The sequence below is a fragment of the Leptosomus discolor genome, chromosome Z (assembly GCF_034619465.1).
Source record: "Leptosomus discolor isolate bLepDis1 chromosome Z, bLepDis1.hap2, whole genome shotgun sequence".
In the NCBI taxonomy this organism is placed as follows: Eukaryota; Metazoa; Chordata; class Aves; order Leptosomiformes; family Leptosomidae; genus Leptosomus; species Leptosomus discolor.
The window spans coordinates 18,501,921-18,572,464 of record NC_141419.1 but is presented as its reverse complement, the minus strand read 5'-3'; the positions used below and the strand labels follow the sequence as shown (position 1 = coordinate 18,572,464).

Below are 70,544 nucleotides of genomic sequence, written 5' to 3'. Positions count from 1 at the left end.
CAAGGGATCCAGGACCATTCCATATCTTGGAGGTCAATCAGTGCGGGTCTACCCATGTCTGCACTGTTACGCCCCCTTTCCCCTCCACCACACCAGATGGCCACATCCACATCTGGATGTGGCAGACGGGGAGCGCACCCAAGCCTTGTCATTGTTTGGGAGTGTCTGAGCCAAAGCAGTGGCAAAGACAGTGAGGAACACTGAACAGAAGTGATGGTGGCAGTGTGCTCAGGCCAGCACCCAGGTCTTGTTTTACTGACCAGTGCAGATGTACCTTGGCCTAGACATAACTGGTGCATCTTCCTCAGCAGCACTGTATGCACAGAGTAAAGCATTTTTACCCTGAAGAGTGGGGCTTCTTGTCCTTTCCTCCATCTCAGCAATCTCCACAGACTGAAAAAAGCTGGCAGAGCTGCTACATGGTCAGATAGATATCCACGCAGATGCAGAGGCTGTATGAATGATATCTCCCTGCACCAGCCAGCTCTCCTCCAGCCCTGGAAGTCTGCGTGCCACCTGTCCCAGTGTTTCCTCTCATGGCATGTTTTTCAGTTGCTGCCGGGAGAAGCAGCTTTATCCTGCCAGGACTTTGAAAGGAGGTTCGTCTCCAATGACTCTTTGAACAAGAAAACAACCTGATTCCCCCAATGGGCATGCATTTGCTGCGAGGAATAACAGGGGAACACAAAACCTCAGTCCACCTTCTATGTTTGTTAAAAGTCTTTCTTGGGTATGCAGCCTGAGGAAGAAGCTCTCATATGTGCAAGATTCCCTGCAGAATTTGGTGGAAATTAAAGGAAAGCACAGAGATGGTATCTTAGGGGAAGATTTGGGTCATGAAGCAGAACTGGGGGACAGGGAAGGACAGATGCCATGGGATTTAAGGCCAAAGCAGCATAAATGTCATGTTTCCTCTTATCGCAGGTGATGCAGGTCTCATGGCATTACAGAGCTGCCCATTGTTGTATGTGTCTAAGGCGTCACTGTAATTGTTATGCCTCGAACTGTGTGGATGGCTTGTGGGCAAGGAGATGAGGAATGTATGTTTAGAAAAATGGTTTGCAAAAATCTGCTCTTTGCTGCTCTCTGGGCTACTCTGAAAGCAACGTTTTGGCTTTTCAGCTATATTTTATGACTTTGAAGGAGAAAATATTCCAACAACAAGGGAGGATAATTTGGTAAAAAGCACAGGGCATCTCACTAGCATATCATTCCTAGTAAAAAATTACAGACTACTACTTCATCTGTCCTTTCGCTGCCCCTCTGAGTGCCCATTGCTTACTTTAGGACACCTGCACAAGGAGCAGCTCTTGCTCCTGCTGCCAAAAGCCTTGTGCCATAAGCTTCTGAGATCAGGGCTGTGCCAGCAAAAATGGGGGCTGGCTCCTAGGCCAAATCCATGGAGTTACAAATATTTAATAAATGTTGAAAGCAGAGAGAAAATTATGCCAGCCTTCCCCCATCTACAGTCCTGAGTGCTTTTCAGCCTGAGCTGAACTTTAACGCTCCTCTCCCCAAACGTGCACACACACCCCCCTCCCTTAGCTATTTTCTCTGCAGAAGGCAACGCAGAAAATTAAATAGCTCCATTTCTTGCAGGCACATCTGAGGGGCTCTTCTCTAATAGTAAAACCAACGGGTTCAGCTGCTCTAATGACTGTGGTATTAGCTTGACCTGAATTGCTTCCAGGGCTTGAGGATTTTGCGGTGACACTCACACACAAAACTGCTTTTAAGGGGAATGACTCCAGTGTTACCTGCTGTGGGGCCTCCAGGGTCCACAACAAGTCACTGCAAGAACTCTCTTCTCCTGCCAGATATTTCTCCAGCAGCCTCATTTCATGGGCCACATCATGTCTGAAGGGTCTCTTCTACTTCCCAATCTTCCTAGTCCCATGAGGAGTAACTCTTGTAGGTGCCTTTGCCTTAGTGGCCATCACTGAAATGCTCTGTCTCCTCTCGACACCCGGATCTGACAAAGCCATTTCCACAGTGTCTTGGTTTGAAAGACAGGTGTCTGCTGAGGAAGGCAGAAGCCTCCCTTGAAATGGAAAATGCAACCTCCTTCCCTCCAAATTATTATAATTTTGAAATTAAGGGGCCTTCAGGCAAAGATATGGGGAATAGGAATAACAGTTCTTTACTAATATATATATAACACAAGGCAGGGAAAAACAAACAACCCACTGGTTTACACTGACAGAGTCAGAAATACAACCTGGCACCCTGTTAGGGTGGCAGTAGCAGTCCGATAAGATGATGGCTGCAGTCCTCCTGAAGAGATGGATGTAGTTGTGTTGAAGCAGCGATCTTGAAAAAGGGTCTGGTCTTCCTCTGAAGGTCCAGTGGCAGGTAGGTAGCTCTTGTTCTCTGGAACTCCGGTGGGGGAAAAACTCCTCTGGGAATCCGGTGGAAGAAGGCTGCTAGGGTGTTCGAGATCTCAGTAGCATGGACTGCTTGGCTCCTTCCCCCCAGGCGGAGCATCTCACAATGGGATGGGGAGTCGTGAGGCAGTTCCTTGATGGGCCATTAACAGGAGATAGTCCAGTAGCGAGTTATCGATGGGTCAGGCCATAAGGCGTTGTTGTGCCCATTAACAGGAGATAGTCCAGAGGGGGGAGGCAGGGAGCACCGCCCCACCTGGTCTCAACAGCTCCTGAAGATGGTAATAGAATACTTTTGGGGGGGCACATCTTACACTGTAACCTAGGACACACAGACAGGATTGGTCTGTATTTTGAAAATGGCCCCAGCAACAAGTATGGAAAACGTCTCCATGTCACATCCATGGGGCAGTCACGGTACAATCTGCGTTAACCTCCAAGTGGCAAACAAGTGAGAGCGAGTTTTCAGATGCCACCCTGAAACCTTTTGACCGTTGAGAGAAATGAAATAAAATAAAAGGAGTGGGTTTTCTTCAACAATGTTCTCATAAGAATACAGTTCCCATTCCTCGGGGCAGGGGAAGGGATTGTCTCTGTTTTCCAACTCATCTTGGCAGGCAGCAAATTAGGCAACATGGAAACAGTTACACCACCACTGGGACCTTTACTGAAGATGCCTGAAGGACCAGGGCCTGGACAAAGAAGAAGGTGACAGTGGTGCTGCTAAGGTCTTTTTCAGGTCATAATTTTTGCGTGCATCACTGAGAAGCCTTCGGACAACCAGAGAAAATATTAGATAAACAACCAGTAACTGGCCAATTCTCTCCTCCTTGCTAAACATATCCAAACACCACCTTTTAAGTCTCCTCTTTCACATGCCTCTTACAATGCCACTGGAGTAATATTTAACCTGTATTTCACTGGCTCAGAAAGGAGATGCAAGAACTGCAAAAGGACAGAAAGAGAGTGGGAGGATAATGAGAAGTAAGGAAGAGTCAACTATATCAGGATAACATTGGTCTAGAAAACAGATGACTAGAGTGAAAGATCACATCAGTGGTGAGAGGCAAGGAGAAGGTCGATAGGCAATAACTACTCATGTGTCTCTCAGTATGAGAACAAAGAGGCAACAAACGAAACTAGGAGACAGCAGCTTGACATTCAGCCAGAGGAGGTATTTCTTCTTACCATACGCAATCCAGCTGTGTGACCCACTACCATTGGTTAATGTAGATCCAGCAGTTCTGCCTGGCTCAAAAACCCACAAGACAAACTCACAGAAGTGGATGGACAAAGTAACAGGAGAAAAGAAAAGCCACCAAAGCAGATATTACTGTGGTCAGGAGGGACATAACCTGACACAACAAACAGGGCCAAACTGTGATGCTGGGTGAGGAGGAGCACAAGACCCTCTCCTGGGGCAGCCAACTGTGGCAAACCATTCACAGAGAATTACACCTCCCCGTTGCCCCACCTCATCCCCATGCATCATTAAATCATTACTATTGTCATTAAAAACTGTCCACAGTGAATTCCAATCAGCATATTTTCTCCTGCCATCTAAAGAAAATTGTCCTGGTTTGAGCTAAACCAGAACTAATTCTGTTTTGTGATTTTACTTTTCAGCTAAGTCTCTTCTAAGTAACTGCACTTTCTGAAATCAACTGCATGTTTTTCCAGACAGTGACTGCTTCTAGCAGTGATAAGGCCTCATGTTTATAGTTTGTACCAAGGAATGGTACGCAGAGAGGCCTTTGCTTATACTTGCTCCTATAGCAACCAAGGTCACTGATAAATCTTGTGCCCCATGTTGGGGTTCTGGAAGTGAAAAAATTCGCAAGCATGTAAAACGTCGCACCTGCGGGGAGGAGCGAACCAGACAGGTGACCCAAAACTGACCAACAGATTATTCCATCCCATGCACGTCATGTGCAGTATAAAGCTGAGGGATCACGAGGGCCAAGCTCTCTTCTTCGATGGCCGACATCCGAGGAGGACTCTGTCTGTTCTTCTGTTGTCGATCCCAATCCGTGCATCCCTGAATCCAGTGCCTGAGTCCAGCTCCTGCCTCTGGTTCCCGTCTGCTGCTGAGTCCAGCCTGGGACTGCCTCAGTGCCAGCCCTGCAGTGTCATGGGTGAGGTATCTTTGTCGGGTGGGGAAGGGGGGGGGGGGGGGGGGGGGGGTGTTGGGTTTGGTGTTGGGTTTGTATTGTTTTGTATATATTTCATTATTCTTCTTGTTTTCATTATTGTCTTTTATTGTTACTGTTTCATTAAAGCTGTTTTAGTTTTCTTTTCCAATCCATAAGTCTCTCTCCCTTGATCTCTCCCTCTTCCCCTTCTGGGAGGGGAGAGGGGTTAATGGAGAGTGTCTGTCATTTGTTAGTGGCCAGCCTAGCCTCAGCCCTTGACAAAAATGTGCCCTGCCTTCACACTGCATTTTGCTAGCTCCTAACTGGAGACTAACGTATTCTTGGCGGTGTTAAAGAGATGTTCTCGGCTGAAGCTGTTCTGCAAAACATAGTTAATGACTTGTACAAAGGAAAATTTGCTTAGTGTGGAAAGGAGATGGCTGAGGGGGATCCTAGTCACAGTCTTCTACTGCCTAAAGGGCATTACAGAGAAGACAGAGCCAGACTTTTCTCAGAGGTGCCCAGTGACAGGGCAGAATGCCCCAGGGACAAGTTGCAAGAGGAGTTGGATGTGAGCACAAAACTCCTGAGAGCAGTGCAGCCCTGGGACAGGCACCAGAGAGGTGGTGGGGTCTCTGTCCTTGAAGATATTGAGCACCCAACTGGATGAGGGCCTAAGCTACCTACTAATCAAATTCACAATTGCTTAGCACTGAATGCATTGGGATGGGCCAGATCTGACTACTCAAGCAGGCAAACACTAATGTATATTTGTCTTGTCCCTTTTGCAACCAAGGAACTCAAATCACTTGCTCTTCTGTGCAGCTGGAGGGCCCAGAAGTAACAGAGACAGGCCCAGCAATGTGTAGACTGCAGTCTTACAATGGTGGTCAAATGTTGTTACCTTGTGAAAGACACTTTATACGTTGTGGCTGGAGCCAAAATGCCTCAAGCAGAAATTTGACATAGAATTTTCCATCCCAAATCAGAGTCTTAGTTGGAGTGATGACATAATAATCACTAAACTTTGTATAAGGCTCCCATATTTCTACCAGATGACATATTAATGCATACACGTTGCACAGCAGTTCCATAGTAAGCACTATGTATGCATGGTGGATTTACTGAGCCCATACAGCAGATGATTTTATGGATGTGCCCGGAACACCCAGGACTTGTTGAGCACAAGCAGGTTGACCACAGAAATCATGGATCAGGGTTTTGAAGCTTTCAGGTCGTTTTGGATTCACTGGTTGTACACAGAAAACATAGGTCTGCACACTCGTAGCTGCTATTCAGGATGTCAGGATGCCTGGATATTGACTATGTATTCACAGATATTTATTGTTTCATTAAACAGCACTTCTCTTTGGATAGACTACCAGAAACTCATGAATACTGGGAAAACAGCCCAGGTTCTGGTTTTTGGCCTGGACAAAATTTCTGCATGGGAAAAAGGGGATTTGCTCAAGAATCCTGGTTCTAGAGCCGTTCCACAGATACTGAGGTCTCAAAATTTAAGAAAGGCTGCAATTATTTAGCTCATCCTGAGTGGATCTCCTCCCTAGCTAGACTAGACAGTGGTAATCAACAGAGCTAGTGTATGAAGAAACACAAATGATGTGTGACAATCCACCAGGGAGTGACTTTCTATAGAAGACTATTTTAATGTAAGGATTCCAAGTGCTTTAAGATCCTGAGCCAGCAGGAGGACACCAGGAGCAGGTTCTGTTTAATTATTTGGTTCCTTGTTTCTGATAGGTGTCCAGAGATTCTTAATAGAGTGGTGCTGCTAATCCCTTATGTGATCTTGTACCATCTTGCTAGCAGCTGTCTTCACTGGTGGTACTATACACTCCCAACAGAGAGCTCACTGAAGAGATTATCACTGGAGGCTTGAGGACACTGTGAGGTATGCCCGTGACTTATACATTACTTTTGTGCTAACTGAAAGTCATATTAAATACAGAGTACACCACTGTTTCCCCTGGGGAGTGCACAGAAAGGATGTGCTTTTCTTAGGTGTTTACCCTAAAGACATGGTTTTTTAATTATTAGTAAGAAAGTCTAGGAAATATGCTTCGATGAAGTGGAACTGAAATGGACAAAAAGTACCAATTTCAGTGTGTGGACATTTTGGAGTATTGTCAGGTCAGCAGGGCCATCTGTAACACAGCAGAGCAACTCCATGCTGCTAGCCCTAGCACAGACACAGCTGTTCCTGGCAGAGGCACCCCGGTGCCGCTAGAGACCCCCTTGTAAGGATGGCACAGAGCCTTCACTGCACTGCCATGCTGGGTGGCAGTCCTAGCGTGCAGACAAGCCCCTGGACTTCTGGCTCCAGAGTGACATAGTTGTGGTTTGGGTTAATTCAGCAGTACAGCAGCTTTTGCCTCAGTTGCTGTGCCTCATAAGGCTGCCTCCTTTCAGTTTCAGAGAAAGAGAAAAAAGAATCAGCCAGAAGCTGACTGCTTCATTCAAAACAACACAGTGTGACTTGCAGCGGGAGTAAATCTCATCAGCTTCAGCTTCTACAGAGGCAAAATTGTCCTGATGCCCTTTTATGAGCAGCATGAACACACAGAAAACTGAACGTTGCTACTATTATTTGTATCTATTGTTCTATAAACGACAGATTTAGAGGAACAGGATTTAAAAAAAAGAAAAAAAGGAAACAACCCAAAGGTCTGTCAATTGTGTAAAAAGCATTCCTGCGCCGCAGGGTGGGTGGTCCACTTGGAAGTTGTTATGGTGTCAGCACAAACCGCCACAAAAGATTAGTGATGTGTGTGCAAATACAGCCGTCTGATCATCGCATTTGATACCAGGTTAGCCAAGTGGCTTACCTGTGTATTGAATCGTGTTTAACACACATACTTCACTAACTGGCAGTCAAGTGGGAAGTGCTGCTCTCACGTTGCATCCACTCTCTGTTAGGAATGTAAGTGGCATTTTAAAACCAGGATGGATACTCTCATTTTACACACAGGGGAAATGGAGGCATAAAAATCACCAAAAAGTTATACATTCTGGGATGTGGAAAACTAGGGTTTTTTGAAAACGGAGCAGTAAGTTACTTGTCCAGCTTCACTGAACAAATCACTAACAATATGGAAAGCAAAATCAAGACCTTTTGCAGTAGGTTGTCCAGTGCAAAAACTTGACCACAGTATTTGCAGTACCAAACACTGAAATTCTTTTTCTTTTTGGAAGAGAGCTATTGACTTTTCTATCAAATACGAAACATTTTTGTTATATGTACATTGTAGGTGGGAGACTTGTAACTACAGTAAATGAAAATTCTTGCTATTTGTACAGCTGTGTTAGTGTAAAAAAGCCACAATGCATTAAAGCAAACCCGTGCAACTGAAGATATTGTTTGGCTCAGTGTCAAGTTAGAGGAAAGTCTGTCTGGGTGGGGACCATGCAACCAAACATTATGGCTGATTTCAAATGACTTAGCAAGTTTCCACTTATTACGAATTCACTTATATTTTCATTATGCTAAAATTAGTGGTCCCATTAGCGCTGAGAATGAAAGGTCAATGGCATTCGTGGAGCAATAATAAGAGCACCATCTAGTGGTCATTATCGCAGATATTAATGAAACCTTCTTAAGCAAGCCGTTAGTGTATCTGCTTTCTCAGGCAAACAGGCTGCCCAGAAAGTTTATTAAAATACACACATGAATATGCTGTATGTTATTCACTCTATATCGGTCCAACAGACACAACTGCAAGGTTTTATCCAGTTTATTGACCAAAAATGCTATGCATTTAATAAAAATATTTTAAACTTTCTGTAGCTTGGGGCAAAATAATCCTTTTACTTGCAATTTTCAAAATTGTCAATGAAACCCTCAAGAAGGACACAAAAAATAACAGAGCAGTAAGTTTGGTCTCCGTACCAGACACCTTATAGAAGCTATAACAGAGAACGGAATTAATGTATGGCTGCATAAAGATGTCCTGTTGAGAAGAATGCAGTGTGGCCACCATAAAAGGGAGCCGTGCTTTACTGATTTTTACAGATCTGTTGCAGTTCTCTGAAGCAATCATGGAACATGTAGACTTCCCATTTAATCATAACTTTTTAAAGACACCTAAGTATGGAATTTACTATAAGATAATGTAGAAATTAGTATCTGATAATCATTAAACATAAAACCAGAATCAGAACATAAGTACTAGGTTGAAATGTATGAGTAACTGACAGCAGCTTCAGTCAGGTTAGCTTTAGTTACTCTAAGCAGGAGTTACAGCTCAGAAACTGTCAAAGGTAAGGGACAGATGGCTTGAGTCTTTCCAGATGCAAAAGATTAGGAAGAATAGCTTGAATGCCAAGTAGCCAGCAAGCATGCTCTGTCTGCATTCGGTTTCCAAATGCACCTCCTAGACATGTACCACAGAACAAGAATTTGACATATCCTGTTAGTAACACATTGGTCTTCATTTAATCATTATATTGCATGATTAAATTAGTAAGTAAAGTTCTTGTTATCTGCTACTGTGAAACCATAGTAGTTACTGGGTGGGTCCTCTGGGATTTGCCACGTAAACATATGAGTCAAGAGAGCTGATGCCCTGTGTGAGGAACTTTGTAACCAAGTTTGGTTTCTGCCTAAGTTAAGATAATTTTATGTTGTATAGAAGTTTACTGCAGTGTGCAATTCAGAGTGATCACTTTGGGAAAGGTAGGAAGTGGCAAGAAAGCAAGTTTCACAGTATCAAGTGAATTAGTGAAATGATGAAAGAGAAAAGGAAAGTATTAAAAAAGTATCAGGGTATCAGGTCAGAAACTGAAGTTGCACATCACAGCACTGAAGTGTTCTAGAAGACCACTCCTATGGACAACAAGAGGGATAGATTCAGAAAATAAAGAAATAAGGATAAAATATTCCAGTGCTTTTAAATGTACCATGAGAAATTACATTGCTCAGAGAAGAGATGGAGTAGCTAGTGCAGATAAACAATCCAGCTCCATAGATGTTTGAGGTGATTTGTGCAGGCACTATCCAACTTTGGTAGACACCAGTGTAAAAGTTACTGAATCCAGGAGGTGTTGCTGGGACTTCATCAATCCTTTTTTTTGCTTTTACAGAAAAGAAAAAGAAAAAGAAAAAAAAAAAAAAAAAAAAAAGAGTTGAAACTCATAAAAATACCTCAAACATAACCTAGGAAGATGTGCAACATTCAGAACTTCCTGAAAGTCTCAGGGGGAGGGGGGAACCACCACCAAAAAAAAAACCCACACCAAAACCAACAAAAAAAAAAAACAAAAAAAAAAAAACCTGGAAAAACAAGCAATGAAAAAATGTGACTTGAGGAAGATCCAAACTTTGAGAGATCAAAATCCAGACTGGTTGAGTTTTACACTAACCATGCTGACACACCTTAGAGAGGCAGAGCATATCCAGAGCCATGAAAAAGTAATACATCCCTCCTGGCATGGGTCTGCACCAGTGGTGCATTGGCTGCAATGGCTTGAGGCTGCGTGTGTCAGGGTTCCAACCAGGGTACCCAGATGCTAGGCAGGATGATTTCCTAGACAGGTGAGGGCGCTTTCACTCAGTGGTGAAACATTTCATTGCCTCCAAATTCAGAAGATGCTGAAAACAGGGAGCCTTTGAACTCTGTTGTAAGTAAAACTCTGGCTGAGCAAAAACCAAGGAAGTGCAGCCTCCTGCAACAAAAGTGCCATGCCACTAGATCACGAACTAGATCCCGAACCTGGTCAGGAAGAAAAAAAAAAAATCTTTTTCCTTTCCCCTGTTTTTCTTCACAAATTGCTTCTCAAGCTCTACGAAATTACCAGACATACCACGCTCTTCAGAAAAAGGCTTCCAGCAAATGGCAAAGTTCAGCATACCTATACCAAAAAGAAAAGCAATTATGAAAGAAAGCAAACCAATCTCAAAATTAAGTGAGAGGATCTGGCTTTACCTTGCTGCTGGTATGCAAAGTTTTGATTTGAACAGATTAACCGGGAACATTTGGATGAAGGGGAAAATAACACAGAAATGTGGTATATGTCTCAAACCTGTAAGAATAGAGTTAGGGCCATCAGGAACTCTTTTAATTTTCCTTCAGTTGCAAACAGTTTCAACTAAATCAGGGGTACTAAAACTTTTGGAAAAAATTTTGGCCTGTTCCAAGAGAGAAATCAATTACTGTTGTATGTTAAATTGCTATGGTCACTGCTACTCTTTCTGGCTAGGCAAAGCCAAGTTTTGCTTTAGGGAAAACCAAACAAAACCAAACCAAAAAGACAACAAAATCAACTAATGGAAGGAATCCAGGTAGTAAGTGAAGACCCTGATCAGAAACTATTTTCTGCTCGTGCTGAAAGGATACATTCAGATTATTGTTCAAGATTGAAATGCTGAGGATGGCATAGCCCCTCAGATACCCCTCCCACTGGTCCTGCACTCCTACGAGGCTTAAGCCACATGTTGGCTCCATATTTCTCTCACAGGCAGGTTGGTGTGAACCTAAAATGTATGGTCCGTTCACTAAGATCAGTTCCACATCCTCCTTCTCTTCCCATGCTTCAGTGCACTGAATTGGCTGCAGTTCCTGGTGGCATCTGTCCTGAAGCGCAGGACAGAGGCCTGGAGGTGCATGTGGCCACCACTGTGAGACAAACTTCTCATCACATGTTTGTGGTTAACATAGGAAACAAGTTCTGGAGAGAGATCTGATCAAACATGCGGACAACAGCACCAAAAATGTTTGCAGAAATTTGCGAGTACCAGAAGAGACATATCTTCCTTAAATCCTGGTAACTGGAACATGATTTTCTTGCTACAGCAGACTTTGTCAGCTGTTTTATGGTTTTCTGTTCCAGCTACTCTGCACACAGGAACAAGTCAGGCTGACCTGAAGCTATCATAAAAAGAATCTCTTTATGGTGTGGCTCAAAAAAAAAAAAAAAAAAAAAAAAAAAAAAAAAAAAAAAGGTATAATACATTGAATGATATAAAGCAGAAATTTGAAGAATTTATTTTCAAATACTTACATTCCCCATCTCCTTAAATACTTCAGGAATTTTACACTTTTCTTCAGAATGTTCAGCCTTTCACCATCAATACAGCTCGATGTCATGTCTCAGAGGTTGGTGTAATAGATGATGTACTGATTTGCTGTCTCAGAAATGCCCAAGATCCTCTTAATAGATAGAAAAAGTGACTAAAGCATTGGACAAAGTTTCTTAATGTTTCTAAGTCACTACGGGAACTGTTCATGCATAGTTTAAATATCTGGCCAGATAGGAGAATTGGGAGGGGGGGGGAAATCTGCCAATATACATATCCCTTTTACGTAACATGCAAATATCCCTACATGTGACAAACCTTGCACATTTGGGGGAAAAAAAAAAGCCCTGAAACGTGAATGATCCAACTTCATGACAGTTGAGACAGGTCTTCAAACGTAATTCCGTAATATCTCCTCTACCAGCCATTGGTGGGGCAAGAAAAACCTCCTTAGTTTCAGGAAAAAAAACCCATACTTTCCTACAATGCTTTTATTCTTTGTGTTGAGATGCCAAATATACTGCAGTTACAGAACATGTTTGTTGTTTTGCCACAACTTCCCATTCTTTAAGTGCATGGAGGAGAAAGACGATTTTCCTGGTGAAATAGTGAAAGAGAATTTCTCTTTCTGGGTTGCCAATCAGCAATAAAAGTGTGCAGTCAGCTTTGTGGTGATCTCTGAAACAGTAAAAAGCAGCATTTTTTTCATCATGCCTTGACATTCTCCTGTTCACAGACGTGAAACCAGTGTTTTCTATTGATATTAAAAGCAAACACATTAAAGTCCTATTCAGTAAAAGTAATAAAACAGAAAAGTCATGTACAATGCTAACAAATAAAAGATGCATACATTGTAATTTCACATCCTGTCATCTCCTGTAATGAGAAAATAATAACAAACTTGCATTAAGATCTCCTGTCAGGGAAGAATGCCAGTTTTTGTCTTTAAACATTTGCTCTTCAGTTCTTGCCTACCTGTTCTTTTCAGATCTGTTGCTCAAGCATTCAACACTTTATGTGTTTCCTCCATTATCTACCTGTTCAACCAAGATTATATACCTCAATTGGGAGATGATAAATGGAGCGTGAAGACAGGTCACATTACTATGAAAATCCCCTCCTACAGGTAGTGAGCAAATGAGAAAATCTCACAGAGAGATGACAAACTTAATTTCCTCTGCATGTCCCATTCTGTCCAACACGATGATTCACTGCATATCTCTGATCCATGAGCTATGGCATAGGTGAATTCTAGAAAAATAACATACAAATCCAAGCAGGTGTACTCTCTGGTTTTAACAAGTTCCCTTCGTTTTTCATAGGTCATGTGCTTCCTTTTCACCAAGAAGCCAGAAACACTTTGCCATTTATTTGTTTAAGGTAATGTAAGAAATGGGTGTATCAAACTAAAAATTTGATATCAAACTAAAAATTTGATGGAAATATAATCACAAAAGGCGTGGTATTTTTTGCCTTACACCCCTAAGGATGCAATTGAACTGTTCTCTCCCATAAAAGCATTTGAAATCATTGGACAAAATCCAACGCCTTAGTCATGCTAAGAAGCAGCAGCCAACAGCCTGTGTGTATTGGCTGGTCAGTTGCTGGCTACAGAATTCAAATGTGGCTAAAATGGCTGCTACCGCCTGCACCATCAAGGAGAGAGAGAGGGAGAGGGAGAGGGAGGGGGAGGGGGAGGGGGAGGGGGAGGGGGAGGGGGAGGGGGAGGGGGAGGGTGGGGAATAGAGTGGTAAAGAAATTTTTCTTCACAGCTACTCCCTTCAAAAGACAAACCCATAGAAAAGTAAGACTTTGTTATATCTGTTTCTCATGGAACAAATATTTTTACTAACGGAGGACAAAAAGGTGGCTTGGCTGTAGGCATGCAACTGCAATGCAACTGTACACAGACTGCCATTAAGACTTTGTAGTCACAGAGAAATATCATGAGGTGAAGTGGAAGCATACAGCACAGCAGCTGCTCTGTAAGTAAATCCTGGTATAGGTGAACATTGTATCTGGTTTGAAAGACCCCCATCACACAGACTTACTTGCTATTATGTGGCTCCAGGTGTTTAAGCATCAGTTACAGAGTAATTCTCCATGGATACAGAGGAAAAGGTCTACTGCCTCAGATGAAGAACCCATTCGGTCCAATGTCCTGTTTCCGTGACTGGCCACAGGCAAACATCAAGGGAAGAGGAAAAACAAGGCAAATGATACCTCCTCTGCAACACTCCCACAGCTGCTCTCAGCTCTGGGGATTTCCTGAGTCTGAGAGGGTTTTCATTCACTAACTCTCAGCACAGCCCTCTTCCAAATTCTTGGCCAACCTCCCCTGCACCCCAAAGAAACACCCTGTATCCAATGTGCCATTCAGAAAGGCACAGCACACATCACCCGTGTGTCACTGTGTGACCAACTATCTCCTCTTGTCTGTTTAGACCCTGACTCCCACTACCAGAAACCTGATGGTTTGTACTCAAAAAGTCAATTGCCATCCACCCTCTCCAAGGACAGGCCTCAGGCATATCCTCCCTAAGAAATTTCTTTTGAATGAAAACTCTGAGCCTACACCATTGTTCCTTTCAAGGGACACGAAGCCAGACAGCTCAGCATCCTTGTTAACCTTTTCCAGCTCCAGTATTTCCTTTCTAAGAAGCAGGAAATGCAACCGGGCACAGTGCTTATGGTACGAGCTCACCTTAGATTTGTGGAGTGCCATAAGTATGTTCCCTGTTCTGTTCTCCACCCCTTTCCTTAAAATGTGCCTTGCTTTTCCAAACAGCAAGCTGGTGTTTATGCAGGCCACACACACTCAAAGTCTCACGTGGCAGCAACCAATTCAGATATCACTATCGTTTACGTAAAGTCAGGACTAGGTTTCTGCATATACATCACCTTGCATGTACCTACCCTGTATTTAACCTACTTTTTTACTGCCTAGTCACCCACAGTTCTTTACAGATGACCCTCACCCCTGCTAAATTCAAGACGTTTTGTACAGTCAGCACACATTCTCATCTTGCTGCTCACCCTTTTCCCCAAGGGAGTGATGAGTTGTCAAGCACTGCTTAGCTGCCTCCCTACCCTCAACTACTCACGGATGCTTTTCTCTGTGGCTATGAAATAATGCATGTCTACATTTGTTAGCTAATGACAGCTACTTTTTAATACATGGCAACCAGCAGCCAAGTCATATCAAGTATTAGTTGGCATACAGCACCTGAAAAACTATCTAAAGCACCAACACCATTATGATTATTAGGTCACGTGCACCCATTAAGCCATGTGTGTTTAACATTAAATGTGAGTATTATCGCATGACCAAAGGAGTGCATATGAGATAGTTTGTAATCCCTTGCTAATGCACAAGTATTAGATTTATGACCTTCTTGTGTCCGTGAAAACTAGGAGTACTGTATTTTACTCATTCTGTTTGGAAGCAGAGCTGGAGAGAATATTCTGCTGTGATTGTCCAGTCAGACTGATCATGAGAAACAGAAAAAAATGCTCTAGAATATGTTTCTAAAATACTAGCTGCATTGCACAGAGAGTTGTGGCCCAGAGCCAATTTTGTTTGTCTTCCCTCTGAATTTGCTTTTGTTTATATCTTCTGATTTCCTTTTAATGCTAATTCCAATTTTGTTGCATAATAACAATGTTCTGCTGCTCTTAAAACCCTTACATAGTGTTCCAAACTTGACTTTGATGCAGTTTTGCTTTCAGTTTGTGAATGATACTGAATTATTTGTTAATAGTTCAGTATCACTCACAAATGTGTGCCCAAGCACACCTCAGAAGTTCACTTTTCCCTAAATTTCTGCTCCTACAGAAAATGGAGAAAAGATTGACATCAGAATAAATTAAGGAACCCAAACATACATGTGTTTGCTTTTCAAGTAAACAATTCCATTTCCAAGTCATCTAGCAAACACTTTGCTTCAAACTACTTTTATTTTACTTACTCCTAATGTGTTTATTAATTTCTTTGTAGATCCACCATCAGTAAGTCCAAAGAAGAGAGTAACAAGGTTGAGAAACCTTATTTATAAAACAGTATGCTCATACTGTACCATTTCATAAGCTGCTTCCTGTAGGCCAGGATTACAATTCATATTTTGTCTGTTAAATACCTTGTGTTACAGACCCTTTTTTTTTGACGGTGAAAGGTATTTGGACAAGTTCATCGTGGCACTTTTCCAACTTTACACAAACACTGAAACGTGATCTTGCTGAAAGTGGACAGTTTAGTATGACTTCGTTATTAATTTTTAAGGAAGAGGTTCTGTGATCTGTGACAAGAGAAGAATTTTAATTGGCAGGAGGAACTACCTACCACTCATGCAAACATTTGAATCGCTTAAAATGTCTTCATCTGCGTTTATATATATATATATATACAAAAATACACATAAAAAATTCCCATAAGCAGGATTTTTTTTCCACAGCGTTCGCAGCACACCCTGCTGGCTGCTGTGCAAAGTTAGTGCCAAGCGTGGACGACAGGCTGAAAAGAAATAAAGTGTTTTTCGACACAGCAGTAACGTGCAGTCTATGCGGGTAATTACTGTGGGTAGTGAGGATTGGAATGGAGAGGCACTGAGGATCTGTTGTGAGGGCAGCGGGGAAGGGTTGGCAGGGAATTGATTTAGTTTCACGGAAGAGAGAGACCTTTGGAGGAGGAAGACTTCTTTCTGCGCTGTAAGGTCACACCAATTCAGTATGGAGGTAGGGAGGAAACATCTGTACCAACGTCTTCATTTCCCTTGCTTCAAGGGCAGGGCAGACACTGCCTAATGGACAAGCGGGGATCAGTGGCTATTCACTATTAAGCAGGCTTTATATGAAAGTGGCTTAGAGCCACATTTGCATGACAAAGCCATTTACGTGTATCTCATCAATAAGGAAGGCTGCAGGCTCCATTTATTCTCCCTTTGCTCTTGCGCGTGGATCACACGCAACCGTTAAAGGTAGCGACGGGTATTTTGGTAAGAAAGCACTCGGTCCCCACGCCGAGCATGATGTGGGTCACGCAGGGCTGCCAACAGCCACGGCACTCGTCAAGTATCGTTTTCCGGAAAGAAAACGTGGCCGAAGCCGCTCCGGCAGGCCCGGCGCGGCGGGGCGGGCAGCCTGCCCCCCGGCGCGGGCACAGACAGACCGGCGCCCCCCCGGAGCCGCACAACGGCGCTCTTTTCGGGAGGAGGGGGGGGGCCCGGGCGGCCCCGAGGCACCAGGGGCCAGCCGCTCGCCCGGGGCCGGGCGGTGCCACCTCCATGCTGTACAGGCTCCCGCGGGGGGCCGGCGGGGACGCGCCGGGGCCGGCGCAGGCCGGGGACAAAAGGGGCATTCGCCGGATGACGCTGCTGAGGAATTCCTGCCGCACGGGGTGGGGGGTGGGGTGCGGTTTCTTTTTTTTTTTTTTTACAGGGTTGCTCAACTCTGAAGCGAGGGCTGGTGCAGAAAGCGCTCGAAACGGCACACGCGGCCCAGCACGGAAATCGCAGGGTCATCGGTTCCCCTCCCCCACCCCGCCCCGCCGCACTGAGATCCCCCCCCCCCCCGCCGCGGCCGGGCGGCCCCCGGCGCTCCCCCCCCCCCGGCCGTGTGTCCCCCCCCCCGGGGCCAGGCGGCGCCCCCCCGCCCCCCGCGGCCGGGCGCCACGCAGGCCGCAGCCCCCGCCCCACCGGGCCCCGCTCGCCCCCTCCCCTCCCCCCCCTCCCCCTCCCCCCCTCCCCCTCCCCCCACCCGAACGGTTCCCGGCACCCCCCGCGCGGCGGCGGGGCGGAGCCCGCCGTGGCGGTGCGGGGAGGCGAGGCCGCTGCTGCGCGCCTGCGCGGGGGGCCTCGCCCCTTTCGCCCCCTCCCCCGCCTCCCTCTGTGCGCAGGCGCAGTGCGGCGGCGGCTCGGCGAGGGGAAGGGCGAGTCGCCGCTGCCGGAGCGGGGGGGATTCGCGGGGCTCCGCGGCTCAGCCGCCGCCATGGCGGGCGCGGCCCCGGCCCCGGCGGAGGAGGAGGAGGAGACGGCTTCGATCGTGGCGGGCGAGCGGCCGCCCCTCTCGGCAGCGGCGCTGGCGAAGATCGAGCGGAACCGGCAGCGGGCGCTGGCACTGCGGCAGGCGCGGCTGGCGGCCCGGCCCTACCCTGCCGCAGGTCGGATGGCGGCGGCGGCGGACGGGCCCGGCCTCGCCGGGCGGCTCCCCGCGCCCTTTTTCTTTTCGGAGGGGACGGGAGGAGGCGGCAGGAGGGGTGGGGGGGGCGCCGAGGCGCCGTTGGGCGTGAGGCAGCGGGGGTGGCGGGGAGGGGGAGCGGGAAAGGGAAGGGGGGGGGGGCGGTGGAATCCGCCGCCGCGGCGCGCGAGGGCCCCCCCTCCCCCCACGTGGGGGGAGGGGGGGGGCCCTCGTGCGCGCGCGCTCGGCGCGGCCCCCCGCCTCGCGCCGCGGGTTGAGCTCGCGCGCGCCCCCTGCCGGCGGCGGCTCCCGCCGCGGCGCTAACGCGGCGTCTCGTTTGTCTTCTGCAGGCGGCGTGCGGGCGCGGGCCCCCCCCAAGGTCGTGGACACCGGAGGGGGCTTCTTCCTGGAGGAGGAGGAGGAGGAGGAAGAGCCCGGCGCCGCCGAGAAAATCGTGCATCCCCCCGGTAAAAAAAAAAAAAGCATTCGAGGGGGTCGTGCAGGAAAGAGGCGGCTGAGGCGCCGGGAGGAGGCGGCGCCGCGTGCGTGGAGCCGGCGGGGGAGGGCAGGAAGGCGCGGGGGCGACAGTGAGCCGGGCTCGGGCTGAGCGAGCAGGGCGGGTTGGGCGCCTTTTTTTTTTTTTTTTTCCCGGGCTTTTTTTTTTTCTCCTTTCTTCCTCCATTTTTTTCCCCACCCGTTTTTTTTTTTTTTCTTCTTTTTTTCTCATCCTTCTTCCTCCTAATGTTCCTTTCTGGATGTGCTCAATTTCTGGCGCGTCCGATTCTTTCAGCATTAAAGCGGCTGGCCAGTACGCGGTAATTAAAAATGAAGAATTTTAAGCCGCGGAAGTGGGACACCGTCGGTGCCCTTGGGTATAGCCGTTTTTTCTTTCCCGATGAACGTTATTCCTACTATTTCTTTCGGGAATTTGAATTTTAAGACCGAAGAAAGTGTAAATCTGCGCGGTTTCGTCGGTTCTGGGAATTTTGAGGTTGATACCGTTTATGCCAAGATGAGAGCACTGCTGCAGTGCCAGGTTTTATCGTTATAAAACGTGCTGGTGCCAAGTTGGTGATCGTTTGGTGGAGGATTTCGACATATTGTCTTGTGATATTCTCCCTCCAAAAAGCAAATGGAGAAGGAAGGATCCCAGAATAGATTCACTTTCTTCTCTGGGATTGCCTTTGTCTTGCTTTGTTCTGCTCTGAATCAGCTGCGGGGCTGTTGGTGCAGTGTATCTCTTTGTTAGAAATCGCCACCACATTTCGTTAAGACAGTAAACAACGAGCAGCCCTACTGCTTTTGAGGGGCTAACGTTTAAGAATAAATGAAGTAGATCTTGGATGCCTTTGCACTGGGGGTATTTTTGCTGTGTAATTCATAATGTCATTGTCTTAATAAAGTGTCTTTATGTTCGGGACTACTGCTTTAAATGATGAAATGTGATGTAAGAGCATGACTATGTGAAGTACTGAGCATCCCGCTGCCGCTAGTAGGACTGAATTGGCGTAAAATGTCGTCTTTGCTAGATCGAATCTGCTATAAATGCAAACGCAATTAAAAATGTATGGTGCTGCATGTCAAGCATTAATCTTCTGTTTCAGGTATTATTGATATTCTGCATCATCACCTCACTTTTCAGTCGTGAAACTGTATAGAAATGTTAATTTTCTGCTAGAATTGCAATGTTACTGTTAAAGGAACGTTCCTTACAGCCGCGGTTATTACCTGAATCTGTGGTTTTTGGTGTCCCATGGATCATAAAGCAGATGGCGGTGACGCTGGAGGTGATCTACCCAGCGAAGATGTCGCCAGAAGTGATGGCCGGCACCGGGATGAGTCTGGGCTTGGAGCAGTGCTGAGAGGGCTTGGGGAGAGGATTGTAGTGGAGCTCCATCCCCATTCCACTCCTAGCAGCTCTCTGGCCATCCACCTCCATTTCTGCCGGCTGGATTGGACACCTTGCCAACCGCCCCAGGCCTCCACTGCGCTCATTTAGGGAGAGGCAGGTGTGGCTGAGCCTGGAAGAAAACTGGAGCAGCGCTGAGAGGTCTGTGATGCCAGTGCAGCTCCTGTATTGCTTCCAGCTCTAGCCACCTTCGGACTGCATCCCCTTCTCTGCTTCCTCCTGTTCCTGCCTGTGCGTCCTCTGTAAAGCAGGACACGTTTTGAAGGGCCAGAACGGAGGAAGCTGTAGGAGGGGGATATGAAGCACTTTATCAGGAAATGTGGAAATTTTTTTTTTTTTTAAACAATGGCTAAGTTAAAACAAGTGTGTGCATTTGAATGTTGAAATCCAATACTTAATACAGTGAATGTTCCAGCAAGAACAGAAATATATAAGCAGAGATGGGATTGCGTGGTAACGGGTTTGAATTTGTACTGTATCTTTCTGGAAAACTTCAGTAGAGGAGTGAAACTAGTCTGTAATGAATATTATAAGAACTAAAATTAAATTTCAGTAAAACTGCTTGTAATACCAATTCTAGATGATTGTTTTTAACACGGTAATTCCTTAAAAAAAAAAAATTTCTCTCCATTAGCACCTGTACTAGAATTTGACTATCTCATCTGTGGAGACTGTGGCAAAGAATTCATGGATTCCTACCTTATGCAGCACTTTGATTGGGCAACATGTGATAATTGCAGGTATTACAAATAATCAGGAGAGGGAAGCTTTATTTTATGTAAAGCTTGCTGGCTACAGTTCAGTTAATTACAGTCATTTGGTTTAATTAAAAAGGCTGTCAGCAGAGAGATATTTTTCAGTAACTTAATATTTACTGAAAAATAAGTGGAAGTTGACCGATAACCTGTATTTTCCACTATGGAAGTGAACAGCAGCATTGCCTCATGAGCCTGTCTTAGGATAGGGGACGTCAGTAGATTTTACATAACATTATGGGAACGTGATGTCTTGAGAGCAGTTAGTGAGTTTGTCAGTGTGGAAAATTAATGTCTGGTTGCAGACGAGAGCTGTTTGAAAAACTGACAGAAGATGGAATATCCGCTTTCTGAAGCAGAGCGGGGATTAGGAGAGTATTTACTGTCCTAGTAGATTAACCCAAGTAAGGTTAGTACTTTGGTCGGCAGGAGTGGGCTGGGAGCATGGCAGCCAAAGGGCAGAACCCCCACAGGAGGTTACTGGTTGACCCACAGGGTAGGCAGGAGTTTGACCTTGAGCAGAAGGCAGGCTCCATGCTCTCTTATCTCTTGACACAGAAAACGCTCCAAAAGCCATCAAGATAAGCAGGGCAATGAAACCGGCTGTGAAGCAGCCAGCCACCCGTGGGCCCGAGAATGAATGGGTGAGCGGGGGGGGGGGGGTGGAGGGGTGTGGAGGGAAGACTGCAGCCAGGAGTTTGTTCAGAGAGCGTCCCTGCTTACCCCAGGGAGCGGCCAGGGGTGCGCACGTGGTGTAGGCATTTGGCAGTCAGCAGGGACAAACTGCTGTCTCTTAAAGGTAAGATGGGAGGGGAAAAAAGGTGTTCAGGAGAGGGCTTGGAGCCTTAGGAGTGGTTTTCCTTCGGACTAAGTAGCTCTTGAGGCTGAACGTTGGAGATCCCTTGGCGCACTAGCCTTTACTCTGAACTTTGAATTCTAGTAAAGCTGCATGTGCAGCAGTACTTCCGTGATGACCGTTGCTAGCACCCGGTGGTTGGCAGATTGTTCCTGCTGAGGCAGTTCAAGTTACACTTCAGTCAGGATTGCGTAAACGTTTTTTTCATTAACTCGCAAATGCTGCTGTGATGGCACGGTTTTTCATTATCTGGTAAAAGTTACCATCTTTCAGAGTCTTTACAGTTCCTCTGCCTACTGTCTTGCATACAAACAAGTGCTCTGTGTTGCTAATCTCTTTCTGGGATCTAGAAGCATATGGAGTGTGTATATTCTCAGGTGATCTGACCTGTCTCGCATTACGCATTCTTTCTCTCCTGACCATGTGTCAGGCTTGTACTTTTGTCCTCTTGAATTGCATCTGGGTTAGGTGAATACCTAAAATTACTCATACTCCTTTTAAGTTTCAGTTACTCTCTCTTGTAAGAAAATACAAGAAAAGCCCTTCTAGAAAAACAGGCTTGTTGGCCTGTTTGCTCAAATGGGAGAATTTCAGTAAACCTGTCCTGGAGTTTTGCTAGGTGTTGGAATCCAAAGTTAATTTGCATACATAAAATGAGGGCTGCCTGTATTTCAGGAATGTTAAAAGTGATGGGGACTTAGATGTTAATAACGTGGCTTTCAGGTGTAGCTTTCTCACCATTATTTTACATCTTTCAGAGATGCTGAAGATAAGCATAAGCTTATAACAAGGACAGAAGCAAAAGAAGAATATCTTCTTAAAGACTGTGACTTAGACAAGAGGGAGCCAGTGCTCAGATTCATTGTGAAGAAGAACCCTCATAATTCACGATGGGGTGACATGAAACTTTATTTAAAACTACAGGTATAGAAACTGTTACCTTATTTCAGACTTCTTTTTACCTTTGTACAGCTTCGGTAGCCAAAATGGTGTCACTTCAGCTCTGATTTCTAAATGGTTTTGTCAAAGCTAAGTATATTATGCATAGCTTGTGTAAATTTCCTGTATAGTTAGAATAAAGAGAATTCATGAACATGTCTGTGTTTGAGAGCATTTTAAAGATGTTCATGGACCACACCCTCAGTGGGGCAGCTGCTGCTGCGCCTGGCCCTTTGTTGCTGTGAGCTCTTGTTCACAGCTCTGCCCTCAGAGGCAGCAGGAAAGGCAAGCAGGTTTCCCAGGGCTCATGTCATTTCTTGTTTGCTGCTTTAGTGGAATATGCAAAAAATTGGAGCTGGGTTTGACTTTCCTGACTTAAGTTGCACTTAGCTGATCTAAAAATCAGCGTTGCTTCTTGCTGTGTAAGGAATGCCATGTTAGCAGGTCAAGAGCAAAGAGACAGATGGGAGGCAGAGGCAAGATTGGTTTGGCATGTGTATGTGTAGAGAAAAAATTAAATTTGTGAGTTAGTATAGTTTACTTATATTGTTTCAGGGGAAAAAGAAACACATTTATGTCTTCCTTGCAGGTAATCAAGCGTTCTCTTGAAGTCTGGGGTAGTGAAGAATCACTGCAAGAAGCAAAGGAACTCCGCCGTGACAGCAGAGAGAAGATGAAACAGAAGAAGTTTGATAAGAAAGTTAAAGGTAAAGGGTTAAACTTACATACTGCAGTACCTGAAGTAAAGTACAGTTCTGATTGAATTTGTTTCTGCATCTGATTATAAAGTGTTTCGAAAATCCTCAGTGTGGCAAAATGGAGGTTTTCCAGAGCTGTGTGGGTAAGCCCAGAGCAGTCTGGTCTGACCTCATAGCTGTCTATTTTGGGCAGAGGGTTGGACCAGAGGTCTGAGGTCCCTTCCAACCTGAATTACGCTGTTGTCCTACAGACATGATGTGACAGAAATCAATTGCGATGGTTCATTGTGGCATTTTAAATGTTTTGGTATGACCCAGAATGTGCCATAGATGGTTCCTGTCACTTTTCCTGACTTGCGGAGAACATGGGTTTTTGCGGCAGTGGGCTATAGTGCTGTCATGGTCGAAGAACGGTATATTAAGGCAGAAAATGCTTTTTCCCACTGTTCGCAGTATTCCCAGCTGCTGTTTTTACTGCTCACTATGCTTGTTTTTTCCTGATAAGTTAGTTCTTAGGAGAGTGTTCAATGGCTAGAACTTTCGAAAAACACTTTCAGCTTTCAGACCTGCTAGTAATTTTAAAAAAAGACAGCATGTTCATTTCTGTGCGAGAGCTGTGGCTTACTGTGACGCCTGTGCTGCCCGTGGCTTCGTGCATCACTTTGGGTCAGCATTCAGTAGAGCAGGCAGCTTAAGCTGGCAGCACTGGTGCTGCCTGGAGGAGGCAGAAGGTCAGCCGAGCAGATAACCGCTGTCCTGACCGTTGGCGTTCGGCACGCCGAAGCACGGGCAGCAGGCCGTAGCCAGGATGGCAGAGCTCAGTGCAAGCACAGGCCTCAGCGTGACGGGGCGTGCAGCCCGAGTGGCTCGGCTCGAAACGGGGCTGCGTTTTGCTGTTTGGCACACTTGCCACCCGCTTGCAACATCCGGATAATATCTTGGGCTCGGCTGCCAGCCTGTGCTCTCAAAAACCCGCTGATTTCACTGCGGCTGCTGCAGAGGCAGCTCACGTTATTGGGCATAAAGCTTGGAGAATGCCAAGTCATTTGGGAGGCTTACTGTGACCTGAATGAAAACTACTCGTTCTTGGTCCTGTAAAACAATGAGGTGTTTTGTAAAAACTTTCCCTCTGCATTCCACTTGCCCCTTTTGGATACCTTTGAATGGCTTTGCGTAAAAAGGCAGTGGGCAATGTGTACTCAGTCCAGATGGGAAATATTCTCCTGCGAGATCTTATGTTGGCGTAGTTATTAGCCTTCAAAATATGCAGACAAGGTGAAGATTGCAAGGCAAGTCAAAGCTTGTTCTTGCAATAGCAGATCCTCACCCAAAATTTATGGACAGCAGGCAACAAGCAGATTGCCATCTGTAGTTCTCGGCAAGGTGGTTAGCTTAAGTTTTATTAACAATTATTTAAGATGTATTCAAATCTCAAAATTTTCTTGTATTTCTAATCAGAACTCCGCCGTGCTGTGAGGAGCAGCTTGTGGAAGAAGGAAGCTAGTAACCATGAACATGAGTATGGACCAGAAGAAAACATTGATGAAGATACATATAAAAAGACATGTACTGTATGTGGCCATGAATTAACTTATGAGAAGATGTAGTGTTAATCTGTTGTGGTTTTTTTTTTTAAATTTTCATTATCTTTTTAATGGTATTTTGTATTAAAATCAAATAAATGCTAATTATGAACAAGCTGTTGTCAAGTTTGATGAAGAATGATGTTCCTCAGTTACAAGAAGCTCTGCGCAGAACAATAAGCTTTGCTTCTTAAACGAGATGTTAGGGCAGAACAGAACACCTTTGTGACCGCTCAATAAATTGCTACCTTGTGTGCCAAAAGATAAGTAAGTTGGTATCATTCTGCTCCATATACTGATGAAGTAAAGGGGAGCTTCCTACTTCTCTGCTGCTGTTAGAGGAGGCAGGCTCCATGCGCTGTTCTAACTAACTTGTCTGTTTTCCTGTTGCTGTGACTAGTGGGTGGGCAGAGGGCAGCTTGCTGGTGCAGTACCTCTGGCAGATGGAGGCCGTGCCATGAGGCAGGTTGTCCTCCTGCTTGGATCGGGAGAGTCCATTAACTGGAGGATTCTCTCTCAAAAGGAAAGCCGCATGCTCCTGGGGAGGTTCTGACACATCCACCATGTTGAGTAGGGGAGAGTCCTTAAGAGTACCCTCTACTGCTTTTTTTTCGAGTTGGCCAAAGGTGACTCTGACAATACAACTTCAGCAATTTGCAAATGAAAAGGGCAAATGCCTGTCCTGGGGGGGAGGGTGGCGGCAGGGGAAGTAGCATTCCAAGGTGGGTCTAAGTGCACCACAGTGATGCTTCCTTTCAGTGGGGGTGGATTTACTTTGAAGTTGAAATTTCTGAAATTTCAAAGGGGCTCTTGTGGAATGCTGTCGGAAATGGCTGAGGCGAGAGCGAACACGCTTTGCATTTGTTTGCCATTGTAAGTGCGGCAGATCTCCATGAAGTCTCTGGAGGAGACTTCCTAGGGGAGCCTGGGTCTCTGTGGCTGTGCAGAACCGAAGTGTTAGACAGGAAGGTGTCTAGGGAGGGCCGATGGTGGTTCTTCTCCAACGCTCTCCCCTGGCCTGCAGCCCTCAGTGACTGGCCTGCCCACCACACACAGAGCACCTAGGGCCCTGCAAGGCCCTACAAAAGGGGCACAGGGGTTGGCTGGAGGGCAGGAGGCAGGTCCTGGCAGAGCTGTTGGAGGGAGTCCTCCACATCAGGGTTCCACAACCCTCGTGTTGTCTTGGGTCCCAAAACTCCTCTCCAGGCCAGCTGGGTGGCGTCCACTGGCTGCTGAATCACGTACCTGCGGGCGGGGTGCAGCAGCTGCCCCTTGGCAAGCGCCACCGGCCCACCCCTGCCTCCTCTCCTGCAGTAGCACCGCCCAGAAGACTGGAGGCGGCAAGGGAGGGGGAGAATTTCCACACCGGCACCCTCCTGGCACCCAGCAGCGCACAGGCTTGCCTCACTTGCTGCGTGGGTGGGGGAGGCGTGTTCCAACGGCCTGCAGCACAAGGAGGTGAGGGATTATGTGTCAGTTGGGGGATCCGCAACAGCGCAGGGGAAACAACCGCTCCAGATCCGACTGCATCTAACACCAGCACAACCCTCCCATGACCGCTGTGCTTCAGAGGCCCCCAGGATCGGTAGTACAAACACTCCCACTAGCAACCTGCTTCACCTTCATTTATTTTTGTCTTTGTGGACTTTCTCCAACCACACCACATTTCTACAGCATCTTTACACTATCCACCACCTCGTGCTTCAGCAGTTCCAGGTTTCGCCAGTTAGCATCTCACTCTCTTTCCTAGAGATCCAAGCAGTTTCCTAGGCAAGTCAGGTGTCTGCCGCTGGACCTACAATGAGGGGAAGGTGTCCAACAGACTCAAAAAATGTAATCAAAGCCCATGCTCACCATGGAAGTCAAACCAATTTTGAAAGACATTGCTATTTGGTTTTAAATCATAGGATTAGGCTCAGGCATTTGCAACTGGATCCCCAGCACCCGTATCTGTCAAGGCTCAGAGGAAGTTACAGGTTTGCAAGTTTTAACTGCGTTACCAGTTTTACAGAAGTCACATTTACAGTCAGACCCCCACCATTAGTTAATTAGAACTCTGATATTGAGCCGAGCCAGTGAAAAAACTATTAAACCCCAATTAAAATCTCTACAGTATTAAATGTTTCTTAAAAAAAAACAAAACAAACTTATTTGATTGCTCAAGAACATTTTAACAGAAAGATTTGAAGCAGAAGTCTGTGCATGAGTGACAAATCCCTTGTGTAAAGCAAATTTACCAACAATTAACAGCATACCCTGAAAGAATGGAGGGATCTGTCAAATCAGAAAGGGCAAGCCAAGAAAGCAGAAGTAAGAGATCTAAGTCTACAATGACATATCGGATGGCTACAGTCCACACATAAACTTAGGTCAACACTCAAAAGTAAGAAGTTTCATTTTTTTACCCTCCTTGCTTGACGAGGAGGTCAATTGGTCAGCGTACGGATGAAATGCATCACTAGGCATAACACTTGAAAAAATAATTTGTACAGGAACAAAATTACTCAAAGCTCATCACTTTCTAAGCTTAAACTGAGTAGCACTGAGTATGAGTCTTTAAATATTCATCTGCAAAATGAAGGGACCATGAACGGCCTGGAAATACACTGTACACCAACGGACCTGAGCACCCCAGGCAGTGTCCTTGCCATTCATCACTGCTTACTGCAGTACGGACCACCCTGGCTTGGCCTTCACCTACGTAATGTTATTTGCATAACCCAAAACTAAGGCTACTATTCTCAGGCTGTGTTTTCCCAGTCTAAGCCTCCTGTGAGGGATCACTTAATTTAGCACTAAAATGCTTTCTGAAGACATTGGAGCTAGGTGCTGTTGTCACATCTGAAAGCCAGGGAAGGGCAGCAGATGCAGCCACTGCAAAGCAGCAGTTACTAAGCCAGGTGAGGGGAGGGCACATGGTCCATCCACTGTCACTACCAGCCAGATTTCTGGCATCGCTGCAGGCCTGCGGGTCCAGCCCAGAGCAAGCTTGGCAGCCCAGCTAGTTACAGGCAGAAATAAAGGAACAAGCTGACCACAGCCCTGCCCTCTCCCCTGGCACCTGGGGTGGGAGTTCCCAACACTCAGGTAAGGCTTGCAGCGCGGAAGTCGAACATTTGTTCCACACCAACTCTTGCCGACAGTCCCTATTTACCAGTGAAGACTGCTGCCAGGAGCAGTTCGTGATTCTTTGACCATACTGCAAAAAGGATTGTGTTTTTCAGAAGCTGTCTGTGAAGTTCCTCTACCGATTGTTTATAGCTACTGTAATAAGACACTAGACAATACATACAAAAAACATACTTATATTGTATTACAACCATGTTCTTTCAAACTGTGAAAATCTAGCTGGCTTGGTAATAAACAAATCCATATGCTCTATGCTATTTGAAAGCTCAACTCAAGTGTTTCACATGCCCAAAGATAAGTCACTTTTCCTGTTACCACGCTGCTCACGGAGAAGGTGCATTCCCTTTCATACTCACAAAACACTATGAACTCTTCCTCATTTCTGCAATTCCTTTGATTTAAGGGCCAGGCAGAGGTAACAAATTCTATTGTTTGGGGTTTTGTTGTTTGTTTGGGGTTTTTGCCTGATTTTTATTTTTATATAAACAACAGAAACAAAAATACTATCATAAAGTCAAGAGTCAAACCAAATTAAAAGACAACAAAAAGAATTCACACTTTACTTCACATCTATCCCCTATCAGTCATATCTTGTAAGGCTTATGATGCTTACACAGTTTGCTGTTGGTTAGAGTACTGTATTGTTTTATGTAGGAGCACATGAAAGCCAGTTTTAGTCAGAAATTTCTTCCATCCCCATGTCAAGTTTTCCAATTAAAAAAAAAAAATTAAATTCATTAAAGTCCTGCAGACAAGACTCTGCCCATGAATAATCCTCAGGCCTGCAGAGCACAGAACTGCTGAAATACAGCCAGTATGTGGTGGTCCAGTTCAGCTGTAAACAGGAGGTTCTCTAGGGTCACCATGTACTGCTGGATTATCTGGTGATGCTGGCAGACAAAAAAACAAAAACCATAAACCTTTACTGTTTAATTTGTCTTCAGATCAGAACAGGCAGAAAAGTCAAGATATGTAAGAATCACAGGTCAAATGCTTTCATCAAAATTCTTATTCACACCTCATTTCCACGACACAGTAGCCACTGACAAGAAGAGCATAATGCAGAGCTACTACTGACTGCAAGAAGAAAGCATGTGCTGAAATCCTGTCTTGAGAAGCACTGTGCTCCCTGTGGCTCTCCGCTCCCCAACCCTGAATTGTGTGCAGGATACCATGCAACTGCAGAGGTATCCTAGGAGACTCATGGTATTTGCTTTCCTCTGAAGCCACATCTACCACCAGGGAAAAGTTCAGCCCAGTGGAGAATTATACCACCACTCTCATTCTTCAACATATCTTCTGCTCTCACAGGTATAATTTTCTATTGCTACCATCTTCATCTGGCCACCTGTGCTTGCTATCTGATTTAATACAGAGCCAAGAATTCAAAACTTACTTTTAATAGATATTTATGCACCTTATTAAAAGGAATTCTGCAATATTTTAATCCACTTATTTAAATTGCATCTACTTCAGCATTCTTATTTGCTCACAACTTTGCCCTTAATATAAACATACAGTTAAGAGGAGCTCGGTGAAATTCATAACCACATCTCGGTACCTTTTTGCAATATGCTCGCAGTGTGGGAATTAATCAAGGACGAGCCACTCCACCAGCCTGTGGCCGGAACCAGAGCTATGACCTAGCCCTACGCCAGCCTTCAGAGAAGACGTGCTGCTGCCACCTACTGCTACTCTCATGGAGTGCTCAGTGCTCCAGCCACAAAGCTTGCCTATCCAGCACGCCCCGGCCCGCAGCCTTCCAAACTGAGAAATGAAACTTACCTGCAGGAAGATCTGCTGCAACCTCTCTATACAGCTCTTGTACCAAGGTGTAAATACATCAATTCCACCAGTCTCACAGCGCACTAAGTGCTCAGTTAACAACATAATGAAACGCTGCGGGAGAGGGAAAAAAGTACTTAGTCTCATCAAATGAAACCAAGATCCCAACCTCAGGTATGAGGATCTGGGGGACAGAAGCTTTGAACAGCAATGTGAGAATAATTATTTTGCTTTGCAAACACTGAATTTAGTAAGCAAATAAAATCCAGGTACCTTGTGGTTGTTCAGGAACTGTATGCTAGCAGGACTCCTCTGCTCCTGAGCACTTGAAACTCAACAGATCCTGCTCAGAAGCAGTCTTTGCAGGGGGATGATCTGGATTGACTAACCCGCAGTAAACCCATCAACCCCTTCCCATATTGCTACTCCAAGAAGATGCCTGAGATACAAGTGACACTGAAAGTTCATAAACCCACTAACTGTAAAACTGGGAAGCAAGAAGAGACTTTGCCCATCATTACCTGGAATATAACAAGGAAGAGATTCTTTTGCTCGCTCTGGGCTGACTCTACTTTTTCCTGCAAGCGCTCTATCTGCTCTTCTAGTGGTCCGTCTTCACGATCACTGCTTCGGTCGTCGTCATCATCATCGTCATCACTGTCTCGCTGTAATGACAACAACACAAGACTAGCAACCTGCCTACCTGTGCGTACTGTCAACGCCCTCTGTTTCCACATGTGAAAAGGTCTGCAGAGCAACTGAGGAGCAGCAACTGAAGCTGCTCTGTAGCTTGGTAAGTACTGTACTTGCAAGGACAATTACTGTGAATATAAGACACGAAAGAAATCTGGAAGGAAAAATGCCAATATGGGAAAGCTCTGAAAAAAATTTTAAAAGCCTAGATTTCAGAGAAAGCAGAGCAAGCTTAAAGATTTACCAGTCCTTCATTTAGTGGAAACACAGGAAAAGGTAATACCCCTGCCGACTTTAACATTACCAGATAATGAACAGCTTCAAAAAAACCCAAAAAAATACAGCAGAGATTTTTTGTTAAATTGTGTCTACTGCAGCAGGGTAGGTAATTCCTTCAATGAGCAGTTCCGAAATCTCAGGACTCCAAAAAATAAAGCACTTCATGCAAGAACTAAGATGAATGCATCTAGTTAGCACAAAAGGAAGACTAGAGACTGTAGTCTGTGGTGTTGAAGGCTATCCTCTCCCTCTACTCTGCCCTGGTAAGGCCACACCTGCAGTACTGGGCCCAGTTCTGGGCCCCGCAGTTCAAGAGGGACAGGGAACTACTGAAGAGAGTCCAGTGGAGGGCTATGAAGATTATTAAGGGGCCAGAGCATCTCTCCTACAAGGAAAGGCTGAGAGACCTGGGGCTCTTTAGCCTGGAGAAGAGAAGACTGAGAGGGGACCTTATCAACACTTATAAATATCTAAAGGGCAGGTGTCAAGAGGATGGGGCCAGGCTCTTCTCAGTGGTGCCCAGCGACAGGACAAGGGGCAACGGTCGCAAACTGGAGCACAGAAAGTTCCACCTGAACACAAGGAAGAACTTATTTACTCTGAGGGTGGCAGAGCACTGGAACAGGCTGCCCAGGGAGGTTGCGGAGTCTCCTTCTCTGGAGACATTCAAAACCCGCCTGGACATGGCTCTGGACAACCTGCTCTAGGGGAACCTGATTTAGCAGAGGAGTTGGACATTATAATGATCTCCAGAGACCCCTTCCAACCCCTACCATTCTGTGATTCTATAAAGTGGGGACTCCCTATACTCATGATCAAAAGGGATGCTCTCAAACTAGAAAGGGTCAAGGTCATCACAGAAACCAAACTACTAACCAAAACATGGCATGTTCTCTTCACCTCAAGGACAAAACAAAACAACATAACAAAAAACCCAAAACCCACTAAATACACATAAGTACCAGACTTGGGAGCTCAGGTAACGAAGTCTTACACAAGAGTACAAGGGATATAGGAGGAAATGCAGAATCTGATGGATTAGGGTACCTTCAAATACAGATATTGCTTTGGTCTCACAGGATTGTTTCTGTGCAAAAATATCGCTAAATAAACAGCTCAAAACTTCAAACATTTGTAAAAGGAGCATGTGCAACTTGTGACAAATACAGGGCCACATGTTAACTCACCTACTGCACAGCAAATGAAACTCACAATCAGAAGACAGTTACAGCTCTGAATCACCATAAAAAATAAAAATAAGGCAAGTGATAATTTAATTTTATTCTCTCTACAGGAACTTGCTTTTTCCCCCATCTACAGAGGTTTCCTGAACTCAAAATGCTAAAGGATCCACAGGACCTAAGAGAAAGCACATAAGCCTTGCACTCATCCTGTAGTAAGGCAATTCACTTCATACTGGGACATCAAAACTTAACAGCTTACTTCTTCTAAAAGGAACAGTCATGCAGCAGAGCAACAGCCTGCAGAACTACTCACTGTTGCATACAAATGTTTCTGCCTGGCACAATACTCATTTAAAGTACCCAGTAATAAAAGAGCTGCAGCAAGTGACACCTACAGAAATGAAAACACTGGTATATTTGTTTAGCAATGCCAGAGAAGCTCTTTGCCTCATAGTCAATCACTGCAGATCAATGACTGCATCTAGGTCTTCAATAATCACAGGCATTTATTAACTGCTGAGCAATGTAGATTGAGGATGCAAGCAACTAGGATGGCTGTGGCTGAGAGCGAAGGAAACAAGAGCAAGGGGCTGGGATGAACCGACACTGGCAAACTGTATTAGTGATCTCTCAATAGAAACTTCTGGAAAAATGACTGACTTGGGCAGGTTTCTTCAAAAACCACCAGCAGCCTCTGTGTCATGTGCCAAATTCTGACATAAACTTCATTCAAAGTTTTGGAGCTAGCTAAGTGTTTCATGCAGGTAATCAGACTCAAAGACCACATACAAACACAGAAACTCTCTCTCTTGCCCTCTGCAACTCTCAACATGTTTATAAGCTGATTTCAGTCTATCACAACTAACTATTGCATTCAGCCAAGCTTCCTTGGGCCTTGGTTTTTGCAGCTGCCACAGTCTCACGCATTCTCACTCTCTCACCTCATTCTGCTGTACCACTTGGGACAACAGAACACAACAGCAGCTGCTTGCTCATTATTTTATTCTATATAGTAACCCAGATCACGCAAAGGTATTCAGAAAAATAAGCTGGAAGAAGGAAGTGACAGATGCCAGTGTCAGAATCCAGCAGCATCCATCAGAAGAACAGTAACAGCCAACTTTTCAATAGCAAATAGCTGTTTCCATGCACTTCTGCATGGAAGCCACAAGAGTACTCTTTAACAGAACTTACTACAAGTAATTTGTAACTGTTCTTACTGTTATCTAATAAGGTAACAGGAATCCAGATTAGAAGGCAAGTGGAAGACATACTTGTATTGTAAGAGAAACTTGTGAGAGAGAGCTTGAACAGAGCAAACACATATAAATTCTCTTAAAGATTTTACTGAATTCTTAGGTCATAGCTACCATTAGAAAGGTGGACTGAGAACACACATCCAGGTTTTGATGCCCTAGTGCTACAGATGGCCACGTCTGCAGACATGCTGCCTGATAAACAAATTTATTCAGTGCTTCCCAAAACCAACTGCGCGTCAGCCTGACTGTGTGCAGGTTTGTATAACTTAGTTTAAAATAATTAAAAATTACAAACAAATTACTTACTCTTTTGTGCTGCCTGGCCAATCTTGCCTTGGTCTCCTCCAGTTCTTTGTGAATCTTCAGAACATGCTTATTCATCTTACGAATTGTGGAATGTAAGATCTCCCAGATATAAAACCTAGGAAAGACAACAAAGCTCAAAACACTGTATTACACACTACTCCAAGACAGAAAACTAAACGTAGTTTCTTACAGAAAAATGTATCTGGGGGAATTTAAAAAACTTAGTATCATCTAAGACATCTACTAGCGTGAGCAAACAGTTGGCATACAGGAAAGCATACCTGTAATGTAAGAAAGCTTAACAATAATTTCTTTCCTATTTTTTGCTGTACACTTCCAAACCAGCATTGTAATTCATACACATACTGCAAGAGTAACAACATCAAACAGACTTCTCAGACCAAACATATCTCCTGTCTTCAGTGAGCAATGTATCAATGGAGGTAGAAGTTACATACCTCAACCAAAGACCTAGACCACACTAAGCTAGCAGCTATGTAACACACTGCAAGAGACTTTGTCCAGAAACAATTTCAGTGTTGTTCTGCTTTCGCAGGCTTAGAGACTACTTGCAAAATGACATACTAGCATCATTCTTGCACTGTCATGGAAACATTCACACCCCAACTCAGAAAGAAAAATGCTGAAGCACGTATCTTATCGAAGGAGCAAAAGCTTAATTGTACCTTTTCCTTCTGCTACTCACATTTCATAGATTAAAGTACATACTGGCCACTTAAAATAGTAATTCAGAGACAAACAGCAACCCAAGACAAATTCTCGTTACCTAGTAAAATCGTGTGCAAGTTCTGAAGAGAAGATCCAGTTTGCTACTGCAGCACAGTCAACTATTTGTGTCCGAATCATCTTGTCCACAAGCACAGCAATCATCTGTATTTTGTGAAAGACATTGCACACACAATCTGTGTAATGTAGTCCAGCCTCAGACAAAACCAGAGATGGTTTGATGCAATTCTACATTAGTGATGTTACTGGGTAATTTCAAATACTTTAGGAAGTTGGGTAGTCTAGCCTAAAACTGCCCAAATCAGGGGATCTATATCAGTAACAAAGCATTCTGATTCTGCTTAACAACCTTTTCCACTTCTTGTGAAAGTGATGTGTCACTCTCACATACTTCCATACAAAAGCAAAAAATACAAGCATCATAGCTGTAAGTGAGGCCTCAGAGACACAAGTCCTAGTATTTGACATCGAAGTACTCAAACCAGAGCATATACTCCTGTCAGGTCACCATAATGAAGGAACTACTGTTAGCCTACTCTCCTTGAACTGCAACAGCTTTGAAACGTGACAGTAAGCTCTTCTCTGCAGGACCTATTCCTTTCAGGCCAGAGCCAGCGCTGTGTAGTCAATGGAAGTGCTTACTTGCTACAGGCACTGCTGTGATTCTGGAGCAGGGGGGGTCACAAACAATCTAGCAGGCAACTGCAGAGAGGAGTTACTCTCTAAAGCAGTTGCAAGCTGTTCAGAAAAAAGGCTTATCTTAGTTACTCATGTGATTGAATGCCACAGTATCTAAGAACCACAGCCTGCACTGTATTTATCCTTACAACCACCCATTGTCAAATAAGGAAGTATAACACAGCTCCTTTTAAGGAAGGAAAATTAAAATAACTGAATGAATCATACAGAAGACTCAGCACTCAACTTTCAAGTCCCAGGATAGCATCCTATGCTCTATTTGCCTTTCTGTATTGCCAGGAAGAATTTCTGATTACTTAGCCCAATCTTCCAAGGATTTTGAGAAAACATTTAATCTCAAAGTTTCTCTTTATGAAGTCAACACTGCAACCTTGCTCATAGGTCCAGGGACTACTGATTCCTATTGTTAAATCACTATCTGCATCATGGATCCCTCATTAGCGCTAAATGCCTTGCTAATACGGCTGATAGTCTGAACAAAATCAAAGGACATGGAAGCAAGGTGAGCAGCATGCAAACAGACTCTGGACAAGTGTCCTGATGTCCAGGCACCATTTCTTCTGTGTGCCAGGGAGGCTGTGAACCCAGGGAAAAAAAAAAAAAAAAAAAAAAAAAAAGCTTAACCAGAAGCAAACAATTGAACAGCAATAAATGCAGGAGAGGAAAATTTTAAGTTCCATGATCAAGTAGAATGGTAGACCTTCACAACTTTTGCACTTGATGTTTTTTAAAGCAATCTTGATTTTTCTTAAAAATCTAACATGACTGTTCAATCTGGGTTTGAAACCTTCATGCTGCAATACAAAGGAATGAAGAGGATACAAGCATTTGATCGCAGTAATGTAATTTCTTCTCATCCAGTTAAATGGCAGTAAAAAGTAGGTCAGACTGTAATCGTCACATTTTCAAGGTCAGTAATTTGTGTAGGAAGCTTAATATATTAAAAAAATCCTGCTTTTTTTGATGTTTGTATTGTACTTAGAAGAGAGATGACATCTTGCATAGGTATCTTCTAGGTGCTGTTTTTCCCCTAGGGAATGGACCACAGGTCCAGTAGCAGATGCAAGGATTACCCCTTGTTCTCAGTGGCATCGCTTCTGGAAGTCTGGCCTATGCAGCTGTGAGGTATAGTCCACTTTCAAGCACAATAAAGTGCCACACAAACACACCAGTAAGGAACACATGGAATAACTATGCAGGCAAATTCAGCTTGAGTTCCTTATCAATTTCTATTTATGGAAGAGTGACAGCTGAGGGAGAAAACAACTGCTGTGAAGAAACTGAACAGTTTAAACAACTGAGGCATTTTTCATAGGTCTTTCATAGGTGTTATTTCCTCTGGCTCAAGAATGAACATAATCATGGCACTGTCAAACTGAACTGTTCTGAATGGCCACTGACTGCAGCTCTACTTACTCTGCCCACACACAACAGTGACTCCAACATGAGCTTAGTGGAATAACTGTATGGCTTTCCCTAGTAACTGAAGGAAAAAAAAAAAAAAAGTCCTTAAAAACCCCCAGGTTTCCACATTTCTAAGAACATGGCCTGCTTTTGATGTAAGACTGACAACTTATTTCAATTTTCAAATCTACACCATTTTCCAATTGTGAACAGAAACATGATTTTAGCAAAGTTATTCTCTTGTATGACAAACAGCACAGTATGAATCTCAGTCAGAATGACAGCCTTTGCTCTCCCACAATGAACTCTGAGGAAGTGGCCTCACTGATAGTATATATATTTTATGGCCAGCCTTCTTTAGGCACAGTAACAACAACAAATACAATTTGAACCTTCTTTGAAACAAGATTACAACAGACAAGTTATTTTTAAAGGATATAAAGCAAACTGTAATTTTTTATTAAATATGATCTCTGTGAGTTGAAACTCACACTGATACTTGACATTGCAACCTCTTACCTGTGGATGATTCTTCCAAACCTCATATACAACCCTTAGAACATGGAGTTTCCCCTCATCACTTTCAGCAAGCGTTTTGAAGACTTCATGAAACCTTTTAATAGATATAAGTAGTCAGTGGAGGGGTTGGGATCAGGTCAAAAGAGCAACAGACATAAGGCAAGTGGTCTAGATCGGCCAAAAGAAATTTTTGTGACCATCTGCAGCAACTCTTGAACTATTCCCTGGAAAATATAACCATTTCTGAGTTAAAAGAGGCTACAAAGACATGACAGCTCCTAAAAGCAACTCAAATCTTAGTGCTGAACCTACTCCCTGGAGCTGGGCTACATTTCTCATACTCTTAAAAGCAGGAGAGACTTTAATGCTTTGTGTGCTTACACACAGCTGGAGCAAAATTTGCTGCCTTTTGAGCCTCAGACCTTCCTCTTGATACGTGTTTCTGTAACTTTAAACACTTACCCAATCTGCCTCTTTTTGAAGGAAATGCTGCTAAAAGCTTCTATTTTATCAGAGTTACGCTCACTGCTACACAGCATTCTCAACCCAGCTTATTGTAACATAACCAGAAAGTGTAAGAGGCTCTTTTTGATCTCCTGGCTGCCACTGTTGGTGTGCAGCAGTGAAAACATTGTGGCTCTAAGTATTCATTTCACCCTGCCTCTTGTACTACTGATGGCAGGTTACTACCTACAGTTTCTTACCAACACTGCCTTCTAGGTGCATGTTTTTGTAACAGCTTTATTCTTCTATCCGTCCTTAAAGATATCTAAGTCATTAAGATACATGTGACTACCTTTCATGTATCAATACCACTTAAGAGCAACTCCACACAGGATTAAAAATTAGTTATTTTATCTCATTCTGCTAAAAAAAAAAAGAAAAAAAAAAAGTGCAGTAAATTCTTTAAAAGTTAAAGCATACCTTTAAGGGATGCACTCTAAAGCATTTTAGAATTAATTTTACTGTGCTTTGGTAGACAGAAGATGTTTAGAGCAGACTGCTTTGAAGTTTCATGTTTTCTTTTTCTTTCTTCATTTTTTACACAGATGTAACTGTTGTAGAGTCTTATTCATAGTACAAGATATTGCAATGGGACCTACCCATTCATTCAAATGTAAGGAGAAACCCTTGTTCCTCACCATAATCAGCAAATGAGTAATTCTAAAATGGAGTAGTTCCAAACTTGTCTCATCTGTTTGATTTAAATCATGTGGCTGTAATTCCATTCACATATATAACCTGGGACTTATATTACCATTCCTTCAGTAAGTGGTGTGACTAGTTCTCCTAATCATATTGCACTGTGGAGCACCTAAAACATTGCTGAAGATCGCAGTCCAGTTCTTTTATCACGCATTTCCCTGTCAGAGTTAAACAGTTCCGTAAGCCCCAAAATAATGCACATATTACACTTACTTTGCCAGGGCACTGAAGGAGTGGCTGAAAGACTTTGCAGCTAGATGGAGCAGAGTCTGAACAAAGACTTCTATTTTCAGAGGGTTGAAGGTAAATCCTTCATCTGCAAGTTATTTAAAGTTGAAACTGTAAGTACTTCAAGTAAAGCATGTAAGCTACTTGTAAAACTGCAGAGATAACTTGTGGTTTTAACTCATTTCACAAAAGAGAGTTTCATCAACAGCGTTTTTGCAAGGCTGAGCAGGGACCTAGTAAAGACTTTAAAAAATGTGCAGGTGTTCAGCAGACATTTTGCCATCAAGAAAATGTGCAGAAAGAATTCTAGATCAGTCACGAAGGTATCGGAGACACAGCCACCCTACTGACATGTAACAGCACTGATGGAGAGCAGCAGAGAAAGACAGCACAGGAAACTGCAGCTATGCATCAAGTTGAAGGCCTGACAGACCATAAAGAAGGGAGAGTGGATGAGGAGAGTGGAAGTTACGGGTGACTAGGATACAGAAGTTGGCTATTTATGACATTGGAGAAGGGTCCAACAAGTGTGCATAGCAAATACGGGTACTAGTGGTGAATGGTGCCAAGTTCCCTCCTGCAGCTGCAGCTGCCTCCAGCTGAAGACAGGCAGGAGGGAGAGCACTCATTAGCAGGTACTGCCTGAAGCAAATTAGGAAACATGACAGTGGATCCCAGCACAAAAAAAAAAAAAAAAGATTGTTGCTGTTTTCTGCTTGCATAACAGAACACTTGCAAATGTTACAGAAATACTGAAGTAGTCCCTACTGTAAAGATCACTTCTTAATTCTGTCTCGCACCCCTTCTCACTCCCTAAAGCACACAGGCTTGAGGAATGAAAGCAGTCTATGGCTGCAAAGCTAAAAAGAACATAAATGGAGTCCCTTTGTGAGTTTGCATCCATGGAAGACCACAGCCAGCAGGCTGACTATTCTGTTGTAAGACTGCAGTGAGGGGAGGGAAGTACTCAGGGCACGTGCACTGAATCTCAGGAGTGAGGATAACAACATGAACTGCCCTCTGTTGCTGAAGGCAAAGGAAATGTTAAATTCTTTCATGCTACCCTGTCAATAATCACAACAAAACACACCTCGAGCACAAGGTTACCTCTGTGAAGAGCACCAGACCTGCTTCTACATGTAAGATGTTCATAAAAAACCCTAACAACCGTGCATTATTTCCATTTACTGATAAACTGAAACCAATTATTAGAAGTAAAAGCACACAGTTCTGTTATCCACCACACTCCTGTCTCCAAAGGATGGCAGATCAGTCTACACACAAAAGAAATTAGAGCCTGTTAAAGCTTAATAGCATATATCTTACCATCATCATCGTCCTGGTTTGGATTAGGCACATCTTTCAAAATGCTGAAGATTTCCTCATTACTGGCCTTATTTTTAATCGCGATTGTTAAACAGAGAGCCACAGTATATCCAGGAAGAGACCCTGAACAAAAACAAAAATGTCAAAAATTTGTAGAAGGCAAGTGAGTATTTTTAACACCAGTCTGCCTCTCAGAGAAACAAGGACACTTCCCAGCTACACCTAAAACTAGCTGTTTCCAGTATCACTGTCCACATCACTATTCCGTAAAACTGCATAACACATTTCCTCGTCTTCACGTTAAATTAAAAACTTTCAGTAGAACCTTTAAAGCTGAGATCTCCTGTCTAAAAAGGTCTACTTCAGCTTCCACCAATTTCCTAAAAATAAAATATTTCCTTATTTTTCCTCACTGTATCTTCGATGATGACACTTTTATGCTTCGGATTGTCTTTACACTGAGTAATAAAAGGAATAATAAGGTATCTTTCTACCTCAACCTCAACATCATCTGCTGCCTCTGCATGCTTCATTAAACCAAGTTTACTGGCAAAATCTTCTACTGTTTCATGAAGTTCAAAAAATAAACTCACATTATCACTTCATATGCTGGCTTTTGCATAGTATTGTGCTCAAACAGGGGAAATAGATGAATTTTCCAATTTTAGACTTCTGGCAAAGAATGCTGCACAACACCACAACCACCTCAGCAAGAGTAACTTCATGTATCTGGATTTTCTTTTCTTCATAAAGTAACAAAGAGGATTATATTACAGAGATCCAGGCTCAATATATATTAATTGCATATGCGAAGCATATTCACCCATATGAAAACCATGCATATTTATTTTAGCTGCACTCTTCTTTATGAAGACAACTGATATTACAGTCAATCTAGTGTGCTCCCTTGCTCTGAAACGCTATTTTCTTCGACTTGACCCCTCAGTAACTTCAATACTTACTATTACTTTCATCTCCATATTTGTAAATGCAGACTGGATTAGCAGGACTGAGGACAGAAAAACTTGCAGGAACAATGTCTATTATTCGCTGATGGTAGGAGAGTCTGGAAATAACAAGTTTCACAGCAGCAGAATTAAAACGGGAGTAACACCAGGGCTAATTCTAAAGTGACTGCTTTGTAACGGTTTTCCTGTATTTAACTTTCATAGAATAAAAATCAGGATGTTTATACTACAAAATCATAGATTCTGCTGGGTAATAAGAGCTAAGTAAACCAAACTTAGTAGTAAATGTTTTTTATTTGAACCCCATGATGCTACAGTTTTATCCTCATACAATTAATTTAGCTTGTGAAAAGATTTAGTGGCTGCCTGGTAGGATGTTTTGTGGAAAAGCCTAAGATGCGCTGCAGGAAGCTAGTATGACGTTGGTATTCAAAGCAGAAAAAACATTAAACTGGATGTCTTCATTTTACTTACAGCTTACTTCACTCCCACAAAGGCTTAATTTCGCTACCAGTTTGCAGTGAAATGGAGGAGTGCCATAAAAAACTGCATTCATTTGGTAACACAATACTTTCACACTTCCTATACTGAATTCATCCAAAAACAGATGAATGTTTTCATGTAGGATGCTGAATAACATAGGCTTTTTGAACATTTTCCTCCTCCTCTCTCCTATATCCCTCTATCTCAACAATTCTAAGTCCAGCCCTGATTGTGTACTCTTGTTGTTGGCTTTGGGGTTTTTGTTTGCTTGTTTGGAGGGTTGGTTGGTTGGTTGTTTTAAGGTCAACGAACATCAGAGGCACCTAGAGGAATCGAGATTAGATTTTCAGATTTTAGTATAGCTAATGATCAGTTCCCTCCACTTCTGTAAATCACAGAATCACATGCTCCACCTGTTTCTCCCTCTCTAAAGTAGTGTCCTATAGCAGGTAAACCAAACTAAAATAGTAAAAACAACAGCCTCATCTCTTAACTGAAACTGAACTGTAAGAAGAGACGTGCCTAAGACAAGAGTCTAGTTCAAAGGAATGCGAGAGCACCCAGAAGCAAAGATCAAACTTTGCCTTGAGTGCAACTATCAGAAGACCTTACTTACCGCATACACTTTTCCAAAACCTCTCTCACAAATTTGGGTTTGGGCTTTTCAAGGTCCTGAGTAAGACAATCTGACCTATAAAAGCACAGAATGCAATAGCTTTTAGCAAAAGAATTTGTGCTTTAGTCTCTTTTTGTCTTGGTCTGATAGATATAAAACAAATACAGTCTAAGGACAACTGGAGTGCTTGACACTGAAATTTTACAGTGTAGGCAAATTTAAGACAAATTTTACAGTGTAGGCAAATTTAAGACAATGAGGTTAAGTTTATCACCATTTCCTTATTAGCCACTAGCATTCTTGGCATATCACCTCTGTGGGATATATTTTCAAGTAGCTTCCCTTCCCCCACCAGATCAAAAATAATTTGTGCTTACGGTTAGCTGGCTTTCCCTTTCCTTTGGAAAGGAACCTTGTGGGATTTCATATTCCGTTCCTCCCTCACAGAAATTTCTGAGCTTCTGGCTGACTTCAAATGCATTTCAGATAAAGAAAAGTCTCAAATACACTCGTGAGATTTGTGAAAAATGGCAGCTTGTGAGAGAGACCCACAGAAGCACTGCCATCAAGAAACATACAGGCAAACAAAAATAAGGTCTTTGAAGACTGCTGCCTGGTCAGTCAACACGGATGTGTACTAGTACAGCCAGCAAGCACCTAACTCCACATGAGGACAACACAAGAAACTTAAGTAAAACCATAAAAATATATCACAAGCAGCTCTGCACCCCTCTCCACAGGCTGATCTGTGCAGATCAGCTATGAAAGCATATACAGTAGCAGGCTGTGGAAGTTACTGTAGGGAGGACTTAACCCCAAGGTGATCTCTCTTGCTACATGGGTGCCTGGAATGGAAAGCTCAAGGGAACCTGTCAGCAGACATTAATGGAGCCCAAAGAGCTCCTGCTAGAGATGTGAGTTCAAGATTTGGCTGGCATGGTAAGAATGGATGGCAGGGCCAGCTATGAACGAGTTAGGATTTGGCAGGAGGGAAACAGATGACAAGATCTCAAGGATAAAGGGTATAATAAAAGGTTTAGGGTAGGATAGAGAGCAAGGTTACAGAATAAATACAGGATACAAAGAGTCAGGGCAAACCATTAAAAGTAAATCAGGGAGTTATTCTAGAAAACTTACTGGCAACTGATTGAGGGTGCAGGACAAATTAAAGAAATCACATTTCTACTTCCCCTGTTTAGGGAATGCTTACACTGGCTTGAGATTTACCACAAAGTTCACCAGGGACAATACACTGACTAAAGAGATTACCGATCTACCACTGAGTGGTGGTGAACAGATTAAGATTTCTGAAGAGCCAGAGGAAAGCAATTAACAGGGCCACTATGTTGTGACACTTCCTGGATAAGTCTGAAATTTTAAGGTTTTTGCAGTATCAGGTTTGAATCAAGAGAAACTTACCAATCTTCCCAGCTCCAACGGAACTGAAAGTTGCTCAAGTGGTGAGAAAACCAGTTAATAAATCTTTATTAAAAGAAAAAGAAAGCTCCATTAAATGTCAGAAGTGCGGGAAAACTTTCAGTTGAGATTTTCTTACAAATGCATCCTACTTCTCAAAGGCAAACCTAAATTCTAAAGCTATTAGAGCATTAAACAGGCATTTATGTTGACATATAAAAGACTGACTTCAGAGAGTTAGAAAGAAGCTTTTGTAGACAAATAGCCTGCCACGTCTATTGTTTCATACAAAGAGAACACCTATTAAACTAACAATTAAAATGTAAACTTACTGTGAATACGCAACTTTCACGTTTTTCATGAGTAACTAACAGCTCTCCTGCACAATGCAGACTTCACGCAAAGGGCAAAATCACCACCACTCTCCTCCTCTGGGTCGCGTATACAACATTAACTCCATTTCTAGGTCGCCTCCCACACCACTAGGGAGCAGGCATAGTACTAGATAACAGAGTACTATGCAACTATGAACAGCTTTTTGAACACCGAAAAGTTGTCACCAACTTTAACTGTCCTGTACAGACAGCTAGACCTGTGACACCTCTGCAGGAATGTTTCTAGGAAGGAGAGGCAAGCAGTCAGTCCTCCTCTTTAGACTGCCCAAGAAAAAAATTCGAATAGCACCAACAAGTTCTAACAAGGATTTCTGATTACACTTTCCATAGCCTCTTCCTTTTTCCTGTACATTGGATATCGAGGAATATTTTCCACCGTCTCCAAAACACATTTACCTGTCCACACATGTTGTATTCATTGTATCCAAACGCATGTAGAGCATTTCTGTGGCTTGTGCAAGCTGAGAGTTTCTTATTAAGGTTTACAGAAAAGCACTAGATAAGTTGGATGTTACTCCTTTCACTTTTTTAATAGAATGTCATCAACTTTTTCTCTGAAAATTCCCTAGGTCTGCTCCAAAATCAGGTAAATCACAGTAAATCCACAGTGGAAAAAATGAAGCATATTGCAAATTTTCACCCTCGAATCCCAGTCTGTTTTTCCTGCATTATTGCAATGAGACTATTGGTTTCTTCCATAGAAAGCAGCCAGAATTCATACCATGCAACAAGCAGAACTGCACTCATACAAACAGACACCAACCTCCTTATGGAGTACTTCTGTAATCTCACCAGTCTAGCTTCATAGGTTACTGTTGATGCTTATCCACAAACAATCTTTGATCATCACTGAAGGCTTGAGAAAGTATATTTACACTGGCTTTACCAAACAAGGCCTTTATTCGTCTTATGGTGGCCCTATTAACATGAAAAACTTTCTGCACAGACATTCGCACAATTCTAGAAAGAGACTTGGCTGTAATCATTGAGATTATGTGATCTGCGAGTGGTATCATGAAGCAGAATGACAATTTGGGCATAAATTACCAGTGGATAGGCACCTGTTAACCGTCCTCCATTCTCAGTCTGTTGCTTGATCTAAAGCAATGATCTAATGTGATCTAAAATGGCAGCAAAGTAGGGAGAGTGTAACAGCCAGAATAAGATGGGAGTCATGCCTTCCCTTCCTCAGCATTTAGACACCTTGTCTGAGCTGACAGATGATTATTGACTTTTTGAATGGTCCTAGTGGGAGCACTGAGTGGAAAATCAGGTAAGTTCCTTGTGAAAAAAAAGAGTGGGAGCACTCACAAGAGCTGTTAGAATGAAAGATCAAGTCTGTAACTTCCTTTCCTTCTCAGCCTTTAACACGTCTGTGATCATGATCATGTCAGACATCGTCCAGACCACCTATACAGGCTGCAGTGACAAACAGGAGTATTGTATTTTATCCCCGCACCAAGACAGCACTCCTTGGGAAGGTCAGAAGTACCAGAACATTGTCCAGAAAGCTGAAGGGTCTTGCCCACTTGGCAAATCTAGACGTGTGCTAAGTAGGCTGTGCTATTCTTTCATGTGAGTATTACAAAGTTTCACGCAGCTGATGTAAAATATTAATACTGACAGTATTTATGCTATTCCATCATCTAAAGACTGCATTTCATAAATGCTCTCCAGCAGCACAGAAAGGATACAACTTGTGGTAAAGAGCCAGGTTGAAGTTTGCACAGTTCAATCAGAAGTGTTGTGTACATGACTTCAATGTGTGGTGGAGATGGAAGTTGAAACAATTCCGCAAATATCACCTGCAGGGGAGGAAGGCACAGAATCAGAGCACAGTCCAAGGTGGCCTGCACAACCCCCAGCTTTGCAATAGCAGCCATCAATCTTATAAACAATTACATACCCGAAAAGGCCCATATAATTCTGTCAAACACATGTTCTGAGAAAAAGAGAAACTTATAAAGGTAGTAGTAACCCTACACTATACTAATATAGTCCACTCTAACTGCCCTCATAATTTCATACTACAACACCAGTATTATATACCTATTATGTCTAACAAACAGACCACATAACTGTAGTAATGGGCATAGTTATATACGTTACCTACTGCAATGCTACCACATGATCTGAGAAAAGCTGAAATCATCTGATCTTGTTAAATATAAATATTAAACATATTAAAATAAGCTTAAGCATTTAGTATGAAAGCTTATTTGCATTAAAAATTACATCTATATCTTTTCCACCGTGTCCTCTTTTCTCCTGTACAAAAAACTTATATAAATAAAGCCACAATTTTCAACTGAAAATTACAACCAGCATTTCATACCACAAAAATATATGCTCCCCTTGGCAGAGGATCTTTCTAAGAAAACTGAAAACAATTCTGCAGTCAGCATTCGTGTTTTTATTTAAAAGTTTGCCTACAATAACAGCATGTCAGTCTTTGAGGGCTATGAAAAGATCACCACTCTACAACATTCATCTCTGAGCTTCTGTTTATTTTGCACACCATTCTCAATTAGATTTAAATTATAAAGGAACTGGCAAACTATGATTCATTATGGATGGTCAGTTTCCTCATTAAACTTCTGAATAAACACAGAAGAACAGAAACTTAAATGTGTAAACTTTAGAAAATCTTACTAGCATAAGAAATCAACAGCCCTTTATAGACTCCACAAACAGCATGTGAAAACACATTGATTAAAACTTGTTATTCTAAGGAAGGACTTGAAAGCATGAAGAGACTATAAAGAGCTGGAGAACCTTTCTGTGACGGTATAATTTGGACATACCATTAAGATAAGATACAGCAAAAAGGTGGAGGGGGGCATTAGGTAAAAAACTGCTCCTTTTCTCAATAGGAAATAACAACAACTGGATGATCAGTCATTATCTGTTTGAGATACTGCATAAAACCGTATTTGTGATGTTCATCACATTTGTTATCAAAAGTTCATACTAAGTGTTTCAAACTGGCACACCACACTTCATGAAAACAATGTTTCTGAATCAAAGACTTTCCAGGACCTTTAGGTAACTTATTTCATCAGGAATGCAACTATTTTTTGACATTAGAGTACAGCTGAGCGCAAAGCACACAGCTATATAGCCATATACAGCACCTGAAGATACTGAAGGCAAGGACACCGAAGATACGTTGATGTTAAGCCAGAAAATTATTGCTCATTTTAAGATTCCTCTGTTCTGAATTCAGAGCACAAAAAGAACAAGCTGACCAGAAGTAATGTAACTCTACAGCATTTAGAGTATTTGGCATATTGGTGTCAAGAGGAATTCTCAATCCCATTTTTATTAACATGAATCTTATACATGAGATTATTTCTTGTTATAGTTAGCTCTGAAATTCCTCCTTACAGTTACTTCTTCATAAAGCCTTTATATGACAAGTTGCCATTATTAACGGAATCTCTTAATCCCTTTCAACTTTTGATGGAAATCAATGAAGTTTTATACAGCTCTGCATCTTGAAAACAGACCCTTGAAAGGAGGCAGCAAAAGAAAACCTACACTGCTCTTCTGATACACATTACAGTTATTGGAGCAGGTTGTTCAGGCCTGTGTCCTGTTAGGTTTTGCACTTCCCCAAGGACAGAAGACTCCACAACTTCTCTAGGCAAACTCTTCCAGTGTTTAATCATCTTTGCAGTAAAAAAAAGATTTTTCTTATGTTTAAATGAAGTTTCTTGTATTTCAATTTGTGTTCATCTCCTCTTGTATTTTAATTGCATTTTTTTAAAATACAAGTGACTCAAACGTAGCCATCTCGTAGATGGTGTGATACATTAGAAACATCATACGTAAAACTTTAGAAGTTTGAGAAATGCCACAACCTGGATTACTAGCCCACTAAAAAATTCTGGTACTCGACCAAAACTCCCATCCACTAAGTTAAAATGCCAACAAAAAGTATAAAACTACACTCAACTGTAGATAACCTGCTCACTTAAAAGCCATTGGTTGAATTCAACAAGGTTCTGGTTGACCCAAATCACACTGTAATTTAATGGAGCTACCACGGAAGTAACTAGGACACATTACCCATGAAATAATAGAGCTACAAAAGAGGTTACCTATAAAATCCATACCTCTACTATGTGGTAGTTCAAGGGAATCTTGTTATTTCCTGGATAGCTCAACAGCTGTGCAGCACTGCAAAACCATAGATACATTTAGTTCAGAACAGCAGATGTGATGTGTATATTAAGTGACAAAGGTACAGAAAATGCTTAATTCTGGGCAAGAGTTCACATAAAAGCATCACAAACAAATCAACAATCCTTCCAAAGTCTGTCCATCAATCCATACAACATTTAAACAGAAACAGCACAAGAACACACAAGCACTGCCTACACTATGATTTGTAATGATGTACTTATCTCTGTGTAGTTACATGACTTGAACACTATACTGCTACACGAACTAGTTTTGCATAGTCATGGTGATCTGTAATTCTGGCATGCATGCATGCATGAAAAGGAAAAAAAAAACCACCCCGGAACAACAGATGTTCAGAATGACTTGAAGGGACATTTAAGCTAATGGGCTATATAAGAAACTCTCAGGTTTCAAATACTTCATCTTTTAATCAGCTCATTATCACCAATCCTCATTACAAAACAAACAACTGCTACTTCCTCGATTCTACTTCTACCTCCCTGGCAAATCTTGTATCTCCCTCTAGTCTTTTACTTTCCTCTGAGAATTAACAAAGACTATCCCAATAACTGCAACAACCCTGAATTTCTAGTATTCTGCTGAATCAAACAGCTGCAACCAAAGAAACTTTATCACCTACCATTACCAAAAACATTGTTTCTGCCCATATTTTTGCATAGTATACAAAGTTTGGTGGTTTTCATTTGGAAGCATGACGGCCAATTACCTGTGGTAAGCCATCTCAGTTATCTGCTGGCCCTGCAATGACTACTCAGAGTGAGCTCAATTATCTCTGCCACATAATCCCAAAGAGAAGAATACACAAGGAGGAGTAGGAAGCAGAAGTGTGTTCATAAACACCAGTGCACCGTCAGCTGCAGATGAACCAGCTCAAGGCTCACTGTGCCCCAGCAAATCAGCTGCTTCAAAATTCCAGGAAGCATAACACAACCACACTCTCCACAGTGCTCCCACGAAGAAGGTGGTGTCTCTGCGTATTTTTTGTGGCACATCCTCTATTATCAAGGAATTCCCTTCCCAAGGAACCACTGTCCCTCGGAATCATCCACTATCTGGATATTACAGACCCACAGTATTCCAGGCAAGTTTTAATATACTAAAGTGTAATAAATCAAATGCTCTAGGACATGTTAACCTTGAGCTTTTATCTAACCAGTGCAGGACTCTGCATATCCCTGATGGCATCAAAGCCATGGTAGCATACAAAAAGCACCAGGGCCCCATAGTGTTAAGCTTCTCCTACCAAGTCTTTCTCTCTTTCCAGTGAGATTTGATGATGCAGTGAAGATTCTCTTCTATTACGAATCGTTCAACAGAGTGGCTGCCAGGCATGACAGGGCCCTGGTAAGAAAGAAGTAAGACTCATGAAAGATCACTGCCAATGCAGTGGTACTACAGGTAGCAAGCTATCCTACATACATTTACAGGTGGAAAAAATAGTCCAGCTTCCACATAAACACAGTGAGGTCTCAGCTGCCCCGTATCCTTCAGGATTGAGAAGCTGGTGTGACGCAGTTCCACAGAAACCTCAGACTGATGTTTAAACCAAAATTAATACTAGGACTCATTACAAAAAGAAATGGGAACAAAATTAGAGAACATAAGTTCATGGAGCATCCACTTCTTCCTTTGCTCTGTGGAGCCATCAGGCAGGCTACCACCATACAGCCTGGAAAAAAAAAAAAAAAAAAATCACAGTTGAGCTGGAATATGATAAAGAAATAATGCTAGGAATGGCCAGGATAGAGTGGAAAGAATACACCGTCGTGGTCTTGTTCATTGCAAAAAACAGGGGCCAATAAGTGAAGGTAAAAGGCAGCAGACTTAAAGGAAAGAGAGGTATAAAAGTACTTGGGGAAAGTGTATATTCCTATACACTTTTGTCTATATATCTACTGCTGACCAATGCTGGAGGCAGACTGTTGAGACAGATGGGTCTTTCGCTCACCCCAATTAAGCATTCTTTGTTCCACAAGATGCAGCTACAAATTTTACCAGATGAATAAACAACAGTCTTTAACCATTATAACAAATACTTAGCCTGGAAAAAGACTCCAGTCACCACCTTCAAGGAAGAAAAGTCTCTCTGAATATAATTTTACTAGAAACACTAGAGAATTCAGTCAACATTGTCATTCTAAATGAAAGCATCACACATCTCACTCCCTAAATTCTGCTCCTCACAGATTTGCTTTGTACAGTAATTCGGTCACTTAGTTCATTCTGCAGAAGTACAAAAGCAGAACTGCTGCTGATCTTCAAACCACTCACTGTCCTGGGAGAGGGGACATCACATTTTGACCAATATTGCCCTATGAATCCAACTGAGAAATCCGCTCACCATCCCCTGCAGCAATCACATACCTCAGGGTCATCTGTGTAGTCAAACATCCTAAAAATAACCCTTGGCATCGGGTACACTGAATCTTCGGTGTGAGGCGGAGGAGTGAACGGAGGCAGATTGTGTTGCAGCGCTTCACAAAGAATGCTGTCAAAAGCCAAGTAGGGCCTCAGAATGTGTCGTTCTTGCCAACGGTCTTTTTTCAACTTCTGAATCTGAGACCAAAGACAGTCTAAATACTGAAGGAAAAAGGTGAGAAACATCAGATACACCGAGTCTCGTGACAAAGCTGGCAGCTCCCTGACCCATCAGAAATGTATTTCTTAAATTCTGTAATTCATTCAGAAAGAAACCCGCAGTTTCTTAAACTTATTCAGTAAACCAAGAAATAATTCAAGAACTCTAAATGCCAGAGCTGCTCCTAATTCCACACAACATTGCGTCAGTAAAATTTAACCGCTGGCAGGTTTTCCAAAACCAACAGGCAGCACAGGAGCCCGAGCATGACGGTCATCCTTTGAATCTGCCAGTGAAACTGCAGCAATGAACATTACCTCAGTCACTGCTCATTGGTGGTATTAAAACAGATGTAGTATCAACATTAAAATTGGAAAGACATTCCACAGGACTGCCGTGCTGTTCCCAGAGCAATCAAAACTACCAGCTACTGCATATTCAAAACTACAATACTATCAAATATTAAATACCTTTGCCATGGTTTTCAACACAATTGTGAGACCCAGCATTCTCTCAGAGATGGCACAGACATCTGTGCTACCGGCAATAGTTTTGCTTTGTTTAATTACTCTCTTACTAAAAGCAGTCCAAAACTCTGGAGGCCTGTGGCCCTACTGAATGCAAGTTTCAAGTTATGTCTTTACATGGAAGTGCTCCACACTTACTGAAATTATCACACTACAAAATGGGAACAAAACTACAACTAGCACCTGAAGTGAACAGTCATGTTTGCAGTAGTCTGAGTAACACATGGTTTCAAACGCAGTTTGCTAATCTCTGCATTATTTCTTCCAGAGGGAAAACATCAAGGGATAAGTAAGGAAATACATTCTCCTTCTCACAAAGGTCCTTTTAACATGAAGCCTGCTGCTGCAATTCCAAAACAAATACTGCAATTTACAACCATTCCTCACTTCATAATATTTCCTCAGGAGCCTGTCAGCAAACAACAAAACACTCTCCTACTCACCCCAAACAACCTTATATTTAGGCCCCAAACGTAGAAAAGAATTCCTCATGTAGAACTTGTTAGAATTAATGGCAAACAGGAGCATCAATACTTTCAGTGGTGCCTTTTAATTTAATGATAGAACAACATCTTAGTAAAAACCTGTTTTTCAAGCTTTCTGAAAGAATGCAATGTAAAGGCCACTCACCTCTTCTTGTGGATGGGGTTTATCAGCAGTCCAAACCTGTAGCATGGGTACATGAATCTTCTGGCGGCGTCTGCAGGAAAGAAAACCTGACCTTTAAAAGACTAATTTAGGGCAGCAATTTTTTTCTTATTCTGAGTGTACTGCTATTTGATCTCTTCAGCTGATGAAGTCTACAGTATATAAAAAAGAGGTTTGTGATTACTTAAAATATCTCTATTACAATATCTTGACAATGCTAACTTGAAGCACCTAAAAAGAAAGCAGTCACACTGCAGAGCACTAATGCTTCAGCATGAGCAGAAAAAGACCTTCAACATACCCTGGAACTAGACATGATGATAAAACTTTTCAAATTCAAAAATCTCTGCACCTATTCTATTTTCAGGATTTTTTTGCCCCACAGAATGGCTCAGACCTAAGACTTTAAAATACTTTTAAATGAGCAATAATCAAGGCTATTAATCCATACTTGAATAGATACCAATAAGACAGATACCATTTTTAGTGGGTTACAACCTACTTCAAATAGCTTTCCGTCTGAGACAAGAGACGATCCATTTCAGCATCTTTTTTCTCATATAACTCCTTTCCAACCCAAGGCAGAGATGACAGAAATGCAAACATATACCAGTCACACCGCACCTACAGGGAAGAAATATACTGAAACCTAAGTATACAAGTAAGCTCCAAATAGTTCGTACACACACACACCATTTTAATTTAAATGAAAACATTAGCAAAACTATTATTTTGGGAGGATGTAAAGCACAGCAGTTAAAAGACTGAATTGGCAAGACACGAAAAAAACATATCCTTGCTTGAATCATGACAAGCAGACTTAAAAAATGGTATTGCTTTCACAGTCCTTCTGCAGATTATCTATATAGCAGAACAAGCCAGGCCCCTCAGTTCAAGGACAGGGAACTGCTTGAGAGAGTCCAGCACAGAGCCACAGAGATGATGAAGGGGGTGGAACATCTCCCTTATGATGAAAGGCTGAGGGAGCTGGGTCTCTTTAGCTTGGAGGAGACTGAGGGGTGACCTCATTAATGTTTATAAATACATAAAGGGCGAGTGTCAGGAGGATGGAGCTGGGCTCTTCTTGGTGATGGCCAATGACAGGACAAGGGGCAGCGGGTGCAAGCTGGAGCACAGGAGGTTCCACATTAACATAAGGAAAAACTTTTTCCCTGTGAGGGTGGTAGAGCCCTGGAACAGGCTGCCCAGAGAGGTTGTGGAGTCTCCTTCTCTGGAGACATTCAAAACCCACCTGGACGCGTTCCTGTGTGATCTACTGTAGGTGGTCTTGGTCTGGCAAGGGGTTGGACTAGATGATCTTTCAAGGTCCCTTCCAATCCCTAACATCTTGTGATTCTGTGATTATGCACTTGACAAAGTAAAATGAATTCACCTCAGCTACCTCACTATAAAGAGCCATGCCTTCTCACTGTATGCACGTATTTTCTAACTGCCACAGGCTCCTTTTACTCATGCTAAGGGAACCGCAGTGCACATGGTAGTCCATTTAGTTTGCTCTCCCTGAAACTTCCCTGTTCTAAGCATAAATACACAAGCAATGGTACAGAAAAATTGTGAAAACAGCACTAGAGGAGCCTACAGATCTTGTGCTTACTTGGGGTACATCTTCCTCCTGTGTCACACTCACAAAGTTCTCAAACATAGCTACCATCGAAGGTGCAGCTATTACGTGACAATTTACAAGATCAGAGAGAAAACGAACCTAAAAAAGACCAAAAAAGATGTTTTCAATGAATACTTTTTAAACTGACTGCAGAAGGACAAATAAATGTTACTTAAACAACTAAAACAAGCCATCAATAGAAGTACAATATTCATTTAGCGCTACAAAGGCAGAAATACTGCACACTGTACAGACCCACCTTTCAACCCCAGAAAACAACTACCATAACTGCTGCTTAATATATCATTCATTATAACGCCTGCGGTCTGTTTCACTGCAATAACGTTGCAAGGGTAGTATTTCTGATTACGGAAGGGTGGGCAACACCAGTATGCATTCGAAGGCACGCAAAAGGATCCTACAGAAAAACCCCTTGTACTTCTATTTATTCTAAATAGTATCTGATCACTAAAATTACAGAAGTGGAAGAAAAAAAACTTCTAAAAAGCTGAAGATGGATTGATCCATCGCTTCACGAATCTGGACGTGCATCAGGAAACAGCGGCACTGAATCTGTATGCCATTATACATGATAAATTTCTACAATTATTGATTCGTAAATACAGAGTTACACAGAGAGACCCTATGTAAAAATTGATCGCATTTTCAGGTTTCAGAAATGTGACAGACTGATGGCATGCTGGGAATCAAACTATCTCATTCGCCTGGGAAGAAAAAAAATCTCCACGGCAGGAATATATCCTTGATTTGGCTACACTCTAGCTAAGAAATCCAGACTGACAGAAATGGGAATTTAAGAAGAAAATACCTGAGGCAGAGCAGTGCCCCCCTTTTCTTTTTTTTTGTCTCTCCCCTTCTTGATTTGTATCCTGCCTTCAGACTCAAGGCCCGAATGGGACCCAAGCTCTCCCAGCATCACCACAATCTTAACAGAGAATATAGGCTGAAATTCTAGCAACTAAAATCTCATGTAGTTTTTCTTAAAGGCTCATTTTTTCTTAAGTGTACATTCACAAAAAGTAGTCAAAAAAACCAACACAGGTATTTTGATCTGAAGGCAGATCAGTGGGAAGAAGTCTTGGGAAAGCAATTCGGGCTAAGCAGACAGTTCAGTACTCAAGAAGAAAGTGCAACAGAGAAAAGTACCAAACTCTTACTTTCCAGATACTCATTGCTCTGAACAGTCTTTGAGAAGTCTTTGACAAAGCTGAGGGAAGATTTCGACAGCCACTCCCTTAGTTATTACCCTCAAAAGTCATTTGTATATGAGCATGACTGGAGAAAGTGAAGCTGAAGCCAAGGGACAGCACATTCAGAGTTCTAATGAGGATTTAATAAAATGTGTCCCACAGTTGAACAGCAGCCTCTTGATAAAATACACTGAAATACTAGAATCTTAATTTCCACCAGTGGGCTTCAAAGGAAGCTGCATAGCTTCGCACTGGGCTTCTAAATCAGACACTGCTGATGTCTTAATACTTTTTCGCAGACAAAATCTATAAGCAGCAGGAGCTAAGCAAACTGTTTCAAAGACAGACAGCACTTAAATCTGCCTGCTTGATCTTCACCCCTCATTAGCAGAATGAAAACACAGACCTGATTACAGCCATCAAAAATAGCTTTCAAGAACCAGACTGTTCATTTCCTTCTAGTTTGGGTTGTTTTTTTTTTTCATGGGAGCCACAAGAAGATATACACCTCTGAACACAATGCAAGTGCATGTCTTTCATCTGTCTTTTACATTTGACTACAGGCAGGAGGAGAGCACCTCTGTCTACTGCAAATTAATTTGTCACTGGGAAAATACACAGTTGGAAGTCGATTTTGCAACTGTAATATGATTTCTCTTCCCTGAGGAATGAAATATTTCTCACATAACACACATTTCCTCTTCGTATATCTACAGTGCACTGCACGTTGATGCCAGAAGAGACTGTAATACACACTGAAAGGCCCAGCTCTTCTGGAACAAAAAGCTGAAAGGAGGAGGAGAGAAAAAGGATGAGGAAAAATGTAAAACAAACGAAAAAACTACTTACTAAATGCACAGCTTCATTGTACATATTGACTTTCAGACATTCTTTAAGTTGACGAATCATGGCTTCCACAAATTCCCCACCAAAATTGTAGTTCCTGGCATTCAGCAACCCAACTAGTGTGGTGTAAACAGTAAGCTTTTCTGGCAACAGACGCGCACTGACACAGGAAAAGAAATATGGTGTTAGTTGATTATTCATCATGTGCCAATTGGCAACTGCACAGCATCTTAGAATCTGCTTATTCTAAGTTAAATTTGCCTCACAAGGAAATAAGAAAAAAGGGCTAGCGTAATCTTCTAGTTCTACTCCATAGTTAATAATTTACAGACAATTTTTTTTTTAAACTAGTCATTTAGAAAGGCAGGTGCCACTTTCAAGTACCTTTAAGGTATTTGCTTTTTATTTATGTCTAATTGCTCAGTATTCAGAGGGCTGGCCAAATAATACAAGTGACAGAACCTACGAAAGGGTGTAAGAAGTTGTTCTAAGTTTGTAATTTAGAAGTGATTTTACTATATAGCATCAGTGAGATTACAGAAGAGGCATACACATTTTATGGTATTAATTTTGATTCCAAGTTTCTAAAGTCAAAGTAACTGCTTTTAAGCACAGCATAGGAAAGGCCAGGTCCTACTGCAAAGAATTAATTTTCCTCAATCATTTTTGTATGCATGTAAGCTAACCCTGTACTTTCATAAGCGTCTTACTGTTATAGGAAAAAAAATCTACCATTTGCCTTCTATTAACAAACATGACTACACAACAGATTTAAAGTATCTGCAAAACCACAGCATAGGCTAGGGCTGGAACACGCTCCCTCTTCACCACACTTCTCCTTCATATTTCTCTTACCTACTACTGCAGGCCGCGTACAACCCCTCCCCTCAGACACCAGTGACCCTGACACAGGGCACCTCTGCTCCTGCACTTTGCTGGGTAGAGGAAGGAGAGCTGTCAGCCACTGGAGAGCCTGCTTTCAGCTCTTCATGTTCCCAGCTCTCCTCCTCTAGCAAATGGGCTTAGGAAGACATGAGCATCTCATTGCCAGAGAAGAGGAACAGTCCATGAGAAAACAGCACAGGCAATAAAACCTAGGAAGTGTTACCAGCCAATAGCTTTGGTGCTCTTAAGCATTTAATTGGGAAACAGGGTATTACCCAGCATCACCGTGTTATCATTGCTACTAAAGAGCGGCTCAGGTTTCTTCTATCTGCTTTGAGCCTTTGCACATGTTTCAAGTCAGTAATGTAATGCAAAAGTAATGTAAAGAGGTATTTTCCCTGAATTATACCTAGTACGTAGTAAGCTTATTCCTCTATTTCTTTTGTTTGTAGCAAAACAAACTCCAAACTCTATGCTATAACAGCATCAGGAACTAAAGCCATTCTTGGCATTTAAACTACCTTGAACACTTGAACTTATGCACAGAAAAGAAAGCACCTCCCAGATTCCCAGAACTCCTGTATACGTACACTGTACATAGTATTCTTAGTATCTTGCTTTTGTAATTTGGCAGATCAGCTTCCAAAACACCAGCTAGGCCCTCCAAGTTGCTCTCCAAAGATGAATTACTCTAAAATAAAAAGCATAAAAAAAAAAAGTTTAATCATCAACCCAGCAAAACAAACTAGCCCCTGACTCTCATGTGGAAAACAAGGAAGTTGGGCGAGAGCATCCTTTTATGTCACCTCCTTTTTCAGAGCAACAATTCAGTTCCGTTAGCATTAAGGGACCGCTCTCACTTGCCTGAAAGAAGGAGCTGCTACTCCTCAGAAGAGCTGCACCCGATCACCCACCTCCCTCGTAACGAACTTGCTCCCCGGGATGCAAGCTCTAACAGTGCTGCAGAGACATCTTGGTAAGGTGATTAAGCCTTGATTATTGATACAGCATGAAACAGAAGCCTTCCCGATTTGTTTTTCGGTGCACCATTGTTTTTATTCTTCGCCTTTTACACCCCCGCTTCCTATCGGCCTCCTATCCTGTCAGGACTTGAAGCCTGTGCCACAGGCAGACCAAGTTAACTCCTCCACACCCTCAGCGGACTGGAACCAGCGAAGCTGCAAAGGGGAAGCAGTAACTATTCACTGGCTGTCTACCATTGCTTGGAAGATAAAACACTACTACTCCGACATCTGTCCGTTTTAGCACGTGGTTTTGTAAAAGCTGACAACTTTCCAACTATCTCATTAAAAAAAAACACCTTTCTTTTTTTTTTTTTGGATGGTTACTACATACGAACCACTAACACCCAACACACAGAAAGGGGCGTGGGGGAAACCTCCAAGCCCCACACTTTAACTTTGCCGAGCGGCTGCGCGGTGCCCGGCCGGGAGGCGGCCCGCCTACCTTCTCTCCCACCCTGCAGATGAGCGACTCGAGCCTCTCCTCGATCTCCGACGGCTCAGACGTCCTCCGCCTCTTATGGGGCTGCCCTGATCAAACACACCGAGCACACCGTTACTGACGGAGAGCCCCCACCCCGCCCTCCATCCATCCCACCCAAACCCTCCTCCCGCGGCGGATCGGTCCGGTCCGGCCCGGCCTGCACCGCCCCCGCCACCTCGGAGCCGCAGGTGTGGATGGGGGAGGGGGGGGGTGCGCAGCCGGCGGGAGGACACAGCGGCGCTCACCGTCACTGTCGTCGCTGTGCCGCCGCCGCGACATGGCGGGAGGCGAGGAGGGGCGAGGCGGGGAGCGGCGGGGAGCCGGGGCGCCTCGCGCGGGCCAGAGGGGAGCGCGCTCCTTCCGCCGCCCGCTTCCGGCCCGCCGCACCTCTGCTTCCGGGACAGAGGGCGCGCGGCGCGGCGCCTCGCTGCTCGCCGCTTTCTGGCGCGCGCGCGCGGGCCGGAGGACTTCCGGCGCGTGGGGCCGGGCGGCGTGGCGGGCCCCGGCGCGGAGGGGGAACCGGGCGCTCCCCGGGCGACAGGGGCCCCGCCCGCAGGCGGAGATGGTGCCGGGAGAGGGGCCGCCGCCCGGCAGCGCCGCGGCCGAGGCGGTCGCCGCCAGGAAGCGGCGCGCCTTCGCCCGGAGGAAGGTGGGTCGGTGCCGGGCGCCCGGGTCTGAGGCCCGCTGCTGGCGCCGCCGGCGGGAGCAGCCACCCGCGGGTCGAGGGGAGGGGGCCGGCGTCTCGCCGGGTGGCCCGCGGTGGATGTCGGGGCCGGTCTCCCGGTCCGGGGCGGGGAGGGGGGGGGACGTGTCCCGGGCAGCAGCGGGAGCGCTGGTAACGGGTGGCGCTTGTGGTGCGTTTCAGGCCTTCTCCCAGTTCGTCAAGGCAAAGGAGGTGCCGGCCACAGGCCGATGTCCCGCCGGCGGAGAGGGCGTGCGGTGGCGGTGCTGCCGTCAGGCGTTTGAAGAGCTGTCGGGCATTCATAGGCATGTGGCTTTGCAGCACGGCAGAGACGTCGGGCAGCAGGCAGGGCTGGCTGCAGAGCAGGCAGCTGCCGAAGTAAGCCCCTTGAGCGGCCCGGCTCCTGCGGCCAATGCCGACGGGCTAAACAGGCACTCTTGTAGCAGTCCCGAGATCTCCTGTATGCTTCCAGACACAAGCCACGTTAGTTATGATGATCTGACAAGGTAAGAAAGTCCCTCAGCAGTTTGGAGGTCTGGTACTGCCCGGGAGTAGGGTGTTGGGCTGCTTACACTTTACATGATATTCTGACAGTGCTACATTTTCTTTCCATGAAGTTCAGTCAAGTGGCACTTGAAGATCCAGAAAGACTCTTCCCTGATATTCCTTTAGATCTTCAAATGCTTTGGATACCTTCCTGAGATACTTTGTTAGGTCAACAGGTGCAGGTATCCTCCAGGAGTCACTTCGTTTATTTGAATTCCTTTCAGAACTGCTCACACCTGTACAAAACATGCAAATTACTGCTGTGCTGATGAAGAAGTAGATATGCTGCATTTTTTTTGATGGTAAAGGGGGGAACTAAGGAGGATTGAACCGGCAGAGCTGTATCATCCCACATTGTTAAAGCAGACCTGTACAGGTGTTACTTGATGACTTAAATCTATAAGGAAGGAAGAACCGTAACAGAAGAGAATAGAGCAGCAGGGTATGCTCTGCGCAGGTCCCTTTACTCTGCTTGTTCAGCTACCTTAAGGGCTGGTTAGTTATGAATAAGCAGGTTCATGAAAATATTTCTAATTGTGAGAGTTTGGCTTGTGCTGCTCAGAGTGCTGATGCACGCAGTCTATCACCATCCACTCAGTGGACTCGTGATGGTTCGTTCGCTGTGATCTCGAAGTGCAAAATTAAGGCGACCACACCAAAGGAGTTTGCTACAATCAGACAGTGAAACTTTATTGTTTGCCCGTACAGCAGCGTGCAATAGGTAAGGAGGGTGAAAGGAAAGGGAAAAGTAAAGTGAAAAGAGGAAGGAGATTGATAGCTACCACTGCGGGTCCAAGGCGTCCCTATGGTCCCAGGTCCAGGCAGCGTCCTGCCCGTCCTAACGATCGTCATGATCCTTGGTGGGGAAAGCTTCCAAAGGTTGGGTGCTGAGGAGCCCCTTTGTATGCCAAATAGCACCCCTTGCTCCTCCTCTGTATCTCCGCCTCTTCTTGGCTCCATCGATGCTGATCGATCCTTCTTGATAACGGTTCTCAGGCTCGTCCCTGGCACCAGAGAACAGCACAGCACTCTTGAGCCAAAACAGAGCCGTCTTGCCTCCGCAAGGCTCCCTCCTTCGGCTGTTATCTCCCCCACAAGGTTTCTAGAAGGGAGAAGCAGATAGCAGCATCTCTATCCTTTTGCTGTTTCCTGCCAGATACAGCTCTCATCCTTGCTCTGTCCAGGGCGTAATGACCTTACAAGCCTGGCATTCCATTCCCAGGATCAGCAACTACGGCTCAGGCAGGCCGCTGCAGACTCGTATCAAGATGTTAGCCTCACTTTTGGGGTACCTTATTGTCCATATCCGTGATGACAAGGTTGAGACAGTGCTGTTTTCTGGACCAACTCTTACACAATCTCACTGAAAATTTTGGCCTTTTAAATTTAGATAGATTAAGCAGTTGAATTTTCAAGTGCAAGTTTGTCAAATTAAGCATTTAATGGGACACGTGTGTGTACAGAAAACAGCAGTTCTTAAGTCCTGTGTGTTGAGAGAAACTTGAGTGGAGCACACAGGAGGCCACTGGCAGAGATGTCCCATGCAGCACAGATGAGTCCATTTTGTAACCAGTCCCAGAGCTTTTCTTGGTTCATATTCTTTCTCTTTTAAATAAATCAAAGCCAGCAGTGCTAATCCCTCCAAAGTTTGTTGGTGGTTTTGTTTTGGGTTTTTCCCTGCATCTGCCAGAATAAAATTGTCTGCTTTTTCAGTGGTTACTGCTAATAGTATATTCTTATGCTTTCAACCCTAACGTCCTTTTCTTATTTGTTCATCTTTGCCACGCTATGGACAGCAAGGTGGGAGAAGTACTTCTGTATTACTGTTACTGTGAGGTGAAGGATCCAGAGAAACTCTGTGCTTGGCAAAAGGCTCTGTGCCAGCATCTACATCTCACTGGCAAGGTAAGGTTTCAAGCAATGCTTGTATTCCTAACAAAAAGGCATCATCTTTGCCTAGTGCAGGACGATAGACTGTGCAGAGAACCAAGTGTTTTGCACCAGGATGTGCTAGTCTGTCAAGATCCTGTTAAGAAAGGCACTCAGACTCTGTAAAGTATCATTTAAAATGCTACTTAAGAGCTAATGCTACAAAGAAAAAGAAAATAATACAGATAATCTTATATCCCTTTTGATGCTGGGAACCCCAACTTGTGCAGCTTTGAGTAACCCTCCGGTCCGTGCACAGCCCAGTGTGCAGACGCCGTCCTTGCAAGGGTTACCCCATTTTCATCATCCAAAATGTTACTTTTTGTTTTTTTTTTTTTTTACAAGAAAGCAAGTCTTTTCACCATTCCTGCTGTCAAACAGAAAGGTATTCCCATGAGAACTTCTTCATGCCCTTTTAGATAAAGGTGAGGGCCACACAGGTGTCATAATCACTGCTATCAACAGGGAGCTGCATGCAGGCGTCTCTGTAAGCATTATCGGGCTGGGTTTATCCTGTGGCTACAGCACAACGCAGCCTGGAGGTGCAGCGCTGTGCAGCATGGGTCTGGGCTTGCTCAGGTTAACTCCAGTTATGTGTATCGTTAACTCCTTGATGCGCAGTGGTCTTCTCGTCAGAATCGCCACACCAAGCTGTAATCCATACTGTCAGGAATGAGACGGGCAACTGACACCTTAGACCACACCATAAGACAGCAGTGCTCATTTCTGCATAGAGTCTTGGTTCTTTTTGTTCCTGGCAGACTAGCCCAAGGAGGTGAGCTGGCTCATCTAGCTGGCCTCATGAGGCTGTGGGCAAAGGTGAATTTTAGCTTCACGAAGCTGATGTTTCTAGACTATCTGTGGGGAGAAGGAATTTTCGAGAAGGTGACTTGGAACAGGAGACTACTTTTATATTTGACTTGTCTTCCTAGTAGCTTCTTTTTGTCTGCTAATGGTAGGCACCTTCCCTGTTCTATATCAGCACAGGTCTGGCAGTGAAATGTCCCGACACATTCACTTCTATTTTTTGCTCAGGTATCTTGTCTGGTGGTTGGTATTCTTCTCAAATTTTATTTTATTTTTTTTAAATATCCAATACAGCATTTGCCTTCTCAACCAGTTGTTTTTTCCCTTGCCTTTTATATATATATATATTTTTTTTTTTTTTTTTTTACCCCTTCAGGGTTTTTGTTCATTTGTCAGTGCTGGAGACAAAATGACTCACACTGCAATGTAATATTAGATACAATATTATGCATATTCACATTTTCCTTTTGGCTGTATGAGTCATTGTGCACAATCCCATTGTTGTTCCTGAGCGGACTTCCAGGGGGAATTTTAATGCTGACTGCATTAAACCAGTTAGCATTTCTCTATTGCAGAAGCTTTTCTGACTGTTTTGATGTCATTCTTCTGAAATGGCTCAAAAGTGATTACTGGGGTTTTATTCCTGTTTTATTTACTGTCTTCTTTATGTTCAACTTTAGTATAACCATCTTTTCCTTCCTTCCTCAGTATTCTCTTTTCTGAACATAACTTCTGTGTCTGCCTATTGTCACCCAGTCATATTTTGCTAATTTTACTGTGATCTATTTTTGGTGTTTCTAAGCTTTAGTGCCAGCTTCTCCTCTTGCCTTCTAGGTACGAGTTGCTTCAGAAGGGATTAATGGAACAGTTGGTGGAAGCAAAGTAGCAACCAGTCTCTACATTGAAGTTATGCTTTCCCAGCCTTTGTTCAAAGACATTTTGTGTCAAGAGGATTTCAAGGTATTAAAATAAATTTCTACACATGTGTTGTCAATGCAGGATGTTTGATTTTTGAGAAGTAAGCCCATTGTTTCTTGATAGTATTACTTCAGCTCTAGCAGTTCTGCTTTTCCAGCACTGGTCTAAGCCAAGGAGCGCTCTCTGCCGGTTTTCACCAGCAGTAGCAGTGATCATGAGCCGTCATAGCAGCTGCCTGCAAGGTTTGGCAGCTATGGGTGCATCTCCAGAGCCCCCCATACAGGTGAATGTGGGAATGTGTTTCAGCCCCACCATTCTTCAACAAGCTTTTACTCCAACTTGACTGCCAAAACCAAGGCATCACAATGTACACTTACCCTAGTAAACTATTCCCATGCTCTCCTCTTCACCCTGATTTGAGATCCTTGCCTAGAAGCCTGCTGGTTTAGGTTCATGCAGGCTTTGGTGTCCAGTGTCAGTTCCATGAATTGGATGATTTCTAGAGAAAATACACAGGTTTCTCTGTGCTCCAGTTAGTGCCTGACTGGAGGGAGAGGTGCTGACTTCTGCTTGAGCCTGAGCATATGTGCTGTCTTCAGATGGCGATGGCAGCTGTGGCTGGCACTGTGTGGCATTCTGGTAGGCTTTTGCTGCCTCAGCATAATAGGTAGTGGTTTCTCTGTGAGGAAGGAAAGCTGCTGCTTTTATAGTATTTTTCTTTTCCGCAGAGTTTTATTTGTAGGGAATACTGATATCCCCCCCCCCTATAAATAGCTAGATCAAAGGAGTTAGTGAAACTTGTGAAACTCAAATCCCATGTAGAGCTGCAGTGCTGATTCAGTTTTAGCTTTTTAACTGTCTGTTGTGCTTGGCTGAATTTCAAGAGTAATGTGACCTGATAGTTAAGAGTCATGTGTAGGTGCAAAGACAGAACCGGGATGGAATTTTACCTTGACCTTGGCAAAACCTCCAGCCCTGTGTGATCTTTGGTCATCAACGTTCATGCATTAGAACATGATGGTATTTTTCTGTCTCACAGTTCCTCTGCATGCTGTATACCCAGGTAAGTGGGGGCTTCAGGTCCCTGTGCCATGAAGGCATGGTCATAGAGGAATGAAAATTGTGCTTGGGGCTATGAAACTATTCAGCCACTGCGGTTGCTGCAGACTGATTTCTGTGATAGCTGGGACAGTGCTGCACAGCACTGAATTTTTGTTTGAGAGTTTATATGCTGGATGGTGCCTAAGCCATGTTTCAGGTTCAGCTCTGCAGAAATTGTCACTTCCTGTCACCTGCAGTGGGAGTGCTTACCAAAAAGAGCTTGCTGAGACCTCCAAAAGGGAAATCCTGTGCTTGAGTTTGGGGGGTGTCGGACTCCACTGTTAACAAGTCTTGAGCCTGGCTGACCTCCCATATGTCTCTTTCACGCCCATGAACCACTGCTGTTTGCATTGCACATGTCGTGACTGGAGGCCTAGCTGTGCTGGTGTCAGGCATCAGAGGGCCTGAAGAGAACCATAGAGCCCAGATGCATCAACGTGATCCGTTACTGGAGGAGGTTATTTAATATTCCAGTCAAGGTCGGCACGCTCTATACAGGCCTTCACTTTCTCATGATAGATGCTAGTCATATTGTTTCTGACTAAGACCTGTTCTCCTTCCCAGTCCTCAGTGACCCCACACCTCACGTTAAATGGTACCTGTCTCGCCTGCAGAGTAGTCATTGGGCCTAAGACACTTGTCTGCCAGGTTGTGGTAGAGGTCCACTGCCTAAACCTCAGGATTTAGACTGTGGATTTACGTGGGAGAGACATTTCTTTCCTTCAGCCACCAAGACACTTTCATATTCTAGTAAGCTGTAGAAATTAAAGTGAGTGGGTAATTTTAATCTTGATACCTAGCAAATTTTGGGAGATTGTTTTTGTGTTTAATTTCCTAGAGCAGTGCAGGAGGAGCTCACTGTTTCCCAGACCTTCGAGTTGGAGTATTCAAAGAAATTGTACCTATGGGCATTGATCCAAAGATAGTGTCTTACAAAGAAACTGGTAAGTTACCCAAGTGAGAGGTAAGTGAAGAATCAAGTACCTTCATCAAAAACATTTTCTTCAGCACAGTGGCCAGGACACAGGAGAAGTTGATACAGAAATTGATTTCTTACTGGTAGTCAGAAGTTACTGGTGCAGGGAATTTGCTGGCCCAGGTTTTGGTTTGTTAAATGTTTAGCTGCCTCAAAAAACTTTAGAATTAACTTTCTGTTTTGTGGAAAACAGTAATAGTTCAAATGACATCAAGCAGTTACCTTGGTTTGGGGTAGGGACATACCTTGTGCTTTAGCCAGGGAGTAAGTCATTGGACACCTGCTAGAGGCAGATGTGAGGTGAAAGTATGTATGATGGTTAGGAAAGACACTTCAATGCATGAATGTATTCATATTTGTTCTAAATATTCTGTAGGTGCTTGAGACTGCTCAGAAATGATACTACATAAAGAGCTCCAATGCTTTCTTGTTGTTAACTTGCAGTAAGAACCAAGTTGTGTAGAAACAAGAAAGCATTGGATCCAGTGGATTCTGGTGCTGTGGATGCTGAGAGCTTTTTTGTTGTTTTTTTTTTGTTTTTTTAGAAAATGCTAGAATCCTGCTTATAGTAGAGTAGGTACATGTTCCTATGTAGGGGACTGATGACTTGGCTTTACTTGTGTTGAAGTTAGCAGCCATGCTCCTGCCTTTTACACTAAAGCAGAGCCAAGTTCTGTGTCACGTTCATGCCACACAGGCTGCATTTGTTTTCTGCTACCTGTAGCTGCTTAGAATGGATTATGCCTAATAAGTTATTACTGGCTATGCATCTGCTATGAGGACACTTACATAGGTGGTAAGCAGGAGCGCAATAAATAGGAATTAGCAGGGCAGTTTGGGGCTTTTTTTCACACCAAAATGTTTTGTTGGTGGTAAATTTCTACAGTATCTTTTTGTGGTTTTGGCAAAGGATTATTTTTTTCCTCATCTTTTGGCAGTTTGTGGGATGTCTGTCTGGATATTTCTTTTCTTTTTTTTTTTCCTTTTTCCTCCTATTTTATAGTGTTTTATGGAGAAGGTTCCTATTACTCTGGCAGGTTGCTTGTAGGGTTATTTTTTTAATAAGGTAAGAGATTTTGGTGGGGGACTTTTTTTTTGTTTTTCAGTAGGCTGGGAGTCCTGAGCAACCTGAAAACTGAGAAACTTTATGTAAATTGAAGTTGTATTGAAAGTAATACATGTTTATGGAAATTTTCAATTTTTATGAACGGAGAAGAGTTTCATTGAAAAATTGGATTTTTGTACACTTCTGTGCCTCCAAATGTAATGACAGATGAGCAAAGGGAAAGGAAACATTGTTGACTCTTTCTTTTACAACTGTAAGAGTTGGCAGGGGGATGTAACAAACATCACAGAGACAGGCTCCTGTCTGCTGCTGCTGCTGTTGTGTGGAACAGTGCTGTGTTTTCTTTCATTTGCCAACAGGAAGCCAAACGTGGGTAAACTTGGCTGGTTGAATTGTGATGAAAAGTCTGTGAACCGTCACAGAAACTTTTAGTTTGGAAATCTGACGAGATCTGAGAATCAGGATCATCAAGATCATATGTAACATTGTTTTGTAGTTTTGCTTCTCACTTCTCTCTCTTATTTTTATTTTTTTTTTTTTTCCTTTTTCCTTTTTATTTTTTCCTTTTTTTTTTTTTTTTTTTTTTTCTGTTAAAGGAATCCATTTGTCCCCTCAGGAATTTCATAGAGAAGTAGAACAGTATTTGTCTCAGGCCAGGCAAGGACAAAGCGATACCATCTTGCTGGACTGTAGGAACTTCTATGAAAGTAAAATAGTAAGTGTTGTTTGCCTGCTTCTTGCAGTGTGTTACAGGTGCTGGGGGGGAAGCATTTCACATTGTGAGGGTGTAACCTTACTAGAAGAAGAGATTCCATATTCCAGATTGACTGTAATACGTACGAAGTTCAGTTTAGTAATGAATATTAGACACAAGCAGCAGAAGACCTGCTGAGCAACTCAGCATGGAGCCTGCCTGGCTAAGTGCTTATACAACTTGGGGCAGGAAGAAGACAAAGAGGTCCGTATGACATTAGCAGTGAATACCGTATAGTTTGAAGTAAAAGTGGCCTAATTTGTAAGGATGTTTTCCAGCATTTTTGCCTGGTCTCATATGTTAAAAAGAATAGGGTCATCCTGCTGTCACACTCACCAGCCCTCCTGCACTGTTGTGGCTCATCCTCTCTCTGACAGTTCTCTACTGCTTAGCTCCCTCTTTTATGCTTGGATGCAGAGATGTGCTGTGTCCAGAATCCTCTTACAGATTTTAACAGGTATTTTGATGTATAAATGAAGCTGAGGAACTGCCTAAAACAGCTGCAGTGAGCTGAGTGTTCTGGCCCAAAGGTTTGTTACTTTCTCTAGTTCAAGGCATAGACCTTACCATGTAAGACTGCTGTAACCAGTCGCGTGGCCATCTGTTGTTATTGCAGGGGCATTTCCAGGGCTGTCTGGCTCCAGATATCAGGAAGTTCAGCTACTTTCCCAGCTATGTAGATGAAAACTTGGAGCTTTTTAAAGACAAACGTGTTCTGATGTACTGCACAGGAGGGATTCGTTGTGAAAGAGGCTCTGCTTACCTACGGAGCAAGGTGAGATGTCATTCTGAGGGCACAAGTGGCGGGGAGCTCAGACTGATTTAAGGGCAGCTTTTTTTTCTTTTGCTGGTAAATTCTTACTGAGCACAAACTGCTCAGTGAGCAGGTGGGGAGATAGCTGTCTCTGATGCATACTTGCCTCACGCTGTCTGTCAAGGATGTGGGTGGTTTAACACAGCTCAGGATGATCTGCATGGACTAGCGTCACAGCAGTGATTGGTCTGTGAAAATAATAATATATCCCGCTTTCTGAGAAGAGCAATGCCCTGCCCATTATGGCAGCGTTTTAGGAGGGCTTGAGAGCATTCTGCAGTGTTCCCATAAGCTCTGTCTAGGTTATGCTGTGTGGTCATTACTGCGCAGCTTGAGCATCTCAGAGTGGTGAAAATCAGGCAGTCAGTGCTTTCCCAGTGTTGTGGAATTAAATCCAGCACACTGCATTGTTCTAATTGTGCTTTTCATCCCACTCTTCTCTTGGATCCTTCCCTCAAGGAGCAAGGTAACAGCAAACATGTATGTTCTCCAGATATTTAAACCTTGATTTTTTTTCTCTGCTGCACCAATGTGAACCCTGAGAAATTGTTCCTGCTAACAGCTCACTACATAAAACCAGAATAAGCACCAGTTCACAGAGGTTCCAAAAGCATTTGATCTGTGATGCAGGAAATCTCCTTCAGCTGAGGAGGTTACCAGCCTTTTTTTGACTGTAACATTAAATGCACCTTTTGGTTCATGTCAACAAGCCAGCATTGTGGAGCTGCCCAGTAATCCCTGGTGGCACTGCCCGGAGTTGTGAGTGCACGTAATGCCATCTGATGGTCACTGAGAAGCTGCTGCTTCTGCTCATTGACCCCTGGTGTTTACATTTGCTTTGGGAACAGTGGCACACCACCACTGCTGCTGTCTCCTTCAGCTTTTCTGCTACTGTGCTTTAAACAGGCAGTGTGCAGAGACGTTTACCAGCTAAAAGGTGGAATTCACAAGTACCTGGAAGAGTTTCCAGATGGATTCTACAGGGGGAAGCTGTTTGTATTTGATGATCGTTACGCCATTTGTTCCAATGAAGATGTCATCTCAGGTAGGACTAGATAATGTAAGTGCAGAAGGCTGGGAAGCTATTGCAATCGTTTCCATATGTGCAGGATAGTGGCAGCCAGACTGGTCTGTGTAGTTCTTCCTCATACTCACTTTGATCTTTTAATGCTGTCACTTTTCATGGTGATTATCAACTCTATGGCTTTAACACATTAAACAGAAATGAGAGCAAAGGGGATCACTAAACAGAGTTCCCTAAAACCAGAGCAGTAAAAGGAATCATCCCCTGCAGAAAGCTCGCTGTTAGGAGCAATCTGCAGCTATGAATATGTATGTCAAGCACTACTGCTATCATTACCCACTTGTTGCCCACAGTGCTGATCCGACTGTGGCTGGCCAAGTGACTGAAGTGTTAAATAGTTCTCCTGCTGTCAGCTGTTCTCTGCTCCAGTAATCTCACAGAACATCAGCACAGACTGCCAGGCGCTGGGAGTGTGGTGGCACTAAGCTTTGCAGCACTTTGTTATTTTCATTCTTTAAAAGTTTCTGTGGCCTGTAAAATTTCAGTGACTTTTAGTTGGTCTTCTGGCTGGGTCGCTCTTAAGATATTGCAAATGAAATACCTGTTTTCTTCTTATCAGTTGCTAGGTACAAATAGAGGGGATTTGGCTCTAGCCTTTTTTTAGGAAGCAATGCTGTTTTTTTTTTCTCTGAGTGGTTTACTTTCTGAGCATAACCTCCCATTCCTTCTCTGCAATTACGGCATACATCCTGAAGGTGCCTGGCTTGGTGTAGAAACAGAACACACTCTGGATACATCACAGCTATCCCTACAGAAGTTTCAAGGGGAAGTGTTGGGATAGGCATCTTCTTGATAGTACAGCTAAACTGGGCTGTAGCTTCCAGCTAAATGGTTAAAACCTGTGTGATGTAGTGAAAGGACTCTGTCAGGACTGCAAATGTCACTCCGTCTGCACAAGCCATTGCTTTTAGGAGCAGAAGTCCCATGGCACCGCCTTCCCCAGCAGGCAATGTCTGTTTTCTCTTGGCGGCAAGAATCTTACCTGTCTAATCAGAACTAGAGGAAGCACTAGTGAGCACTTTTTCCTCCTCCTGAGAGACAGCTGTCCTAAGTATTTTACACCAAAATTGGAAGTTTAAAAATGAACGAGGTTCTAGAAGATCAAGCTAAAGCAAGGATTTAAAATGTGGAACACAATAGGTAGCCACTTAAATGAGAAATTGCAGCCCCCTGGTGCCATGGAGACCCCTCTGCAAGAGGAACAGATGGGGCAATGTGGGTCTTAACTTTTTCTTTTCCTCCTCCCCCCAGCATGCAGATACTGTGGGACACTGTGGGACCAGTATAAACTTTGTTCCAGCCAGCACTGCCGGCAGCTTGTCCTGACATGTCCAAGTTGTCGCAACAAAGGCCTTACAGCTTGCTGTCCTGTTTGTCAAGAGAAAGAGCTCAAGGTGACTTCAAGGGCTTCAGGACAGACAGTTAAGGAGGAATGTGAATGTACAAGGAGACGGCCAAGGGTACCTATTGAACGTGTCTCACAAAGGACTCTGGATGCAGGAAAAGATTAAGCTGTTTCATTAGCTAATCTGGCACATGCTAATGTGAAGGGCTTCTATAACCAGATCCCTATCTGTTACTCAGTTAGGTTTGGAAATGATGAAAATGTGAAATGTGTTGGCTTGGAAAGTCTTGTTCATACACTGCCTTTAAGCCTAGACTATGCCCTGAAAACCATCTGTTACCTGACCATAAATTACCAGAGTGCTCAACCCATCACCAGCACTAGAGGATTCCTCTTGTAGCGTGGCCTCTACCATGGGGATTCTGGAGCAAAGTATGTGTGATGGGACACAGCTGCTCACAGTTCAAAAGAAACTGAAGAGACATAAGAACATTTCCATTCTTTTCCTCCTGCATGGAGATGGATCTGTCTGACCTCTCCATTGATCATGCATTTGCTTCAATAGCTAGTGCTAGGGTGCGAAAACAGCAGATGGATCAGTTGGGTGTGGGTATGTGACCGGATCGGAGCTGAAGATACTTTCCACAGACTCACCATCTGCCTGCGCCTCTTGCTTTATACCAGTGAGGAGCAAGGGGTGGTTACCTGAAGTCACTGACCTGACTCCTGCGTAAAACTGGCTGAAGGCAGCGTAAGGACCCCTCTTGTAACTGGAGCAAAGGCCCCACAGATACTGTCTGCCCAGCTGTACCTTTGTGTGACTTGCAGGATGAACGGCAAAATTAATCCTCGTTCCAATGCTCTGTCTCCCTGGGAACTGTTGTGTCCATGAAATAAATACCCAGGGCTTGTCTCTGCTTGCATTAGAAAAACAAGCTTGAAGCATGTTGAAATTGAGACACCCAGAGAGGGGAGCACAGAGACTTAGGCAATCTCTAAGTTGGAGAGATATGGATTTCATGGGTGGACTGTATGGCAGATAAGGAATTGGCTGGATGGTTGCATCCAGAGGGTAGTGGTCAATGGCTTGATGTCCAGATGGAGATGGGTGATGAGAGGTGTCCCTTAGGGGTCTGTGCTGAGATCAGTGCTGTTTAATATCTTCATCAATGACATAGACAGTGGGACCGAGTGCACCCTCAGCAAGTTTGCAGATGACACCAAGCTGACTGGTGCAGTCGACACGCCTGGGGGATGGGATGCCATCCAGAGGGACCTGGACAAGCTGGAGAGGTGGGCCCATGTGAATCTCATGAGGTTCAACAAGGCCAAGGGCAAGGTCCTGCAGCTGGGCCAGGGCAATCCTCGTAATCAATACAAGCTGGG

At 43.7% G+C, this 70,544-nt stretch overlaps 3 protein-coding genes across 5 annotated transcripts; 2 read left to right on the top strand and 1 right to left on the bottom strand.

Moving 5' to 3' along the window:
- Positions 1 to 17,531: 17,531 nt before the first annotated feature.
- Positions 17,532 to 24,696, top strand: XPA (XPA, DNA damage recognition and repair factor). 2 transcript variants are annotated; one of them, XM_086479419.1, is made up of 7 exons: positions 17,532 to 17,703; positions 17,785 to 17,790; positions 18,071 to 18,187; positions 20,264 to 20,369; positions 21,999 to 22,164; positions 22,769 to 22,886; positions 24,336 to 24,696. In XM_086479419.1, the coding sequence occupies exons 1-7, from the start codon at positions 17,532 to 17,534 to the stop codon at positions 24,482 to 24,484; spliced, it is 834 nt and encodes a 277-aa protein (XP_086335545.1). In that variant the 3' UTR covers positions 24,485 to 24,696. The 2 variants fall into 2 exon arrangements, with proteins under 2 accessions (XP_086335545.1, XP_086335543.1); XM_086479417.1 differs by lacking the exon at positions 17,785 to 17,790.
- A 1,375-nt stretch (positions 24,697 to 26,071) lies between these two features.
- NCBP1 (nuclear cap binding protein subunit 1) lies at positions 26,072 to 57,415 on the bottom strand. The gene is made up of 23 exons (XM_086478975.1): positions 57,382 to 57,415; positions 57,098 to 57,183; positions 56,221 to 56,321; positions 54,749 to 54,905; positions 52,680 to 52,787; positions 51,567 to 51,688; positions 51,047 to 51,116; positions 49,676 to 49,891; positions 48,555 to 48,652; positions 47,221 to 47,284; positions 44,797 to 44,907; positions 43,499 to 43,563; positions 42,711 to 42,773; positions 41,292 to 41,366; positions 40,187 to 40,290; positions 39,225 to 39,347; positions 37,884 to 37,986; positions 36,465 to 36,558; positions 33,883 to 33,986; positions 33,096 to 33,210; positions 29,896 to 30,039; positions 29,375 to 29,488; positions 26,072 to 28,479 (listed from the first exon to the last, which is right to left on the bottom strand). Exons 1-23 carry the CDS (start codon positions 57,413 to 57,415, stop codon positions 28,366 to 28,368), a joined length of 2,385 nt encoding a protein of 794 aa, XP_086335101.1. The 3' UTR covers positions 26,072 to 28,365.
- Positions 57,416 to 57,698: 283 nt separating this feature from the next.
- Positions 57,699 to 69,326, top strand: TSTD2 (thiosulfate sulfurtransferase like domain containing 2). Of its 2 annotated transcripts, none has more exons than XM_086479803.1 (9): positions 57,699 to 57,785; positions 58,002 to 58,324; positions 60,161 to 60,269; positions 61,935 to 62,060; positions 63,958 to 64,063; positions 65,758 to 65,876; positions 66,532 to 66,690; positions 67,636 to 67,774; positions 69,065 to 69,326. In XM_086479803.1, the coding sequence occupies exons 1-9, from the start codon at positions 57,699 to 57,701 to the stop codon at positions 69,322 to 69,324; spliced, it is 1,428 nt and encodes a 475-aa protein (XP_086335929.1). In that variant the 3' UTR covers positions 69,325 to 69,326. The 2 variants fall into 2 exon arrangements, with proteins under 2 accessions (XP_086335929.1, XP_086335928.1); XM_086479802.1 differs by having other exon boundaries at positions 57,699 to 57,819; positions 57,958 to 58,324.
- Positions 69,327 to 70,544: the final 1,218 nt, after the last annotated feature.

Excerpts from the sequence above, each read along its gene's own strand:
- NCBP1 (XM_086478975.1), bottom strand. The coding sequence starts at position 57,415 with ATGTCGCGGCGGCGGCACAGCGACGACAGTGACG. Across the intron at positions 49,892-51,046 it reads AACCCCATCCACAAGAAGAG|TATTTAGACTGTCTTTGGTC; the intron begins GTGAGTGGCCTT and ends TTTTTCCTTCAG. Across the intron at positions 47,285-48,554 it reads TGGAAAGAGAGAAAGACTTG|TGCTGCACAGCTGTTGAGCT; the intron begins GTAGGAGAAGCT and ends ATGGTTTTGCAG.
- XPA (XM_086479419.1), top strand. The coding sequence starts at position 17,532 with ATGGCGGGCGCGGCCCCGGCCCCGGCGGAGGAGGAGGAGGAGACGGCT. Across the intron at positions 20,370-21,998 it reads GCAACATGTGATAATTGCAG|AGATGCTGAAGATAAGCATA; the intron begins GTATTACAAATA and ends TACATCTTTCAG. Across the intron at positions 22,165-22,768 it reads AACTTTATTTAAAACTACAG|GTAATCAAGCGTTCTCTTGA; the intron begins GTATAGAAACTG and ends TCTTCCTTGCAG.
- TSTD2 (XM_086479802.1), top strand. The coding sequence starts at position 57,699 with ATGGTGCCGGGAGAGGGGCCGCCGCCCGGCAGCGCCGCGGCCGAGGCG. Across the intron at positions 62,061-63,957 it reads TGTGTCAAGAGGATTTCAAG|AGCAGTGCAGGAGGAGCTCA; the intron begins GTATTAAAATAA and ends TTAATTTCCTAG. Across the intron at positions 66,691-67,635 it reads CTGCTTACCTACGGAGCAAG|GCAGTGTGCAGAGACGTTTA; the intron begins GTGAGATGTCAT and ends TGCTTTAAACAG.